The sequence below is a fragment of the Varanus komodoensis genome, unplaced genomic scaffold, assembly GCF_004798865.1.
Source record: "Varanus komodoensis strain SLA01 unplaced genomic scaffold, ASM479886v1 scaffold28, whole genome shotgun sequence".
Lineage (NCBI taxonomy): Eukaryota > Metazoa > Chordata > Lepidosauria > Squamata > Varanidae > Varanus > Varanus komodoensis.
Genome location: NW_025335727.1, coordinates 13286052 through 13358140, shown reverse-complemented (window position 1 = coordinate 13358140; position 72089 = coordinate 13286052). Strand labels below are relative to the sequence as shown.

Genomic DNA, 72089 nt, shown 5'->3' with positions numbered 1-72089 from the left:
AGGAGCAATCAGCAGTTTCTGAGCATGCAATTAAGCATTACCAGATAGAGCGGGTTATCATTCCAATAATTGAAGGCCATTTAACAGAAGCTGAATATGGACATTTTAGAAAGTGGGTAATGCCACACAAGTTGTTTAAGTGATGCAAAGCTGGTGACAAACCCAGAACTGCAACCTCAGAAAACAGGTCCATTGCCTTGAAAGGTTGCAGGAGGGCTCAGTACAACAATGAAGAATGCAGCTGAACTACTTTATATCATGGCTACTTGGGTCAATGCAGAAAATTATACCACTGCTGTTGCTCAGGGCCAGCCCAAGGCATTTTGGTGAACAAGGAACATGAAAAGGATCTACATTGATTAAGATCTGGAATATCTACACACAGACACACACACACACACACACACACACACACACACACACACACACACAGAGAGAGAGAGAGAGAGAGAGAGAGAGAGAGAGAGAGAGAGAGAGAGAGAATAAAAAAGACTGAGGAAGGGGGATAAACTGGTTTGCAGAGGAAGGAGGGAATTAAAAAGAGATTCCCTTCATGAATATGAAAATCTGTTGGTTCAAAGAAATTCTTTAGTGAGGTGGAGCTCAAACTTTACCTCTGCCTTTACATATCTTTTGAGAGAGTTACTTGCTTGTAGCTAGCTATGTCCCCCATGGCAGAGTTTTTACAATGGTTCTCAGAACAGTTTCTCAAATGTGCTGACAGACTCAAAAAGATTGGCTATCTCAATTTTAGTCCATCATAAATCAAGATCCTGTGGTTACCTGCAGACCTGCCATCTGTAGGACATTCAAAAGCATTTATGTCAGAATATAGTATGTAGTAGTAGTAGCAATGGCAAAATAATAATCACCGTCGTACGAATAACTGAATAAAGAAAGGTTCATTTTATTTATTTCATTGCAACCTGCCAAACAGTTCAAATGAACTTCTGTAGTGGTGTAACCCAATAACATCTCAACTGTTTATCATAAAAATAACCAGTTGATAACAATACTAACATAGACAGACCAGGTGAGAAGGACAACCAAATAATCATTAAAATAGAATAAAATACATTTAAAATACATTATTGAAATCAATTGTTAAAATTATTAAAATGGGTGGAGAAGAGATATGTTTTCATCCAGCACCAAAATGAGAGCAAAGGCGGAACTAGGCAAACTTCTCTGCGGAGCCTGTTCCACAGGTTCAGGGTAGCCACTGAAAAGGCCCTTCTTCTGTTTACCACCCATCTCACCTCCTTGAGGGATGGCTCTTTCAGAAGGGGCTCTTGACCAGCTTTTAATGACTGGGGAGAAAAATATGGGTGAATGTAGGCCTTTAGGTAGCCAGGTCCTAAGCTATTTAGGGCTTTATGTTAAAACTAGCACTTTAAATCGATCCCAGGTTACAACTGATAACCAACACGGTGTGGTTGGATTGTTCAGACACTCCTGATGCAGGGAAACAGCAGAATCACTCAGTCAAAGGAGGGTGCCCTTAACATCTCTGCATAACTTTGCTAGTTTGAAATTGCTTGCTTCCAATCGGTGCCTAGAACAGTAAGTCACACAGGAAAAATACAGTGTTTCTGCCTGAGATCTTGTTGGGGGTGCGGGCAAAGCCAGGTTCTTCTGTTTCTGCACCAAAGATGTAAGATGTTTTCTGTTATCTCTCTTCACAGACACCCTGTGACATCATTCTGTGCAGTGAAGCCACACTGATCATTGTCACAAAAAAAAAAAAATTACATCATTGTCAATTTCTGCACTTACAAACAGACGCACACACCCACCAGAAGTGAAATTGATGATGACGCAACACAGCTCTGCTGGACAAAACGAAACAGTGCATGGAAAGGATGAAATTGGCAAGGGTTTTAACATGAGGGGAATATCCCTCTGCCAGGCTACATAGCAGACAGGAGGACTTGCAATCAAGCCCACCTGTGAATGATCATCAACTGATTTTTGTTTAAAAGACTCCATTTTGTTTAAAAGACACCAAAGACACCAAACAAATGGAGGAGGGCTTTTTCTGTGGTGGCGCCCAATCTATGGAATGAGCTCCCCAGAGAGGTCTGCCTGGCGCCGTCGTTATTTGTTTTTCGGTGCCAGGCGAAGACCTTTTTATTCAAACGTCATTTTAATTGCTAATATTATTTGCTTAATTCTTCGGCCAGGGTGACTTATTTTATAATGTTAATGTGTTTTATATTTTTAGTGTTTTATATTTTAACTGATGTTTTGTAAGCCACCCCGAGGCTTCGGCGAATGGGGTGGCATAGAAATTTTTAAATAAATAAATTTATGCAACTGTCAAGATCACCCCAAATTTGCACGAATGGCAGCCCCTCCCCCTGCAAATGTGCATGTTTTGTTTTTTCTGGAATTGGAGAAAAAAATTCTCTGCTGTTTTAGCACCGCTTACCAGAATGGAAATGCTGTGGAATCCCATCAGGCTAAAATGGAATGGAATTCCCAGCATCACACATCCCTTGCTTCTGCTATCAGAAATTTAGGAAATGAACACTGGCTTAATTGCTAGCAGTCTGGGGTTTCTGTACATAAATTTAGATAGGGTATTTTAGTTCATGCTTCTGATGCTGTTGCTGGAAGAAGACAAAATGAAACTACTAATTGAAGCTTGTCATTTGTCTTGGAAGAAGAAAAAAATATCTGCGGCTCACGTTAAAAGCATTTTCAGGCAATGCAGAGAAAGTATGAGTCAAAAAGCTGACAAGTGATTCTTGCAAGCAACAGATATTTTTCACTTCCTCCTAGCAGCTGTTTTCGTCTCTGCAGGGAAAGACACACCAGACAAATACAAAGGAATTAATATACCAATCACAGGGAATTCAAACATTACATTATTGGGGCAACATTTGCCTGGGATTGGCAATTATTCTAATAAGATAGATAAAATTGGATCCGTTGGTGGTGTTGAGTAATTCTAGCTCATAGGCAAATGTCTAGGTGTAGCCTCCAACTCAGTTCAAGAGGTCATCTTTTAGTTCAGTGCTAAAACCGCACAGTAAGTCTAGAAAAGGGTACTCTTGGCCAGACAATCCATGAGTCAGATCTTTGCGTTCCCAGGGAGACTTGCATTCCATTCAGCTCATCATTTATTGTATGTTCCCCTAATTTAAAAAAATACCCCGTTCCCAGGGGGCTGAACTGAAATTTCCATTCTCCACAATCTGAGGCAACTACTTGCTTTTTTAATAAGACCCTCTTAACAGAATTGCTCACAGCAGTAGACTGAGTGAGTTAGCCAGAGGCATGAAATTTGGACAGGGTTGCAGAATTGCGGGGTTCTGTGAGTGTCAAAGGGAATCTCAGCTGACAGAGATGAAGTTCATACCACACAAGCCATCATAGACGGCTATCCACAGTGGGTTGTTGCTGCATGCAGAGCCAGCCTATTTTCCACATGGTGGCTTATTTTGCATACACAAACACCCTGACAACCAACAGCTTGTCCTAAGGTTTGCCAATACCTTTGTGGGTGGCTGCTTCACCTCTACACAGGAAAGCTCTTCAGCAGGAGTGGCAAAATCTTCTGGTGCTCTTTGCATGCTCATCCATGCTGCTGTCAGTGACTCCACTCCACCAGGGCCCAAACTGCTCTGTGGTGTGACCACCATATGTTTGCTACCCCTTAAAAATTATTTTTCAATCTCTTGATGTGCAAGCTGGCAAAAGTTTGGGGGCTGCAATATCAGTTTTTCACAAGTTCCCAGTTGCCTAAAATGTGTCGCCTTCATGCCTAAGCTTCTTTGTAGTCTTTCCTCTGGACAGAGGGAGCTGCTGGTATCAAGGAGGTAAGGATTTATTAGCCATTATGAAACATTTTGGAACAAACTAGGCCTATACAAAAGAGATGAACGACACTTGAACCAAAATGGAACCAAGCTGCTGGAACTTAATATCCAAAAACATGGCAAGGTAGCTTTGAAACTCACCCTTGAGAAAAGACTGATAGGTGCTGAAGAATTTGTGGTTCAGGATAAATAATCCCTAAGGGATAAAGTACAATAAAGATTGCCAGAACGGGGAATAGGTAGAATTAGTCAACAAACTACTTAATGATTCTGGCTCTCTGAAAATAAATCAAGCATGTTCAGGAATGCTTGGGTCCTTCTGGAGGGTTTGTGTAGCATTACACCCAATTGAGATTCCTGACCTCCCTAACAAGCTGGGCTCAGAAGCCAAAAATGCACTCTGGCTTCAAATTATACACTGTTAGGAGAGCAAAGCCAGGCATCCCAGCATGGAAAACACAGATGAAGACTTTTTGGTTTCTTTAGCTACTCCGGTTGGCAGGAGCAATTGGGCAACCTGCACCAGCGCCCTCGATCATTCCTGATGAGAATCCCAGTTTATTGTTACATATGAACTGATGCAGCACATGAGCAGTGGAACATGATAGCTATCAAAAGGCCAAAGGATCATAAGGGAATGTGCACGTGCCACAGACATTTGGAGAGGGACATTGTGCCTAGATGCCAATGCCACCTGGAGGCCTCTGAAACTAGGTGGGGAATTGGAACACTTGAGTTTAAAAGCAATCACAGATACAATAGATATATGGAGAACTGGTGGAATGGGAAAGCCTGGTGGATCCATAGTGACATATGGTTATCTCAATACAAACCATAATAATAGGATACAGAAAGGTGCATACAAGGCAGAGTTGTGCTGGGTATAAAAAAGAAATGAAACCAACTAGAAAACTTGGAAAGAGCAGATACCTCAGCAGCCCAGAAGTAATTCAGTATTTTACTGTTGTTTCCCCTCACCTGAAAAAATGTTCAGGATGATTTTAAGATAGAAAATGAATGAAGAGACATCCAAAAGAAGCAAGAATTGTGTTGCAAGAATTGTGTTGCAATAATTGATAGATTCAGTCACTTTCATGAAGACTGGGAAAATGCATATTTAGATAACAAAAAATAGGTACCTTTTCTAGGTACCATAAATGACTGTTGTCTAAGGCATTTAGCCATGGAAGCAACCAGGAGGGAAAGTAACACTGATCTTTATCCTAAGTGATACCTAGGATAAGTTCCAAGGTGTAGGTGTTGTAGAACTGATTAAAAACAGAGACCACAATGCCATCAAATTCAGTGTATATGTAGCTGGGAAAGCTGGGGAAGTGCAAAGGAAGTCTAACACAGTCACATTTGATACTGAAAGAGGGAACTTCTCAAAAATGAGGGGACTAGTAGAAAGGAAGCTGAAAGAGAAAGTTGAGGGGGTCAAATCGCTTCAGAACATTTGGGATTCATTCAACACCACAATCATAGAGGCTCATTTAGAAGTCATGCCACATATCAGAAAAGTTGGTACAAAAACCACAAAGATGCCAGTATGGTTGATGAACAGAGTCAAAGAAGCTATTGGAGGTGAAAAGTAATTCACAAAACAGGGCTTTTGCCCAAAGGAGAGCAAAAAGGAATGCAAACTGGCAGAAGAAATGTAGGCATATAATAGGGCAAAAGGGGGGGGGGCACCTCAAGCAAATCAGAGGCCCCAAGACAACCTTTTCGGGTTATCCAAAAAGCTTATCCTTTCCTTCGGGTTATCCTTTCCCCCCAGTGATTTCCTAGCTCTTCTGAAGTTTCCCTCACCCACTTCTAACATGTTGAAAAAACAATCCTAAAGCTGAACTAAGGACAGTAAGTACTTAGAGCTAAATATGTTTGCTTCTTTTGCCTTTGGCCTTCTCTCCTTTTGCCTGAGCCACAGCTGTAATGCGGCACACAAGTTTTTCAAGACTGCATTGGGTCTTTTGGTTGAAAGTGATTCTCCACTGCTGCAGTAAGGGAAGCAGAATGAGGAACAATTTGAGGAGCATATTTCAAAAACAGTAAAACCTGCAATGAACAACATCATTCTTTCTTTTAAATTATCAGAAGCAGAAAAATTGCTCTGGAGGTGATTTGACCATTGGATCATGAGGGATTTCTTTTTGTTTTTCACTAAACGAAGTTAAGGAGATTGCAAAGAGCTGAATGAGGACACTGAAAAAATGAAGAACTGGGGCGAGCAGTGGTGACCAGAGATGGTTTTCAGGCTATATTGACAAATGCATATTAAGAAAGAAGAGGTCTGAAAACAAAATGCAAAAGTGATTATCCTTTAACAAGAATGTGTGACATTGGTGGTAGGGGGAGGGGGAGAAATTACAAGTTTAATCATTGTTCCAGGTAAACTTCTGGCATATAAAATAAATATAGGGAATTAAATAGAAAATGATGAAGCATATAGGACATCTTGCTGAGGATGAATCAAACTGTATCAGTAAAACAACTAAATACATTTTCCACTAAATTCCAATTATAACTGTAACCCAAACCCCTCCCCCTTTTAGTATAAATAATATAAATTAGTTGAATACAGGGGAGGAAAAGAAATACAACTTAAAGGGGATCTTGAATTCTTTATTGAAAATCCCATGATAGCAATTAAACAGCATCCGATTATCTGTTTTGCTGCAAACTTAGCTTTATTAGTGATACAGTTAGCTGAATTCTGGCTAGACGGTCAACTAGTGACTCAGAGGAAGGCAGCAGACAAAGGTCGAAACAAGAGAAAATGGGCTGAAATGGGAGTTGGTTGTCACTGCAAATTTTCCCTATCATGTATCAACCCCAAGAGTTCCTCTCTCAGGTGCTAATATTCTCGTGAGCAAATACTTGAGTTGTTTTAAAAATCTCATCCCTGCAAAGCTATTTCTGGTCCCACGTGATGGACATTAGATAGAAATTATGTTAATATTCTCAGTGAAGCCACTTCAGGACAAAGAATTATTTAACTGAAACGTTAAGATTATTCAGCAAACCTTTGGTTTTATGCTGGTGCCAAAAGCATTCTGACTAGAAAAGTACATTCAGTTGGAAGTTCTCCCTGGCCACTGCAGTTTCATGGACCTCTTTTCAGAATTGTAAATCTAATTTTGCAACCACAATATGGTTTCCTCTCAGGAAACAAGCTGTATGGCTGCTTCCCTTCCCAAGATTGTATTCTTGATGCATATTCTGGATGCATGACTTGCTAAGAGTACATCATACATTAGTCATGCAGCAGGAGTCTCTGACCATTTACCGTGCTTTTACGTAGCTTGGCTTTTTAGTCACGAGTTCCCTGTAGCACTACAATATAGGTCAGATTCCTATGCAGCATCTTTGCATATTGTATGCCTATGCATGTGCCTGTATACACACAGGATTTCTGTGTGTATATTTCTGCGTGCGCTCGCACACATGCATATACACATGTATACCATCCAACCTGCCTTTAAAGCATGGGATATTTGCAAGGATTTCTGAAAGACTGCTCTCTGGGTGCCCTCATCTGATGAAATCATGGAGATTGCAGCTGGGGAAAAGCACTTCCCGGTGGCTGAACCCCTTTGTGGAATGTCTTTCTCAGACAACTAAGAAAGGCATCAGCATTTAGAATATAAGTTAGAAACATAGAAACAGAGCGAGTCAGAAGGGGTCTCCCGGGCCATCTAGTCTGACCTCCGGCACCAGCCGGCTCCGCTCACGACATTCCCACCATGTGCATGTCCAGCATAGAAACATAGAAACAGAGTGAGTCAGAAGGTTGTTAAACTCTTCTGGTTGATTGAAGCTTCTACTGGTTCTCAAGTATTATTATGTTATTATTTTATTGCTAACAGTCTCAAATGTTAGTTGTATGGTTTAAATAATCCTTTAACTTTTAAGGTTTTGATTTTGCTGCTGCTGCTATTATTAGTAGTAGTAATATTGAAAAACTGCTTATAAACACTGCAAATGTATATAATATCTAGTAGGGAGCAGGGGACTCTCTGCTTCCTGTTTCAATGCCCTTTGGGACTCTCTGCACATGCATGTTTAAAGAGAAAGCCATGCAAATTCATTCTCATATTGTGACTGGATCTTTGCTCTAATCTAATGAAAACACCCACAGTTTAGTTGAACTTCAAACTCAGTTCAGCTACTGTTGCTCCTGGGGCTGTTTCGAGATACAGTAGTGGCAACAGACTCGTGATTTTTCTATAAGCCTGCTAGGCCAGTGTCAAGGTTCAGTTTGGTTGGGTACCTAAGAGATGGCCAAAGCCTTCTGCACCTGCTCCTCCTCTTTGCTATTGCAACTGGCTTATTCACTTGCCTCTCATTTCATCAAGCAAGCCAGTGGTAGGCATTGAGAAAACAGAAGAGGAGAAACAGCAGTTGATGACAACGAGAAGGTTAGGCACTGTGTTCAAAGAATGCAATGACCACATCCAGCATTTGTGTATGTGTTGAAAGGGGGGGGGCGGGTGTCATTGAACCATGAGTTGTTGTTGAAACATGGGCTGTTTGACTGGGACTGGGAGGGCAAGAGAGCCATTCATGAGTTTGAATCTCAGCACTATGCAGACTTTTTGCTAGTAAGCACTCCTAAAGCCAACTTCAGAAGGCACTTCACTCTTACCTTCACCCAAGAGAATATGCAGTACTGAGTATTCACAGGGACAATTGCAAGAAGTGCAATTGAGTGATGAAGTAATGAATTGAGTAATAATCCGCTAGCTACCCCTCATATCATTATGATTAAAAAGGATGGCCAGGGATCTCTGGATAAGAAAGGCTAGGCCTTTTTCTGGGTGAAAAAAAATCATTCTGCTAGGTGGGGCAATATCACAGATTCACTTGACCTATATAAAATAGAGCCAATTAAGAGCTTTCATTAAAACATCAGTTCTATGAAGCTCCCTTCCTATCGTTGCTAAAATACATTTTCCTTATTAGGTCATTGTCTCTTATAAGAGACAAAGAGGCAATTTTCTGTACTAGATGTCACTATGGATTACAGCTGCAGCAGAGAAACTATATATCTGAACTGGCAGAGATTAAATAATTGACACAGGCCTCATGGACTCTAGTTAGAAATTGTCCCTTGTTCCACATTTCCCAGTTCCAAAGTATTGACTCACCCAGGCTAGGCAAAGAAGAATATGGTATGATTGGTCCTATCTAACAGGGAAAATCCCTGTTTTTTATTATTATGCATGGTAAACCAGTTTGTATTGTTACCTTTATGCCCATATAAACTGCTGGATGTTCTGCCCTTCTGCAGATCATGGTTTCCCGCCCAAGATCTACCAAAATTAAATCCCCAACCTGGGAGGTGAGGAAATAACTTGGCATGAATGTATGCATACGTGTTAGTGTGTGCATAATGGATATTAAGCAGTCATGTGATAAATATCTGCCTTTTTACATGCTGGTGAGTAGATGGCCCAGGAGGCCCCTTCTGACTCACTCTGTTTCTGTGTAACAGAAGAGTTGTATTTACTTAGTAGTTCTTGAGCTGACAGTTTAGGAGGACAAGGGGAAAGGAGTATGCAAATAGAAGGCTGGGGAAGGGCTAAACAGCAGGGTTTCCACAGGCATCAGTATGCCTCTGAACACCAACTAGAGTGCCCTAACTTTTTAAAGAATGCTCCCTCTTGTTACAGAAAGGACTAAAAAGACATTTAGTGAATAGGAATCAGGCACACCCTTCCTTGCATTTAGTCCTTTGTCCAGATCTTTTGTGATTAGTCCCAGCTCTTATGGCAACCATTTTGTAGTGATGCCCACAGCAGTTTCTCAGATTTCCAAGGAATCCACGGGCCCCCAAAAGGTTGCCCACCCTGTTCTATGGAATATGAACTGTGTGCCCATTTTTCCATAAGAGGAATGAATGAGGAGAATGATGTAAGCTGCCCTGAGCCCTTTGTAGGAAAAAGGCAGGATATAAATCGATACATAAAAAATAAATAAATGAGGTCTAAATTCTTTGTTGCACTTTTATGGCATTGACACTTAACACATTGGTCTGTAGAAGCAAAAAAGAGGAAGCTTGACCTGAACCTGATGCTTTTACAGCACACATAATTCTGATGTACACGTGCTCCAAATGTTCCAAATGATGGCTATTTTTTGCAATTAATATTCTTTCTCAGTGTGCCTTATCTGTGACCTGCATCAATCACACCCAGCTTCATAGCTGAGCTAAAATTTGAACCGAGATTTCCTGAAATTCAGTATTCAGTACCATTTATTTACTAGCTGCATCATACAGAAGCTAATCTGAGTAAGAAACCCCATAAAAGAGTCAATGACCCGTTGCGTAATATCATCACTCTCACAAAGAATATGTTAAGCGATTATATTTTAAGTGGCTTTTCTTCCTTGCTAGGTCTTATCAATGTAATAGGAATTCAGCTTTAACTAAATTGCAGAAAGCAAATGCAAATACTTCTAGGGACATAACTATGTGCATGTGTGTGTTTTAGAAACTTGCCTAAATGAAATTATGACGCAAGACAGCGGGGAGAGACAGATGATAGATCTCCAGATGTTCTGAAATTTAAATCCCACACGTCCCTGCCATCTTGGCCAATTGTTAAAAATGCTGGAAAGTGAAATGTCAAACCACTGGAGGTCTACTTTCTTCCTATCTCTGATTTAAGACATACCAGCTTCCTGTCTTCTGCAGTTTTAGTAGCAGTTTTGACCTTGGAAAGGAGAAGGAAGACTAGAGTTTCTGTATGACACACTAACTTTTTCTCAAAATCAATCTGAACTTTCGAAACCTACTGGCAGTTTTAATGACACATTAAGCTTAAAGCACCTTTTGCTTTAATCAGGTTTGTCAAATTCGTATAAGCATGCCGCAAGCCACAGTACTTATTTATTTTATTTTCGATTTATTTATTTTTTGATTTATGTCCCGCCTTTTTCCTACAAAGGGCTCAGGGCAGCTTACGTCATTCTCCTCCTCCATCTTATCCCCACAACAACAACCCTGTGAGGTAGGCAGGGCTGAGAGTCTGTGACTGGCCCAAAGTCACCCAGTTGGCTCCATGGCTGAGCGGGGACTAGAACCTGGATCACCCGAGTCCCAGTCCCACGCTCTTAACCACTACACCACACTGGCTCTCATCATATTCACATTACAAAAGCTCACTTTCATTTTTGTCTTCTGGATGCACCAGGAGACACCGAAATAAATAGCATGGCAGACACTTAGACATAAATTAAGTTTCTCCTACAGAAACTTCACTCTTCACAGTACTATCTTATACATATCTATTAGGTAGTCAATCCCACTGAGTTGCATAAGATTTGCTCCCAGATAAGCAGGAATAGGATTTGCTGCTCTGACTCAGACAATAGATGCTGCTCTGACTCAAACAGCTGCCCCAGATGTCTCGGGTCAGCTTCTTCCTCTTCCTTCTTGTGGTGGTAATGTTTTTAAAGCATTACTCTAACTTGCACAGTATAGTGCTTCCCACACACACACCAAAAAAAATGCTGGTCACTCTAGATGCTTAATACCATATTTAAGAACCTTTTCCAAAGAGCAGAGGAGCAAGGAGACAGCTAAGCCCATTCCATTATTTTTAAACTGATTAGGAAGTGGCAAGGTTGCCCTGTACTAAGACTATAGGCCATTCCACTGCCATAACACTGCAACACCAGGATTCTATGGGAGAAGCATATAAGGTCTTTCTGCTTGATGTCACTGTAGGAAGGGTTGAGAGGGGCTCATGTAACCATACCATCAGCTTCTCCCAAGTTAGTTTCTAGGGAACATTGCAAGGTGTTCAAAATCTAAATCTCACTCTTTCTGACAATTTCCCCACCAATATGAAATAGAAAAAACCCTGACAAAAGTTCCATCTGTTTGAAAATATGATGCATGATATAAAACTATTCTATCTTTCCATACAGAAAAACCTGGAAAGACTTTTCAAGAATGCATACTCATATCTTTATAGAACCACTTTCACTTCTATTGAGAAAATGATCTGTTAGCCCAGGTATCACCACAGCTAGAGTCTCAATGACTTAAGCTCAAGAGTGGGAAATACACAGTGAAACTGGAAAATTATAGAATATTAATAGACCAAGCAAACAAGTATCTGTGTGCGCACGCTAAAGACTTCAAAGGAAGCAGGTGTCCAAGTTACCTGGGGAACTCTTAAGCAAGCCATAGAAAAATGAACCACATATCTGCACATTCAACTCTGCCTAAAAATCAAGTTCTTATCTTGCTTTCCTTCCTGAATGTGGCTGACAAGTTGGTCATGCTTTCCTGGTTTATTTTCACAATTCAGTAGTGTAAAAGAGCATGAAAGAACAGAGGTATTTGCAAGTTACATTGCATGCACATGTTACATTGTGAATCTCTGCACAGGAATAATAATGCTCATGCTACATTTAATGTCTGGGTACATCACGGATGAGCAGTTTTTTAGTGCCCACCCCAGCTGGCCAACATACTGTGGCACTTCACTCTGTTGACAGCATGATGCCATTCAGAAATGCACCGTTAAGGAAAACATAGCATAGGGATCTGTCCGCTTCCTGGGCCCAGTGCTCTTAAGCTTCTTTATTAATAATTTGGATGAGAAAGTACAAGGAAAGACTTGGTGGAACAGCAAACACTCAGGAAGACAGAGTGAAGATCCAGAGCAATCTTGATAAACTTGAATGATAGGCTGAAAGCAACAGAATGAGATTCAATGAGGTCAAGTGCTAATCCTGCACCTAGGAAAAGAAACCAAATGCACTGATACCAGATGGGGAATGCATGGCTCAACAGAACTAAAAAAGATCTTGGAGTAATTGTGGAAAATAGGCTAAATATGAGCCAACAATGTGATGCAGCCACCAAAAGGGCAAATGTTATTTTGGGATGCATTAACAGAAGTATTACTTCCAAATCACAAGTTTGGAGCACACTGAAATTAATTTCCAATGAATGCTGTGAATGGCCTTCTCTGCTTCCAAAGAAATCATGGCAGCTGTATATGTTCTATCTGTATTTAATGCAATCAGATCAACAATGAGTCTAAGATTATCAGCCCCCATCTGTTTTTAATGAACTCCGCATGACATGATTGGACTAACATAATAACTTGTTTTAATCTATTAGACAAAATTGCAGTTAATACTTTAATGTTGACATTAATCAGTAAAATAGGCAATAGGTATGATCTCTATCAGGTTTAGGAATTACAATAATATAAGCATTGTTAAATACTGATGAAAGAGAACCCCATTCAAAAATGAAATTATACAGGCAATAAAGCTCAGGAAGTGAAAAGCAGGAAAATGTTTTTATCACTTAATTAGAAATTCATCCAGACCAGTTTATTTCCCATTTTTCATATTAGTTATTGCCCTTGTAATTTCCTAAATTTACAAAGGCCTCAGTAAAGACTGCCTTTGTAAAGGATCTAAGCAAAGAAGATTAACATGAGAAAAAAGCTTCCGTATCGCCTTCTGATATTTCACAACCTCTCTGATAGAGTCTGAACTGTTTATATCTTCAGAATATGACTTCCCATCATTATCATGATGTTTTTGTTGCTTGAGCAATTGCCAAAATCTTACTGGGGTATTTACCATTTTCCTAATATATCTGTCTTAAATGGGCAGAAGTAAATTTTTCTTGCTGTGAAAGACATTGTTCAATGCATATTTGACATGCTGCAGCTCCTGATTAAGCAGTGCAGCTGGAGAAGGAGCAAACTCAGTAATAAGATTTTTCAATCAGTCACTTAAAGGTATTTCTTGTTCCTTTCAAAGTTATTTTTAAAAGAAGAGCAACAATATGGCCTTGATTAGAAGCTTCAGTAATCTCCCACTCAGTAGAACATGAGTTGGCTGCCCCTGCCCCATTAATTTCAAAATATTTTAGAAATCAGAATAAATATTATTGAAAGTTTCATCATTTAATAAATAAGCATTAAAACACCAAAGAGGGATAGTCCTTGGCCAATCTGTAAATTGCAAGTCCAAGCAAACTGGAGTGTGATCTGATATTACCAGTGTTTCAGTCCTGCAGTCTCTAATGTGGTGTAGCAGGATATGGAAACCAGCTAACTAAAATCGATTATGGTGGGTGGAAAATGTACATGTATACACCCTAATCAATACATACATCTCCAAGGGTCAACCAGACCAAATAATTCAATTTAAAGATGGAACAATAAATATACTACCTTTGCATACACATAAATCCTATCTTCTCTACACAAGACTCTTCTGAATGCATCAAAAAACAGGTCAGTGGTATAATATATTTCTTGATGAAGAAACAGTGGACAATATTCCATACTACTGCTGAACCTCTGCTGTTTGCACGACATCTGCAGAACCTGGTTCCAGCATAACCAGAAGCTAATGCTCCTAGAGCAATCTCGGGAATGACCTAAAACTCATGTTTCCTGATGAAAACATTCATGATTTAGGTCAGTAGAACTCCCTTCTGCCAGTGCTGCTACTTCTTCCATTCCAGAAATGAATATGCCAGCTCTAGGAATATGCCCGTGTGCAGGCACGGATGTAGTAGAATGCAGACAGCATGGCTTACGGCCAAATAAAACAAAGGAGTAGTTGTATTTTGAGCAAATGGGTTATTAAACGGGTCATGTAATTCACCCAGATGCTCAAACTTGCATAACAATGTATTCTCTGGAAAACTTACCAGTCCTACTTGGACACTTAAAGCAGTATGTAGTACAGGGTTTGCTTGTTTGTTTGTTATGGAGAGAGGACTCTATCCACCAAAACACCACTAAGTAGTGTAGCAATTTTTATTCGCTGGTTTGAATCACAGACTTCATCACTCTTGCTACCTTGATGCTTGCTAGATGTTTTGGACTACAGCTCCCAGAGCTGCTACCAGCTAGCTGTGCCAACAGAGACTGATGGGAGTCAAAGTAGCTTCAGCTACTGGGTGGTATAGAAATCAATCAATCAATTAATTAAAGATAAAAACATCTGGAGGGCACCAGTTTGGGGAAGGCTGAAGCAGATAACAGAGGCCAGCTTTTAATTAATTAAATCAATGTATGTTCTTTCTATGAGCAATAGAACTTTGACTCATATTGTTACTACTTTGCATTTCTAACCTGACTTCTTTCCTCTTGTGAGGAACCCAAGGCAGCTCACATAGCTCCATGTTATCCTCACAAGACCTTGTGAAGTAGGTTAGGCTGAGAATGAGCAAATGGTCCAAAGCTGCCCGAGGAGCTCCTTGGCTGAGTGGGGGCCAGAATCCAGCTCTCCCTGGTCCCCAGTCCAACATTCGCACCACCACAACACACTTGCAGAAGTTGTTTTGCCCCTTGCATTTAATTCGGGGTTGCTGAATTTCAACCTGAGAGCCAAATTCCATTTTGGCAAAGCTCTTAAATGTTGGATTCAGGTCTCGGGCAGGGAGAAGGCAAGAGAAAGGTCAGCAGGCAGAGGCCAAATTACCAGCATTTCATTGCTTAACACTTCCATTACCAGAGGCTAGATCTTAGGAGAGGCATTTCTACCTTTCAGCATTTTCTCCGAGTAGACATGACACTGCCAGCTTCATTACCTAAGTTTGCCTAGGACCAAGTTTCAATTACTCCCCAGATCCTTGGCCATTCTCAACCTTTGCACATCTTGACATTTATAGCTTCCCAGCCAAGGATGTCCATCAGCTCTGGCACTGAATCCTGCTCCCTACACTTTATCTTTGCTGCTATCCCTGCATTGGTTCTTTAGAGAGCCATGTAGATGGAAGAAGGGGTTCTGGAACCCCCATGAGAACTTACCAGTCCTGCAGCTGTGTGTTGCAGCCACAGTGAGAGGTCTCAAACAGCTGAGGAACTGGCCCAGCCACCCTCTTGCTACAGCAAATGCCAAGGCAGAAGAGCAGCAGCTGGGGTTTCCAGAGTTCCTGAACATGGTGAGGTAGTGGCAGTGAGATCTTCTGGCCAGGAAGTGGCACAGTGCATCAGTCTTCCCAGTCCACTGCCAGGTGCAAGCATCTCACTCTGTTTCATGGGAGGGTCAGCCCTGATGACCATATTCCAAAAGGAACAGAATTCATTGAAGAGCACTGAAGCAAGCTGACATTAATCAAGATCACTTTCCTCCCTTACTAGTGGAAGGGGAAGCCATGCCTGCAGAACTTCTGCCTTCCTTAGGGTGGCAAATGCCTATTTCTGCATACCAAGAATGATATCCCCTACCTACTTGCTATATCAATCAATTATCAATAAGGCAAATGCAGAAAATAATGTCTTCATAACTTCATACTTAGCTGCGACTGCAGCCCCAGTCCATGAGCTCTCACTTTTCCTCAGATATCAAGAACTGAAAGTGTGACCTCAGACTACAGTGAGAATTTGGTTAGGCTATACAACTTACATGCATTTGTGGATTAGTCACCAAGTGAATCTCGCATTTGGAAACATCATCTAACAATGCCAGGGCCTAATGCTTCCATCGTGAAATCACCCAAACTCCCTCTTACCAGGAATAGCCACACGGGAGGCTTTCTTTGCTCCTGGTTTCATATTTTAGTATGAAAAGCTGCTAAGGCAGGGGAAGCACCAATGTGGGAACAAGAGAAGACAGAGTCTCTCGAATGCACTAAAACACAACTTATATAGCCCAATGCTTCTTGACAGCCCTTTGGCAGGGACACTTCTACACTACATGGAAAATACAGAGTATTTATTTGGGACTGTTTAGAAATGCTCTGCATCTATAGTAGGAACCTACACCAGAATAAACCATGGAAACCCCATACTGTGAGAGTTTTTACCCATTTTCCTGTGGCAGAACCATCACCCTCCTATGGTTGCCATCTGTTATTAGCAAAATGCCAACATCTAGATAACTAGTATATACAAGCAGAAAACAACAAATAAACTCCCAACATTGACATTCAGTGACAGGAAAGTCTTCAGTGGATTATTTTTTCCTGTTAAGACACTGTTCACACCATAGTCTGTCCCATAAATTGGTGGCTACATAACATCAATCCAGTCCTGGTGATTTCCTTCAAGGTAATTGCAGAGGGAGTGTTGTGCTGTCAAATTGGAGGCACAGTGGAAAAGCCTTGTGCAGGCTTCAGCCAAGAGCACAATCCTATTGTCTCTGGATGCCATCAGGGAAGCAATAGGATTCTTTGGAGTTGATTGACCTCAGTGTTTGGACCTTGAAGGCTGAGTCTTTACCCAGTTCCCTCAGAGCTGCTTTGGAAAGAACCACAACTGGGCCTTGGAGGAGAAAAAAGGGTCCATGCAGAGGAACAAGGAGAGGAGGCAGCCAGGGCCTCCTTGGTGTTCCACCCTCCTTTTCTCCCTGTTTCCTGCCTAAAATATAGATGGCCAAAAATGTTCAGCTAGAGAAAAAGCCCAGTGTGAGGCAGGGCAGTGCAGAGATCTCCAGCACCATGTTCTGGGCATGAAGCTGGTGTAAACCACAGACCTGGGAAACTTCCAAGCATCTGCCCTGTGGGTGATAGGACTGTGCCTTAAACATCACGTTATTCCAGCTCAATTGGTAAGAAACTGTAAAAACCAGCAGGTACTACAATTCCCTGAGATGGCAGTGAAAACTATCTTGTTTTGGACAAGAGAGTTAACTGAATTTGAACTGTGCCAGCTTCCAGGATTTAATCACACTTCTTTTCTCAAACAGTTGATGGAATGGTGGTTAATAATAAGCCGACAATAAGATCAACTGAATTAGCGTGTGTTTCTACATGAGACCCTATGTGCTCATCATCATTTACACATTCTCTTTTCCTTTTGGCAAGAGGCACAGCATGAAATACAACTGTTGCCTCTTCCATGGCTGAGGAGTGAAGCCTCACACTGAAGCTAACAGCCAGAATGCAGATGTGAAAGAGGCCTTGGGGCACCATGCAATCCAGGAAGGAACACAGTAAACCAGACCAGGAGAAAGAGAATTAGTATGCCTGCTTGAATCTTTTCATCTACAGGTCAAGATTAAGGCAGACCTGTTCTTGTCAATACTCATCTAGGTGTTTTGAGACAGTCCTGAGTGAATATGAATGAAAGGCCAGGAGCCAGCAATGGAGTCTGAGCCATTACAAATGGAGGAGCAGATTTATACAGGTGACATGTGCTTGCAATGAAGCTTTTATTGAGCCATTATTCACAGACTTTGGAGATGAGGGGTTCAGACATCAACCCCGTTCCTATTTAATGACCACCCATTATTTTAAAAACTTCCTTGCCTTTTTTTCAAAAGCCTCTTCCCCTTTCACCCCACATCCCACAAGCAGGGGGAACCTGGACTGCTAGGTTGCTTAGAGCCTAAACAAACAATGGTTTGACCACTGGGTTGTTTAGCCCCTACACTACACAACATATGAAGGATCCCATCATGGGTTGTGCAATAAAAGTGGACAAGTTAGGAGCACTAGAACATACTCATGACCTTACTGAGTGCAAAATGGTCTAGCAATTTCACTTGTGCACCTAGGAACTGTCCGAACACTGCAATTATCCTCATACACAATAGCTAGCCACTTAAAACAACTGAAGGGCATTTTAGGATCAAAAAAATAAATTGCAATTGAGATCCAGTGTACTAGAGGGAAGTTGGTTATGCTTTCCTCCATACCATTTTTCTGGTTAATATTCTAACATCCAAAGTTCGTACTTGCTACGCAGAGGGAAACTGATGTGTTCCAGTATGATATCTGTACATTCCCCACCACATAGATCTAATAACAACTTCAGCAATCACTGGGAATTCTCTCTCTCTCATTCTCACAAACACCTCCCCCCGAGAGAGAGAGAGAGAGAGAGAGAGAGAGAGAGAGAGAGAGAGAGAGCGAGAGAGCGCACAGTCCCAGTTGGAGCCTGCCTTGAGATGTGCACCACCATTCTGCTTCAGTCTGGATCCTGATTCAGTACTTTTGATAATGGCACATTTTTGCTAGGACAGTTTCCAAGTCAGTGTTTTGACTCCATATTGAATTCAAGTTGTAGTTTGGAAGGGCTTCGCATTTCCCATGGATTATCATAAGAAATTAGCTATAACCATTTAGCTAATTTGTAGCTATAACCATTTTTTTCTTCTTGGCCAGGATTAAATGATAGTTCCAGACATAATAGTCCCTTGGGAGAGGATTATGCCTTTCCAATGTCAGAAAAATGGTGTGTGTGTGTGTGTGTGCGCGCGCGCACGCGCGCGTGCATGTGCACACATAGGGGTGTTGTGCTATATGACCTTATATTTTAGTGTTTGTTTCAAAGGGAACTGCTGAAAAGTTTTGTTTTCCCTGGCAGAATTGAATGGAAACATCATGGATATTCACCCCAACTGAGCACATCAGATCTGCTGAATTCAGAATGATAGCTAAAGGACTTCTGTGCAAGAACTGCATTGCCATTTGAAGGATCTTGAGAGGGAACTATGTTTGTATTGTTCTGCGTTCCTCATGGACTATTGCTCTGAAAATAACAGATGTCCTTGAGGCATCCCCAAGGATAAAACTTATAAAGTATCATAAGGATAGCTGCAGTGTTTCATACAGAACAGGAGTTCTCTGTTTTGGGGAAATTATTTGCTTCCCTTCATGGTGGTTTCTGTGGATAACTTGTATGAAAATGGTACATTTCATAGAGGTGTCTTCAGGAAAGAAACCTGAACATTTTAAAAAGACTGGTGCAGGGACTAGGGAGTTATGATAGCTGATAGCTGAAACTAATTTGAGGTTGTTTTTCTTCTGTAGTGAAGCCTGGCATCATGGAAATAATGGCCATCTCGCCATCTCATCTATGCCTCCCCCCATTGGATTGGAAAACCTGGTGAAACCCTGGACACTCCACTGCAGTGTTCAGAGAAACAAAACCTAAATAATGCTATGGAGAAATACAGTCTGTGTGCAAGTATCACATTCAAAACAAGAGTCACTAACATAGTCCTGTTCTTAAGCAGCTTGGTTTCTGTTGGCTTCACAGGGAAACCCAATGGAAGTGGACCAAGCATACCAAGTCAGTTCAGGTCTCTAATATCAAGTATTAGAAAATACTTAAATATCAATCATAGTTTGTTGGGTTGCACTCTTACAAGTATGAAGGGTGGGGAGAAATAAAGTCTCTTCTATTCTTTTATAATTCTGATAGGTGACTATGATCATATCTAACCCTTATAACAGCCAGCTACTGTGTCAGTATCATATCATATCATATCATTCTTATGAACACCTCTTATCTTAATGGACATCTTAAATTGTCCCTCATCTGTGCCAATAAAACACTAGAGTACAAAGAAGCCTCTGCAATTAATGGGTGTGATCAAGAATGAATCACCTATCCTGACTTTACCAGTTTTTTCCAAGCTTCCTCTGAGGAAATAGTGCATCCCTTCACATCAGTTCTTAAGAAAGCTAAGAGGAAGATCCCTGATACATGGAGGGATGTGCATGTTCTAAGGCTGTTCCAACACCCAAGAAAGATATGATGAAAAGAAAAGCATATCACTGGATATCTTGATTTGGTTATCCAGCCATATCTGTACTTTTGTTTTTAAGGTTAGCAGTTGAATGCCGTCCCATTTGCTATTGAGTGAAGTATTTCTTGGGTGATCCCATTCTTTCCCTCTGATTGACATGTGTTTAACATGCCAAGGCTGGACATGCCTGGAGTATTTCCTCTTCTTTTTAATCAGGGTTAGCAAACAGTTTTGTTGTTCTTTTGCTCTGACAAGTCAGGAACACAAAATCAGTGGTAACACAAAGACTGGTGTTAGAGTGTGGAGAGAAAAATGTTGTGTGCTTCTCCATGGCTGCACCACTGACCATGCCTAGTTTTGGTGCCAGCACTGAGCACAATCCTATATGCCTCTAGTCAGACACAGTGAGGGCAATGGCAGCTTTAGAAGGGGATTCAATGCAACCATGGAGAGTGAAGCTATGAATGGCTATTCATCAAAATGACTGTATATTACCTCAAATACCAGAGTCATTGTGCCTCTGGTCACTAATTGCTAGGCAATGCCAGCAAAAGAGTGCTATTGCGTTTATGCCTCACTTGTGGGTTTTTCACAGGCAGCTGGTTGACCACTGCAGAAACAGAATGCTGGATTAGATAGGACTTTGGTCTGATCTAGCACAGCTCTTCTTGTGTTTGTAAGCTCCATCAAAGTAAACAGGCTTCGTTGTCGCTACGTTCCGTCAAGTTTTCTCCAAGTTATGGGGACTCCTGGATGCCCTGTCCATCACAGTCCCGTTCACTTATCTTGAAATAAGTCCCATTGAAGTTCACGGGCTTGCTTATCAGCAGCAGAGGTGGGTGGATCAATATCAGTGGGCTGACTACCCATGCCAGCTTTTATTCAGTTTTTAAAGGAACTACCTATCTGCTGAACAATACCCTCCTAATTGGTATGACACGAGGAAGCAAAACTTTGGAGCAAATTCAGAGTGGATTCACAGCCCCACTGGCATTAGGACCATCAGCCTTCATTGCTTCTGAGTAGTCCTGTACAGGAGTGTGCTTTCAGGATGCCAGCTTATGCACATGGTGCATCCCAATGGAAGACCGATGTGCATGCAGCAAACTCAGGAAGGCTTTCAAAGTTAAAAAACAAAAAAACCTCTCTAGAAGCACGATTTCAGCAAAAGCAACAGCCAGCGTAGGCGCGGCTCCAACGTCCAAGGGGCAGTGTATCCACTCCAGGGTTCAGCATGAACTTCCCAGGGATTTCTACGGCGCCGAACCTGTGTCGGAGGCAAGGCTCAGCACCAGGGAGAGCGCCTCGCAAACCCGCGCGCGCCTCAGCCTTCGGGCGCAGCGCGCGCTCCCTGCCCCGCCCTAGTGGTGCGCCGTCCATTCAGAACGAAATTCCTTGAAAACGACCGGTCCTTTCCCCGGAGTGTCACCCACGATGAGCAACTGAGAAAGAGCAACAGGTAGCGTTGCCAGTCGAGCACGGACCAAAGTTCCACAGAAAGTGAATGAAGCTGGGAATCTGTGCATGACTCAGCCGCGTTAGGGAGCCCCGGAGGTGCACGGAGGAATACCTCTAGTCACAGCAAGAAGTTTCGCAAGAAGAGAGAAAGACGGGCGTGCGCGCGCGCGCGCGTCAGAGAGAGAAAAAGAGAGACAGAGAGAGAGAGAGAGACAGAGAGAGAGGAAAATCCTAAGGTTCTGGGATATAAATAAAGGCTAAGCGGAGCCCTGCAGACAAACGCACCGAGCGCTGGAAGCGACGCCTGCAGAGACCCTGTCCAGCGAGGAAGCGCCGTCGAGATGCTGAAGCGCAGTGCAACCGGCGCCCCCGCGGCCAGGAGCGGAGCGCGCAGCGTCTCGCTGGGTGAGTGGGGCAGCTGGCAGCGCGGGGCGGGGGGCGCAGCTCGGCCAGGCGCTCGCCTCCGGAGGCGACGCGCAGGCCAGGGGCAAGAAGACAGGGGACGGCTTAAGCATGGCATCGCGGGGTACCACAAGTTTCCGAGTTTTGCCAAACAAATAAATAAACGTCGCTCTGATTAGGTCTCTTCCCCGTAAAACGCCGAGGAGAGAGGGGGGGGGGCTACATATTTGCTTACTGTTGTCATCATTTTTATTTCCTTTGTATACTGCCCCATCGCCGCAGCTCCTGAACTCCATGATAAGCGACCCGCCCCTGCGAGGAGAGACTTCGACTCTCTGCAGCCTGGCCTCTCTCCATCTATTTTTAAATAATAAGTCTTGCTCTTGGGTTGTCTGTTATCTAGAATTGTCTCTGACTTTAGCGAGATTTATGCCTTGTGATGTAGGTATCATCGTTTAATTAATTAACGAATTATTTTTTTTTCTACTGCCACTTAATAGCCAAAGTTCTCTGAGAGGCTGATAACATACCGTATAAAAAGGAAAATGCAATACTACTGCAATAAAATCAGGAAAAGAGTAATTCTGTCTATCTTTCTTTGCCAAACACACCATATGTGTGTTTAAGCTGTCACTTTACCTAGAGAGAGACAGAAAGATAAATAGATCAACTTTTAAATGGTATGTATTTCATTGTAGCATGACTTGAATGCTGTACAGATCTTTTGTGGTAATCACACAACTATAGAGAACTTTTTAGAAATCTGAATGCAGACAAAAGGTTGTAAGGGAAAAGTATGGTCCAAATAAAACATGTCCTTTTTTTACAACTGTACTGCTTGTGATGCAAGCATACAGCGTGGGTGCCAGACGCTGTATGCAGGTAATTAGGAGCAACTCTCATGACATTTTGGAAATGGTTTACAGATCTAAAAATAGCTTTTGTATTGCTTGCCAAAATAGACTTTATGTTTCATTGCACCTAAAAAGTTAGATTAGTTCAGCCAGTGGCAATATGTACATATGTTTTATGTGAAACATTTCTTATAATTGCATTGTTCATCAAAATATTCTGAAGTTTTGAATTGTTTGAATTAACCTTCCTCATATTACCATTCATGTTTTATACCATACTCAATATTTCAGAGATGTGCACAGAATTGTAGAGTTGGAATGGACCAACAAGGCCATCTGGTCCGACCCCTGCTCTGTGCAAGACTCCACATGCCCCAGTGTGTGAAAAAAAATCATTTTGTGTTAGTCCATATGTTATATGAGTCTAGCACATTTATTGTGAAATGAACAATAGGTTTAATAGGCTCTCCCATATCTCCAGCATGGGCAGAAACACGTTGGAAGAGAAATTAGAAAATGCGGGTGCCAGGACACACAAGCAATGCAAGTTGTCTGGAGATGGGTGGGATCCTCGTGCTCCTAATTCCCCTCATATGGTCACTGTTTTGTTTCAGGTTCCTGGCTTCTGGTGGCTCTCCTTTCCTTGAGCCTATCCCGTTCATCGCTGGCTTATGCGGCCCACACCAGTGGAACAGCCCCCAAAGGGCTGGCAGCCAATTTAAGTGACTGCCTGATTCGTTCCGCATCTCTGATGGAGGCAGCAGATGTGGCACTGCATCAGCTCCAGGTACGGCACTCTTCCTCAGCAGGCCAAGGTTTGATGCTGCTGCTGAGGATGATGGTGAAGAGTTACACATTGCCATTAATATACCAGGAATCTTTTTTGGAAAAGAGAGAGAGGGAAAGGTTGACAGCTGAAAGATCCTTACAACTGAAAAAAGACAATGGAGGGGAAAAAAGAGAGAGCAGGATTTGGATCACGATTGGCAAGGTTATGCACTACGTGTGGCAAAAGTGTATGAGTAAGCTTCTCCAAAGCAGAAGCTCTACTAATAGCCTGGTCTCTACGGTCTGAGTCCAATACTCTAACCACTACACCAAGCTTCCCCCAGCCTGGTGTACTCCAGTTGTCTGTCTGGGAAGGATGAGAAGAGCAGTGCAACTGCTCTGGATATGGTGATTCTCTCTGTTTGTGTTTCATGAGAGAAACCCTGCAAAAACAGTCCAGGACTTATGTTCAGTGGGCACAGAATGCTGATCGACATGGGGAATAAAGGGATGCAAACATGGAAGGGGAAAGAGTTTTCTCTGGGATGGCATGGCAAGGCCATGTATTGAATATGGGCAGCAAAACTCTAGTGCCTCTTGAAATTTTGTGGATGGATACGTGTGACAGGGCCTTCTCCGTGGCAGCATCGACTTTACGGATTATGGCTTTGCTTTGCTTTTGGTATTGTTGGTACTTTTGGTCCTCCTGTTCCTTCAGGTCTCAAGTTGCAGCTATTTCAGAGTGCTTTTAAGATGGCAGTAACTGACCACCTGCTTGCTCCTTGTATCAAAGCTTGGTTTTGGTGTTGCCCTCTTTTTGAAGATTGGTGTCCTATTTGTAAAGATGTTACACATTTTAAACGTGTTCTCAAACAGTTGTTGCTCTCCTTAGCTGCTTTGAAAGAAAATCTCCATCCTTCTCTTTTCTCCCTATAAGATTTAAAACATTTTAAAACACTCAAGACACAGTGGGGGCATGCGGCACCGTGTTATTTATGAAGCTGGTGATGGTGGGTTGTTGGCATGGTTGCCCAATGAAGGCCTATTCATTCAGAAGCCGTGTCCTGTTTTAGGGCTTCTGGGTAGTTTGCCAACCAATAACCCACCCCATCAAGTTCACAAATAATTGCAAGCAGTGACATGCTTCCACTGCTGCTTGAATTTTCAAAATGGCAGCCAGCCTTGCAACAAGAAACCCCACACAGAATTCACTCATACTAACTTCTCATTACATAGAAACCAGGTCATTACATGCTCCATGTGTAATTTGCCAAGCAGTATTGAGTGGCCACCAAGATAATTCCAGTGAACTGAACAGATTTCATTCATATTCTCTTCATTTATCCAGGAAGGATTTAATTGTACCTTGGAACATAATCCCACTGAAAATCCTATGAACGAAGAGAAGATCAGAAAAGTCTGCATGGAAGGAAAATCAATGGTATTACCTTAAGTAGTTTTTTGAAGCACAAAAGTGTTTACTAAATGTACGAATGTGGCAGAATTAATGTCTCTTATCTTACCTCTTTGGTTTCAGTTTGGACTGTGTCCTTCGGGGGAAAATGATGTTGTTGATCAGGTAAGCCACCATCTTCAGACAAAAACAACTTTATTTCTCATTTGAGTAAAAGCATATCCCGTGTGTTTTAATTATTTTTACCTCTTGTAGACTTTGTGCTTGGACACTATCTATACAATTCTGAACCAGTATATGATGGAAATCCATGACTTTGATTCTCCAAAACTTTTGGATGCTGTCAACCATATGATGCAGGTGGGTTTTTTTAAAAGAAGTTATCTAGAATGTTGCATTACCTTCCTTGAATCTTGCACGGTTTTTTTCCACAGTTATTCATTTATTTTTTACATTTATATGCTGCTTGCTCTCCTTTTATGCAGTACTAACTCTAGCTTTATTGTCAAGAGACATATATCACAACACAATAAGCAAATGAAGAGAAAATGCAAAATATATGCATATATTAATCCCTCTCCCTCTTGATCCTCTTTCTCTCTCTCTTCCCCAGAGAATGAGATATATTAATAAAAGCAAATGTTCATAGCAATTACAGATATTATAGCAAACATGTCTGATGTTCTGAACAGTTTTAAACCACTATGTGTGATAAATATTTATTTAAATTACAAATCCCAGTGAAACTTTCAGGATTTCCTATGGAGTCATAATTCATACAAGAGTTAATTGAGGGAAGTAGTTTCTGATAATTAAGCACTGAAGAAAATGTAGGGAGCTTATGCAGTTTTAAGCTTGTGCTATATATTTAGAATAAGGCTCAAAGTATGCAGATGTTCTTTGAAATAAGCATGCATAGAACCTGTCTGCATGAGTGTAAGCAGGGAAATTGCTAATAATATGAAAAAATTACATAAATCTAATAAATTTAAACTTATTTCAAATTATATGAAATAATTAATCTTATTCTTATACAAAAATATCCATCACAGTAACCAGAAGAAAAACAGTTTTAATTTTTTAATTAAAAATGAATTATGCATTATGAAAAACCTGGAACTGACTTGGCCATTCCCTCTTAGGCAAACCAGCAACTGTCTTAACCTCAGCTTCCCTTTGGCCCTATGGGGATAACTGGAACCATCTGCCCAATAGGAAAGCGTGGGTAAACTACAGACCTAGAGTTGCACACAATCTCAGCCTAATTTGACGCAGTCCTTGGCAGGACTACAAAGTCCTCCACAAGCAATCAGTTCAGCCCTTTGCCAGTCTGTTGGGCAATGAAGAAGTGAAGAGCGGTATGGGGAAAACAATGGGGGACAGCAAAGAAACAGAGGAGCAGGTTGCTCTCACATGTTTTGCCTTTGGCCTTACTTCATGGCAGCTTTGGCTGCATCCATCTCAGCCCCCAGCCCCCAAAAGACCCCCCCCCAAAGGAATTGACATAAAAGCTTTTCCTGTCCTTAAGGTTATTCTAAGATTTACTGAGGTTTATTGATTTTATTTATTCAAAGCATATTTCAGCTGCATTTAAGACTATTAACCCAAGGAGTAACTTTTAATTTTGTTTCAAACATTTAGAGACATCAATAGTTAAGTTTAAATGTTTGCATACATTTGCAGTCATACATTTTGATGATGCATGTTTTTCAGTGTTTGAACTTTGGACACAAGATCATAAACCAACCACCGTCCCTACCACAGCGCTCTTTAAGTAAGAAGTTTCAAGCGCAAATGAAGCAATGCAAAATTTTTCTAACTTTGCAACAACTCAGTCAGACCATTGACAGAGTCTTGAGGTACCGGAAATCGCTTGAAATGTAAACACAGCAAATGTTTTAGCTCCGTAAGGGTGCAATCTTATTAGACCTGCAAAAAGCAAACAATTCCCAGCACAGGATCAAGGCAAAAGAAAAGAAAAGAAAAGAAAAGAAAAGAAAAGAAAAGAAAAGAAAAGAAAAGCTGCAACTGCAACCACTCAAATACTGTTCATGCCTTTAAACAGGATTAGCAGAATCCATAACAGTGTATCCCATATAATCTAGATTATGATGTGCCCCAGGTAAAGAGCCAAAGTGAGCAAAGCTTGCAATGCCACAAATATGCCTGGAGTTGCATCCACATGCTGCACCATGTACTGTGCCACATATGCTACCAGAAGATGGAATATGTCTCCCAAATGACTGATACTTTTGTTTGTAGGTCAATCCCTCATAAATCAGAGCTTCATGGCAGTCACATGAGGGTCTGCTACAAACATCTGCCAAGTGAATGATCATTACTAACTGTGATGACTGCAAGAATCATTCACTGATGGTCAGGTATGAGCTCACATAGCCCATGGAATCCCATCCATCCCAGCATGCAACAGATGCTGCCACACCAACCATTGAATTTAGTGTTGCATTCATAACTCCAATCCAGCAATAGAAACACCAGGAAGTTAAAATATAGAATGGACACCATATGCAAATAGCACTTTTTCTGTTCAAGTGACACCTACTCCAGAAAATCTGCCTGCAAAAACTTTATTCTAAACATAGATCAGCCTTGCTGGATTGGAACATATGAACCCAACATAAAAGCTATTCAGCCAGCTTTCCCAATGTAACATTTTGATGGCATTCTCAAATTAACTTCATGCTCCAACCTCTCAAGTTCTATTTCTCTTTTGGTTCTGGTGGCTCAACATAATTATACTTTTTCTGTCTTTATAAGCATCAACTAATCCATTGATTTACATGGGAGCCAATGCAGTACCTCCTGCCCCCCTCCTGGAATGGCCCCCAGTGCCTGCCCTAAAGACATTCTTCCATCTTTGGCACCAACAGCTGGAGCAGAAAGAACCATGCCATGCCATACGATTGTACCCTAAATTATTTCCACATAGTTTGTGTAGAAAAAAATAAGATAAAAAAAACTAAAATGCTCTTGAAAGATTAGATATTCCAGTGTGTACCTGAATCTATTTTAGCATGAATGGCCAATGTGTGTCTTCAGCATGACTGAACTCCCCTTTTTCTGCTTCAGTGGGGCTGAAACTCTAGTCAACTCTCATCTTGACTACTGCCTTTACTAAGCTGTTTAGGGCAGCGATCTTGAATCTGGTTTGGATCTTTGCTAATCCTGTAAAACAGCACACCGATGGTACTTGAATAAGAAGAACAATAATTTAAGATTAATAATTAATAATTTATGAGTAATTTATAAGTAATTTATATATTATAAACATTTCTATTTATTGCTTAATAAATTATTACTTTGAATCGTATTATGTTTTTCCTTTACCAAAAATTACATGCTTTGCTCTTACAATTGGACTACCAGACTGTGTGTGTAATGGGAGACTTTAATGCAATTGTGGGCAAGAAAATGGACCATAAGAGTGAGATTAAGGGAAAAAAGGGCAGGAGGATACTCCCAAAGTCTTGTTCTAATATGATTGAAGAATTCAGATTGATAGATGTTGGGAGACATAAAAACCCAACCTCTGCTAAATATACTTTTTATTCAAATAGACATAGGTCGTGGTATAGAATTGATATGGTTTGGATAACCCCAGACTTAGTACCAGACTTGTTAGAAGCTGAAATAGAGGCAAATGTCTGGGCAGATCACAACCCTGTAGCTATATCACTGAAAGGGACAGTAGTGGTGCCCAGATGGAGCTTAAACAAAGCCTTATTAAAGGATAACAAATTCACAGGAGAGATAAATAAGGAAATGCAAATATTCTTCAAATAAAACTGAAGAAACCTCTTTGCAAAATGTCTGGGATACAGCCAAAGCCTATGTCAGGGGGCTGATAATAACATAGCAAAAATAAACAAAAGGAAAAAACAAGAACAAGCTAAAATAGTAGAGGAACTGACGAAATGGGAACAAGAATTACAGGAAGATCCATCCAAAAAAAACCTTAAGGTCCAAATGAATATTGTAAAACACAAACTGAATCTCCTGGACACAAATGAACTTACTAAGCAAATGAAATTGACCAAAGAGAACTTCTTTGAAAATGCTAATAAACCAGGGAGATGGTTAGCCTATAAAGTAAAGAAAGAGAGAGAGAAGAGACTGATTTGTAAATTGAAGGATGGAGAAGGACAACTGCAAGTACAAAGTATACATATTAAGAGAATAGTGGAAGATTTCTGTGCGAAGCTATACCAGAATGATGAGATTTCAACTGAGAAAGTAAAAGAATACATCCGAAAGGGAGACTTGCCAAAGTTACCAGAGAAATACCAAAAAGTATTAAATCAAGAAGTAACAATCACGGAAGTAATAGAGGCAATTGAGCGACAAAAGAACGATAAAACTCCTGGTCTGGATGGGCTACCAGCAGAGTTTTATAAATCCTTTGAAGGAATTTTTGCTAAGTTCCTTAAGGATATATGTAATACAGCATTGTTAAATGCTAAAATACCAAATACTTGGACAGAGGCAAATATCACATTAATACCGAAAGAAGATACGAACTTGATGCAGATTCAAAATTATAGACCTATATCACTATTAAATGTGGATTACAAAATTTTGAAGATTGAAGAAGTACCTAACAGACTTTATTCACTCAGATCAAAATGGTTTTTTACCTAAAAGACAAATGAGAAATAACTTGAGAACTATCGTGGACATTTTAGAGTATTATGAGATACATATGGAAAAACCAATGGCACTATTATTCATGGACACACAGAAGGCCTTTGACAATGTTAACTGGCAATTTATGAAGCAACAGCTGGCTCAAATGGAGTTTGGTGAAAAGTTTATTAATGTGATATCAAGCATCTATCAAAAGCAGTCTGCTAGGATTATAATCAATGGAGAATTTACAAATATTATAGAAATAGAAAAGTGTACAAGACAAGGATGCCCGCTATCACCTCAGTTGTTTATATTGATCTTAGAAGTGTTAAACAGAAATATCAGGGATGATACGGACATTAAAGGTATTAGAATCAGAGATGAAAGCTATAAATTGCAGGCATTTGCAGATGATCTAGTTTTTATTTATTTATTTAGGGAACTTCTATGCTGCCCCATTCGCCGAAGCCTTGGGGCGACTCACAATCATAAATAAATAACATAATATAAAACAATATAATTTAACAGTATAAATTAAGTTGCCCTGGCTAAAGAATAAAATAAATAAATAATATTAACAATTAAAATAACGTTTGAATAAAAAGGTCTTCGCCTGGCGCCAAAAAACAAATAACTATGGCGCCAGGCAGACCTCTCTGGGGAGCGCATTCCATAGATTGGGCACCACCGCAGAGAAAGCCCTCCTCCGAGTACTTACCCTCCTAATTTCCTTCCCAGAGGGTTCTCAGAGAAGGGCCTCTCCCGCTGATCTCAAGGGGCGGGCGGGCATATATGGACATAAGCGCTCCTTCAGGTAACCAGGACCCAAGCCGTTAAGGGCTTTATAGGTCATCACCAACACCTTGAATTGGGCCCGGACTTCAATGGGAAGCCAGTGAAGCTGACGGAGAATTGGAGTCATGTGAACATAACGCCCAGTCCCCATCAGCAGCCTGGCAGCTCTATTTTGAACCAACTGAAGTATCTGGACCATCTTCAAGGACAGCCCCATGTAGAGTGTGTTACAGAAGTCAAGTCGGGAATTCACCAACGCGTGTGTCACTGTCGCCAGGCAGTCATTCTCCAGGTAGGGGCGCAGCTGATGGATCAGCCGAAGCTGAAAGAAAGTGCTCCTTGCCACTGCTGTCACCTGAGCTTCCAGTGAAAGCTCTGGGTCGAGGAGCACTCTCAGGCTGCGGACCTTGTCCCTAAGAGGGAGTGCAACCCCATTCAGGACTAGGCTCAATTCACCTTCCCCAAAGCCTGATCCGCCAACCAACAGGACCTCCGTCTTGTCTGGACTGAGCTTCAGTTTATTGGCCCTCATCCAGCCCATTACCTCGGCCAGACACCAGTTCAGCACAACCATTGCCTCACCTGGATTGGTGGAGAACGAGAGGTAGAGCTGGGTATCATCAGCGTACTGATGATTCTGCAGCCCACACCTCCTGATGACCTCTCCCAGCAGTTTCATGTAGATGTTGAATAGCGAGGGGGACAAAATGGACCCCTGCGGAACTCCATGGCATAACTGCCATGGCGCAGAGCCATAGTTCCCCAGCACCACCTTCTGGAATCGGTCATTGAGATAGGAGCGGAACCACTGCAAAGCAGTGCCTCTGACCCCCAATCCTGCTAGCCTATCCAGAAGGATACCATGGTCAATGGTATCGAAAGCAGCTGAGAGGTCCAGGAGAACCAACAGGGACGCACTCCCCCTGTCCTTCTCCCTGCACAGGTCATCATACAGGGCAAGCAAGGCAGATTCAGTACCATACTCGGGTCTGAAGCCAGACTGAAATGGGTCCAGATAATCAGTTTCATCCAAGTGTGCTTGGAGTTGTCCCGCCACCACCCGCTCCAACACCTTGCCCAGAAACGGAATGTTGGCCACTGGTCTATAATTAGTGGCCATCTCTGGATTCAGTGACGCTTTCTTCAGAACCGGTCAGACTACCGCCTCCTTTAAAGGGGCAGGTACCCGACCCTCCCTCAGAGAAGCATTAACCGCTTCCAAGATCCAGGTCCCAATCCTGTGCTTGGCGTTGTTAATTAACCAAGATGGGCAAGGTTCCAATAGGCAAGTGGTGGGATGTACTCGTCCAAGCACCTTGTCCACATCATCAGGCCACAATAACTGAAATTCATCCATTAATTTTGGACCAGACGGCGCCATTGGTATCTCCCCAGAAGCCTCTGAATCACTAGTAGAGTCTAGCTCATGATGAATCTGAGCGATTTTCTCCCTGAAATGCTTGGCAAAGTCATCACAGTGGGCCTTCGAGGGTGGAACCAGATCTTTCTTAGGGCCAGGACGGACCAGGCCTTGTACCACCCGAGAAAGCTCCACTGGACGGCATTTTGAGGAGGCAATGGAAACGGAAAAGAAATTCTTTTTCACTGCCCTCACCGCCACAGCATAGCCCCGATAATGGGCTCTTAAGTGTGTTCGGTCAGATTCATCCCGTGATCTCCTCCACCTATGCTCTAGCCATCTCCCAGCCTGCTTCATCGCCCACAATTCAGATGTATACCAAGGGGAAGAGTGGGGTCTGCCTGGTGGGAGAGAACGCTTAGGAGCGATTGTGTCCACAGCCCTAGTCATCTCCCCATTCCATAGTCCGACCAGAGCCTCGACAGGAGCACCAGTCTTGTCAGCCGGAAACTCTCCCAGGGCCTTCAGGAATCTGTCCGGATCCATCCGGCTCCGGGGGCAGACCCACACAATCGGGTCCACACCCTTACAGAGGGAAAGGCCGCTCTCAAGCACAAACCTCACGAGGAAGTGATCTGACCATGACAGGGGTGTCAGACATAAATTCCTCACCCTCAGACCACCCTCTTCCTGCCCCATCGAGAAAACCAGGTCCAGAGTGTGTCCATGTTCATGGGTCGGGCCTGTGACATGTTGAGACATTTAAAAAGGTTAAATATTTGGGAATTTATCTTACAGCTAAGTGTACCACTCTGAAAGAAGACAATTATGATAAACTATTGAAGGATATTAAGAGTGATTTGGAAAAATGGGCTAATTTGCAATTATCCTTGCTGGGAAGAATAGCACTAGCTAAAATGAATATACTACCAAAGCTTTTGTTTTTATTCCAAATGATTCCCATAAAAATTGATAGAAAATTTTTTGATGATTTAAAATTTAAAATTTCAAGATTTATATGGAGAAAGAAGAAACCAAGGATTAAACTAAAAATACTTCAGTAGGCTAAAGAGAATGGGAGATTTGGTCTCCCTGACTGGATGCTATACTATCAAGCTTCTGTTTTAACGTGGCTAAAAGAATGGATAACTTTAAGAAATAAGAGAATCTTGTATCTTGAAGGGCATGATTTGCAAATGGGCTGGCATGCTTATATGTGGTATGAAAAGGCTAAGCTATATAGCTCTTTTTTAAGTCACTATATTAGAAAATCATTAATGTCAGTGTGGGAAAAGTTAAAGACAAAATTTTATAATAAATTGCCAAGATGGCTTTCACCTATGGAAGCTTTTGTATATCCAAATGCATTGAACTTCGAAGGAATCATAAGATATGATGACATTCTGGATAAGGATGGAGGATTGAAATTGAATCTAGAAACACAAGAACAGGGCTCTAATATCCCTTGGTGGCATAAGGTGCAGATACAATTGAGATATGCTAAAGACTATAAAACGTGGGGCTTTTATAAGGACTTACCAGCATTTGATCGGGTGATGCTTAAATCAGACGAGAAAATGATTAAAAGACTATATAATTTCTTACTTGATAGGAGAATGGAAGATGAACAGGTTAAGGAAACTATGATAACGTGGGCACAAAACTTTTGGATATATAATATTGAATTAGAAAGATGGCAAAAGCTGTGGGAGAGAAATATTAAGGTAACATTAGCAACTTCATATAAAGAACAGCTGTATAAAATGTTCTATAGATGGTATCTGTCACCAAATAGATTCGCTAAGATGTTTCCAAATATGTCAAATGGATGTTGGAAATGTAAACATAAATTGGGTACTTTCTATCATATGTGGTGGACTTGCGATAACGCGAAAAAGTATTGGATTAAAATACATAAATGGCTTGAGGAAATGTTACAAAAATCTTTAGCTTTTAAACCTGAAGTCTTCTTATTAGGCATTATACATGCTGATATTAGTAAACAAGAAATGTATTTGATTTTACATGTAATTACTGCTGCGAGGATTGCATTTGCTCAACACGGGAAAAGTGAAGAACCACCCACCGATGAACTGATTCTTAAAAAGATCTTGGACTGTGCAGAAATGGATAGATTGACTATGTCATTGAAGGAGAAAGAAGATACTGATTTCTATCAAACTTGGGACTCTTTTTATTATAGGCTAGAGAAACGGGACTTTGCATAGATTCAAATATGTTTCTAAGTTATCATAAATGGAAAAAAAAATGTGGGGGCTGACCCAGCAGGCCCAATGTTTTTGATTATTGATGTTGTTTTTAGTTTTTCTTTGTTTTGAGGATTACAATTTTGAATAAAACTTACTATAAAAAAAGAATTGTATTATGTTTTTCTTGTTGAAGTAAAATAAAAATGAAAAGACAAAGTTAATTTGTAGTTTAACATGCGTTTGGAGGTTTTTTCCCCTTTCCTTCCAGTTTGCCAGAGAGCCTCTATACCTGTCTGATAAAATAAGGGTTTTCTCTTTGCAAGTAAGACTTGGATGGGCTGAAAGGATATCCACTCCAGTGATAAAGCTATGCACATCTTCCAGCATTCAGTCTTCTAAGCACAGTTGTGCACACATACACATCTTCTGCTAACTAAAGCAGGAATTTGTTGTTACTGGCTGCATGAATTTAAGTACAACTTATATCCATATGGGTATTTGCAAATCAGCCGGGAAACACTCATTCCGACAGCCCTGTGAAACATGTTGACTCAATAAAGTCATTTGTTGTTGTTCAGTCTCAAAGTTGTGTCTGACTCTTCACAACCCCATGGACAACATTCCTCCAGGTTCTCCTGTCCTCCAACATCCCTTGTAGTCCACCCAGCCCCACATCCACCTTCCCAGTGACCCCATCCAGCCACCTCAACCTCTGCCATCCCCTTCTCCTTTTTGCCTTCCACCATTCCCAGCATCAGGGTCTTCTCCAGTAAGTCATTCCTTCTCATTAGGTGGCCAGGGTATTTGAGCTTCAGCTTCAGTATCTAATGAAGTCAATAGATGTACTTAAAGGTCAGTTTGCATTATACATTTATTATGAAGACCAATCAGACCCAAGATATGCAAACATATTTAACTCCAAGACTCTTTGTTGCACTGGCTAACCAGACTAAAGTGCCTGACCATATCTTTCTTGCTGTTGAGTTCATTTTGAATTGGTCTAATTACTTATAGCCCATCCAACAAAATCCTGCCAAGGTGGTCTACCAATGAATAATAAGCGATTAAATCCATATACCACAGACCAGAAAAAAAAATCTAGCAGCAAAATATAGGGCAGTGCTGAACCCACTGATCTAAAAAGGTATGAAATGGGTTCATATAGACACTGGAGCTCCTTCAAATAATCTGATCCTAAGCTCTCATGTGTCTTTGCCTTTGATAAGCTGTTTGTGACACAATTTGTGCCATGGCACAAACGGAGCTTATAACGGAAATTTATCTCAACTGTATGGATGAGACACCAGTGGTGGTTCTTTATTGATTGTAAATTTGTCTAAGGCACTTTTCTGCCAACCAGGGCCTCCAATGCAATCATACAGTAAAACCACAACACAGTTAAAAAAGAAACAAAGCTTCTTTAATAGCTATTTCCTACAATGGCTGCTGGAAGAGAAAATACCTTCTCTTCCACCCACTGGAAGAGAAAAAGCAGGCATGCTGGGGAGTACAATCAAAAGAAATTACAGATTATTTGGACATACGGGTTATATGAATATAGGAAGTCTGCAAGAGGCTTCACAGAATCGAACGTGAAAGGAATGCTCTCATCATGTTTCAGTCAAGTAAGTAGGTGCATGTGGGAGCTTGTTGAATGGATTAAGACAAAAGTGGATTCAGGGCAGGCAGATATTAGCATATATAAGCCAGGTGTGAGGGAACAGGACTGGGAACACTGTTTCCCGAGCGGAGCAGGATGCCCACCTTGTCAGTGTCAGGCTTTCCACTGCAATCAGGGTGGAGCTTTGTCTCCAAAGCAGCAGCTTTGTCTCCAAAGGCTGCAGGAAGAGGCAGCCTTTCCGATCAGTTGTCACAGAGTTGGTGAATTACGACTGAAATGAGTTGAACTGAAAACAGATATGATCTGACTAATCCCCCTTGCCTCCCCTCTGACTGACCCTCACAGAGTGAGTCTCTTCACTTCTTAGCCTCTCTCAGTCCAGGACTAAGCCTGCCATGAGGCAAAGCACAGGCAGCAGGTGCGGGAAAGTAGCAGCAGTGAGATGCTGGCTGAGGGAGGACTGGATGTCTTGTGTTCTCCTCAGACACAGTGGTGTGGAAGAGGCTGGCCCATGAAGTGCTGAAGCAAGATGTAGTTACCAGCCTGGCCGATGTTTGTGCATGTCTTGGGCTGGTCTTGGATCAGTCTAACTCCCTCAGTTCACTCTTGCTGAATCTCACCCTCCTGACTGATATTTCCACCTGGCTTTGACTGTAGCTGTCACTCACAAACAGCTCTTCCACAGGCACAAGATAATTACAGTGGCTCAGTAAAGTAGATCTTCATTGACACTGTTTAAAGCATACAGTTTAATCGGTATTATTTCATAGATGGATGCTCTAATGAAACCAGTGAAATACCTGTTCTAGTTCTTAATATGAAGCGTGAAATGCCCTTTAATGTGCCTAAAATTGGTAGCAATCTGTTTCCCAGCACATCTAAACTTAAAGTGCTGTAAAAGCAGATCCATATAATAACTGGAGGGCTGGGGCCTGATTTTGATGCTAGGGTTTCTAGCATGGGTAAGAGCTGCAAATCTCTATAGATTCAGGGTACCTGGGACTGATTTATTCACTGATTTGAAATAATAGAATAGTAGGGCTGGAAGGGGCCAAGGCCATCTGGTCCAATCCCCTGCTGTTGCAGGACACCAATTTGCACTATTCCTAATGATTAATCCAATTACCAATGCTAGTTAATAAGACCCTTAAATAGCAGGAAAACTTTGATATCAATTGAGATGCAATTTATGCAAAACAGCTTTGCAGCTAAGCCAAAAGAATTAAAAGTGAGAAAAGTGACACAGATATCCTGAATGCCTTGTTCCAGAATTCATACAGCTGAAAGTGTTGTATCAACATTCAAGTTTGATCATGAAACACCTACTGTCTGGAAGAGAAAAAGAAAACATACTGAGACCATCATTTTGAAAGGAAATGTGTTCAGTCCTACATATAGTTCCTGAAAGTTGGACTTACTCTGAGCTGTGCGTGCACAGGCTTGCAACCTTAAAATCCAGACATGAGTGACATGCTCATTATGTATCATTACTCATACCATTATGTGCCAACTGCTATTAGCAGAGGTTCCAGTGAACTACTACATTTCTGAATTTAACCTATCAATTAGAATACAAAATGCTGTAACAGGACAGACAGGCCTTTCCTTTGAAATTAATCAGCAGATGTAAGGAAGGCACAATTCCCTGGACACGTCAATGAATGCCACTAAACAATGAAAGATGATAACTGCAAGATTCAGGGCATCCTCATGTCTCAGCATGTTGGTTAAAAAGTAAGCATGGAGACCTAATTTGAAATAATTGCCATGTTGCTGTGCCTGAATCTGGAACAATGGCCAGCGAAGTTGCCCCCTCACTCCCACCCATGGAAAAAAAGGAAAATATTCAGCCGCTTCATTCCTATGTGTCAAATCCCTGTGAATGGCATAAAAAGAGGGCTAGTTTTTAAAAAGCAGTCACCATGTCATCAGCTTACTTCTACAGGCATTGGTTTCTAAAATATTCTCTGACACTTCTATTGGACTTGGTTCTTCAGTGGACTTGGTTCAAGTGTTCGTATTTCTCCATCACTTTCTGCAATGAAACTCATGTTCATCTTAAATTTACCTGTCTTTTTCTTTCCACCATTTAGGGAACAATCCTATGCATATTTAGACAGAAAAATCCTACAACTCCTAGAATTCCCCCACCTCTAAGACTTTTTCTGTATTAACATGCACAGGGTTTGCCTCCTGCCTCTCTCACTCAATTTTGTCCTTTCATGGAGTATAATTATTTTTATCTCTTCCACCATTTGTGCTTCAGATTTCTCTTGGCTGGCCTTATCATGCATTTATATGCCTTTGCCAGAAATCCCACATGCATAAGTCTTAATTTGGTTACATTTACTTGCAGTGCAATTTTCAAGTTTAATTCACACAAACATGGAGAGCAGGCTTCAACATTTTGCAAATGTCAAGTACAATATCACCACAGAGTTTTAGGGTCCTGTATAAAATGCTTTTATTTCTTTTTGTAAACATCAGGCAAGTAGTTTGCAGGTAGTTTCCAAATAAATTGCAAATAGTTGAACACTCCAGCATTTAATCAATGAGGCCAATTCTTCCTTCCTACCCAAGAGAATCTTACACATCCACCCAGTGCTATGGTGCACCAAAACACTAGTTAAATGCTGAAGGAGGCAACTTATTCAGCTCATCTTCTTGAATGAAGGTCCAGTGGCAGCCATGTAAGTTTCTAACCAGGTATATGTTGCCTGAACAATAAGGCATTACATTGGCAAAGAGGAAATAGGAAGAACTGTGTTTGATTGATGAACAATCACCCAAGAAACGCTCCAAAAGCAACCTGTTTTCAACCTGTTTTCCAGATGTTCCATACCAATTTCCATGATCTCATGCCAGGAATATTGGAGTTATTAGTCCAAAACTGGCGCAGACTAGGTTGAGAAAGGTTGTCCTAACGATTCCTATAAACCCACAGACTAGGAGACGCTGACATGCCTTTGCAGCAGCTATACTTGTGATAGCCCCCAAATGCCTCTTCCTTCCCTCTGAAGCTTCAAACTTTACATAGCTGACATGAGGTCACCTGGAAAATCATACAGATGTCACACCACTGGTTGATTCAGTGGGATTATCAGCAACACTTTCTGTGCTATGGGAAGGCCAGGGTTAACTGGCATGTACTCATGCTCGTAAATTGCAAGTTCTCATAGCAAGAATTTAACTGAGTCAATGTACATTATGAAAAGTGCATCTTTTGTTCACAACAATGTCCTATCGTTTAAATAATATTATTTCAAAGTATCAGTGGGTTATAAACATGCACATCCAACAAATCACTTGTTGCCCAACTTGTTTTTAATAACAGTTTCAATGATCATAATAACTACAGTACTTAGAGTTCAACTTGATTAGCCCAAGGCACAAAGTTACATAACTAAGCAAAGGATGAGATAATCCATCACAGTCATGCATCTGACCGCAGGATGCCAGTTTAGGACGTGACAAGCCAGCTTCATGGCACACGTCACTACAACACCTTGCCACCCCCACCTCCCATCAAAGCAGCCGCCTTGCCTTGCCTAACAGCAGGACCAACCCTGTAAAGTGGTTTCATGGACTAAGTTCAGCCCCCTCCTGACTTTGGTGCGTAAGTCAGCTGTAAATGGGAGAACATATAGGCGGGGTGAGCATGTGAGCATTCCCCCTACACCACCATGTCCAATGCCTTCTGAAGATAATGGCAATGAAGGCAGAGGAGCCAGAATGCTCCTCATCCCCACCTGCCCGCCTCACCTGTTGAACTTAGGCATGGATGAAGTGTTCAAATAAATTTTTACAAACATATACATTCAACTAAACATCAAGAAGAATATAAAATACAATCTATATTACACCAACATGCCAGTCAATCTGTACAACACAGAAGTACATCTTACAGGAAAAGTGTGTCATTTTGGAATCTATGTGTAAATGGCGCTGACAGATGCCAAAGCTGCCTGTTGTCCCAGTGCTATATTGTAAAAGGGGTTTACAACTTTTCTGACTTTTCCAGCTCTTTAAAAAGTTGCATTCACACCACCAGTTTATCGCTGTTTCTACTGTGGAACATGAGTGCAACGGCAGCCCCCCACCCATGTTCCCAAGCACCAGGGGTGCACAGGCTTGCTGCCTCTGATGTTGGAGGCTGCATATAGCCATCGGCTAGTAGCCACTGATGGCCTTACTCTCCATGAATGTGATCCTTTTAAAGTTATCCAAATGGGTGGACATTGCTGCCTCTTATAGAAGTAAATTCCATAGTTTAAGTATGTACTGCATGGAGAACTACCTCCTTTTATCTGTCCTGGGCCTCCCACCAATCCGCTTCATGAGATGACCCCAGGTTCTAGTATTGCAAGAGGGAGAACTATCCACTTTTTCCATACTATGAATAGTTTTGCACATCTCTTATCATGTCTCCCCTATCTCACCTTTTCTCTAAGCTACAAAAAAATCCAGATGTTGTGACCATTTCTGTTCAGAAAGATGATATGATTAATTTTGGTTGCCCTTTTCTGCACTTTTTCCAATGCAGTAATGTCCTCTTTTTCAGGTAAGACACAGAGAACTGTATACAGTACTCTAAGTGAAGTTATCCCAAAGATTCTACAAGAGGAGGATGGACTTGACAATTTTATTTTCAATTCCTTCCCTAATTATCCCTAACATGGAGTTTTCCTTTTTTCACATAACCTTTTTATTTTGCTGACCAACACAACCCCAAGATCCCTTTCTTGGCCAGTCTCTGCTAGCTCAGATCCCATTAGGTTAAGCCTGAAGTTGTTTTTTTAAATGAATATTACATACAAATCCCTGAGGGACTAACCTGTTTACATATCTCCATTGCAAGAATTTACTATTTATTCCTAACTCTTTATTTTCTGTTCTTTAACCATTATCCATAAAAGGACCTCCTATTATTCCACAGCTACTCAGGACTTTTTATGATTGATTGATTGATTGATTGATTGATTGATTTATATCCTGCCTTTTTCCTACAAAGGGCTCAAGGCAGCTTACATCATTCTCCTCCTCCATCTTATCCCCACAACAACAACCCTGTGAGGTAGGTTGGGCTGAGAGACTGTGACTGGCCCAAAGTCACCCAGTTGGCTCCATGGCTGAGCAGGGACTAGAACCCAAATCACCTGAAGTCCAGTCCCATGCTCTTAACCACTACACAACACTGGCTCTCCAGTTTTGGAGACAAACTGTCAAAAGCCTTTTGGAAGTCTAGGTAAAAATTGTCTACTGGATCACCTCTGTCTCCATGTTTACTGACACTGTGAAAAACCTCTAAAATTAGTGTTTTTTAATCTACATAAAATTCACATTGCTGCTTCCCGGAGGGGATTAATTAACTTTCGATTTTATCTGATATTATTAGAAAGTTCTTAGAAATGGTCAGTGTCAAGGCTGCACATATACCGTAATTTCACAAAAGCATGAACAGTGCAAAATGTGGTACTGAATGTGGAATGCTCAGGTTTCTGAATATCTTAGCTATAAAAAATAGAAATTTTTAGCTCTTCTAACTAGCTAAATGTGAGCTGTAAAGTGTGTGAGCCATGTCTTATAAAACAAAACAAAACAAAACAAAACAAAACAAAACTGAAAAGCAAGAATGATGATTGACTATTTCCAGTGGATTTTCTATGATCTGCACTGCACCTTATCACCAGAGTCCTTCATGACGATTAAGACAAAATTCTACAATTTAAGATAGCCCAATACTGTATTATGCATAATTGGAAACAAGTTTTTCTTGTAGAATTTGGAATATACTTTATGGGGAAGGAAGGCACTAGATAGTCTTTTGTCAAGACTTACCCCACTGCCCATAAAGATAGGATACTTAAGAATATCTTGGAATTTTCCTGCTGTTGCGTAATGCAGAAGACTAGTCATGGTGGTCATCAGCTTTTCCAGATGAGGCTTTTCTTGTGCATGTGCCATTCCTCACTCACAGCTGTTTACAGGTGCATTAAACAATGTCCCTGTGTGGTTTCACTTCTTTTTAGAGCAATTTGCTGGGGCAATTAGACCGGGGGGAATCCACCATTTTGGTACTGTGTAACACATACAAGCGCACCAATGTAGCTGTGTCATTCCACTATACTTCAGTCTACTAGAGGTTATGTAACAGAAAATATGTAATGGAAGATCAGAAAAGGCAAATAAGTTCATGTAGAGTTCTGATCTCAATTCTGCAACAAATCCAGAAGCAGTGCTATTGGGTTAAACAGCCTCATCTGGAAAAATGCTGTATCTGTCATAAAAGGTCTCTGTCATCACCACTATTATGTCCAAGGAAAAGTTCCCAAGGAATGCCAGGGCTGTTGGTTCACAGTTTGAAAACTGCTGGATGATCTCAACAAGGCCCAAAGCAATGCAAACACCATTTCTAAGTGAAAGCTTGGGATTTCTTCCCATTGTCTTTGGCAAGGGATTGTAAAAAGAGATGCTGTGTAGGAAGAGTATAAAAAACCATACTGTGTGTAAATATCTGCAGGGAAAGAAGAGAGAACACTATTTGCATCTTCATACACAAAAAGCAGAATAGCAGCTTCACAATTGTGAGTCTGGTTTATGACTCTGGTATGGATGAGAAAACCAAAAGCAGTGAGTGCAGATCCTTGCTAATCCAAGCAATATACACCAAGACCTGAGAACATGGAAGGAAAATATGGATTCTCCTTACAGAAACAGTTGATGTGTAAACTGTGGGATATTACTAAGCATCTTTGGAAGCCATAGATACCAAGCATGTACATGAATCCACAGCTGCATTTGCTTCCCTTCTTTCCCAAAGTGAAGTTTCCATGATGAATGTATAATTTTCTCTTCATAGCGACTTTTCAGATTTTTAAAACTTTAGCGATTCATAACAAAATCCCTTTTCAATCATTTGGAAAATGTACACTGAAGAATAGTCCTAATTTTTCCAAGTTTCTTCCTCATGAACTCATCTCTGTTCTAAAAAACCTGGGGCAGAGAGAGAGAGAGAGAGAGAGAGAGAGAGAGAGAGAGAGAGAGGAGAGAGAGAGAGAGAGAGAGAGAGTTATTTATTTAAAACTTGAAGTGGATGGTACATTGAGCTCCGATTCCAATCTTATGAGTTTGCAAATAAATACTCCATTCATATGGTCATCTAAAAATATAATAAATACAAAATCATAAGAAGAAATTCAGGTGCATGTGGGACACGAGGACAACTAACCCCACTGAATGTATTAGAAAGGTAAGGCAAGGAAAGTTGTCTATTGGCTCTCTTGCTTTTTAATTTGTGTGCAAATTTCACTACTTTGTAAGAGCTTTTTTAATATCAGGAAGACTAAGATCTTCTTCCAGACTAAGATCTGATACTGTTCTTTTGTTGCACTTAAGGATGTGAACATCAAGCCAGAATTCAGCTCTCTTGTAGTCATTGGACTTTTTGCCGCACTTGATCCTGGACAAAAAGTGAGCAGAGATGAAAAAAAGTCTTCAAATGCTCAAGAACACTAGTACACAAAGTAGATTACTCTTTGAGCAAAATATGTAAATTCCATAACTATTTCTGCAAAGTGCATGTCTGGAAGCAGAGCGCCACTAGACCTTGCTTCCAATCAGATGCCCACGTGCATACACAGTGCAAGGAGAACTGGAGTCCCAGGAGCCAAATGGAGGAAATTCCACAGATTCCACCTGCCCAGAGTATAACCCATTTCCATGCTGGCTGTGAGGAAACAGGGAATGGAGGGCCAAACTCTTATCTGACCTTGGATTTGGCAGTCTGAAAAATCTGCAGCCTCTCAGACAAGATACAGGGACATAGGATTGTTCCTAAATGTATTACTAGTCTAAATAGTCTAAACCTATCACTGTGATGACTGTGAGTTTTAAAATCATGGAGGCTATAGGTCAAGGTAATTGCCAAGACAATTTTATTATAGAAATCACCCTGTGTTATAGAAATCACCCTGTTTCTTTCTGTTTTACTTTCATAATGTATGTGATTTTTTTCTTGGCTCAGCCTGTGACAAATACATTGACTGACTAAGGGTGCAATCCTAAGCAAATGTGTCTCACTGTCAAATATGGGAATTAGGGAAGTTGAAAAAATACAACAGATTCAAATGGGCTTGGATTTCTATGAATCTGATCCATGGAGTTTGCAGTAGACTGGCTTTTCCTAAGTTTCATGGATTACACAGATTTAAACTTTCCAGCATGTTATGCAAATTTAGTCATAGAAAAATACAAAACATAAAAAACCTACTGAAAATGTACTTTTCTCCCATAGGTGAAAGTACAAAAATACAAGTACAGCTTTGCAAGTAGCACATTTGAACACAAGCTTGGGAAATTGAAAAAGTCCAGTCCCCTCAATGAATGGATAGTGAAACAAAAGGCCCGAGATAGCAGAATTTAGAGAAAGAGCATATGTTTTTGGGTGCTCAGAGCAAATATCAAACTTTGTTATTTGCGATAGCTGTTCTAAAATTAGATGGAAATAGGTATAACTGCATTCCATCTCATTTGGCCCTTTATTTTGGATTTAGGGGTTTTCTGTTTTTTAATGGTTGTGATAACTTTCAGTTTTAAACATACGGACACAAGAACAGCTGTACTGGACCAGAACAAGGCTCCATCTAGTTCGGCATCCTGTTCACAGAGTGCCCACAGGATCACACAAGCGGGACGTGAGTGCAACGGCCCCTTGCACCTTGTGTCTGCAGACACACTGCCTCTGACAGTGGAGGCAGCTCGACAGCATTAGCTATCAAGACTAATAGCCACTGATGAACTTCTCCTCCATGAATGTGTCCAATCCCCCCTTAAAGCTGTCAAATTATTTCATGGAAGTGAATTCTATGTGCTGTATGAGGAAGTACTTCCTTTTATCTGTCCTGAATAAGGTAAATAATGATAGATTCATATCCATAAAAGTGTCTTTCCTCTCCCTTTATCTCATAATGGCTGAATGTTGGAGTAGCCGGGAAGCCTCCAGACATGATTGGCAGAAGAACTTGGATGCCACAGAGGGGTGGGACAGACGGAAGGTGCTCCGGCTACTGCACAGTGCAAAAGAAGCCTAAGGAAAAGGAGATAGAAGCAGCAGGCTTAGAAAGCCAAAGAAAAGGTAGGGGGAAAGAGCAGTACTACAGAAGAAGAGAATGAAAACTGGTGAGAAAATCAGATACTGATTTGAAATAACCATCCAGATCTTCCACAATATTAGTCCTTAACCAGGTAGAGCTTTAATGCTGAAGCAAACACCAGTGTCTTCAGCATATCTCCAGAATTCCATTGCAGCAATCACAACAGAACACAAATCCCACTTCTCATAGCATAAGAAGGTTACATGAGGGAGAAGCTTTCCCGGTGACTGTACCAGTTGGCAACAACTACAGTCACTGCAAGGTGAAAGAAGGAAAGAAAATGAGAGCCTCTTAAATGGCTACAAGTAGGAGTGGCAGGAAACATAAATTACAGCCACAGACATTCAGAAACCAGGGATTGAAGACTGGCTGTTTTTTAATGCACACATGGAAATGTGATGCAACTTGACTTCTTTCTATGCAGTCTCAGCCTTTTTACATCCATGCATAATGAAGGAAGTGGCGGTGTGGTTGCAAGTCCCATACTTTCAAAGTGATGTAAGATCCCATATGGGGTGGGTGGGAGGATGGATGATAAGCTACACAGGTCCTCTAAACTGATAGAAACTCACTTCCGACAACAGCAAAACTGCTCTATAGACACTGGGGATGTGTATGCTGAAGCTCAACAGTAAATAACGGAAGATCACTCAAACCTCCTTCTCTTTAACATGTTGGAAACTTACAGATATATTTTTTTAAGGCTTGAACCAGGCCATCAAAGCACGGTAAGTATTTGCAGGATAGCGAAAGCACTCTGAAGACACACTGCCACACTTAAAATATCTGTTTTACCTCAAGTTCTGGAAACATCATGGAGAAAGAAAATGTAAAGAGATGATATTTACCTTTTAAGATTTCTAGCACTTCATGGGATGCTTCACATTTTAGACACTCATATAAGCTTTGTGCAGTTCCATTATTCTGTACAGAGTCCCTCCATTTCCGTAACATCATGCATTTATACATATTAACATCTTCTTCCTTTGCTGCAATCTGCTCAATTTCTTCAATGGATAACTTAAGACACTGAATCCCAATTACTTTCCAGTCTTTACCCATCTTCTTTGCAAGCATCATCAGTTGTTGATCAGTCAATACTGTTCCAGCTTTGATTCTATCTAAAAGCATACAAATACCAAACAGTTATTGCTTTTACTTTTCAAAAAAAAAAAAGAGGAAAAATTGAATTGCTTACTACCCATGCATTCCTATTCCTATGGAAGATGGGAGGGTATTCACAAGTAATTAAGAATTCCTATCTAGGCAGGCGACAAAGACAGTTAACAACTGTATCCTCCCAGATAGAGCATGCCTCTCCCAAATTTCCCAGTCCAGACTAGAATAAAACAGGAATCCTGGAATCAGTGAAAGCACCAGAACTCTGACATGTGAACATGGTGAAAAGCAAAATGTATTTCAACTGCACCAAGAGAAAGGAGGTAGAGCCATTTATTTATTTATTTTGGAGCATTTTTATCGCATCCTTTTCAAAAGTCTCAGGACAGAGAAATAAAACAATAGTGGCAACACACAATAGAATATAGATTGAATAAAGCCAATGTTGAAGTGACAATTAATTCTTAAAATACAGGGAAACTAAAAAGGGGTTGGCCTGGCTCCAAAATGAATAAAGGGTCAGTGCCAGGAGCACCTCTCTTGGAACAGGTTCCAGATCCAGGGCCCTTCTCCAAGGAGCCACTCTTCTGGTTGCCTCCAAGGAGGGCTCCTGAAGAAGGACCTCAGATCCAGATCTTAGGGCACAGACAGGTGTATAAGGAAGAAGATGCTCCTTCAGATACTTAGGTGCCTCCAATCCCCAACTAACCAGCCTATCCAGAGGTGTACCATGGTTGATAGTATCAAAAGCCACTGATAGGTCCAGGACAACCAATAGGGATGTACTCCTCCTGTCCCTCTTCCAACACAGGGCACCCAAGGCAGTTTCAGTCCCAAAACCAGGCCTGAAACCACACTGGAATGGGTTCAGATGGTCAGTTTTCTCCAAGAGAGCCTGGAGTTGTCCAGCCACCACCCACTCAAACACCTTGCTCAAGAATGGATAGTAGCCACTGATCTATAATTGGTGGCAATCTCCGGGTCCAGGTTTGCCTTCTTCAGGATGGGCCTGATCACCACCTCCTTCAAGGAAGCCACAACCTGACCCTCCCTCAGAGAGACATTGACAACTTCCTGAATTCAAGTACAAATTCCAACCTTGGCTTTGATGAGCAGCCATGAAGGGCAAGGGTCAAGGAAACAAGTGGTGGCAGGGACTTGTCCAAATGCCTCATCCACATCTTCAGGCTGCAATAATTGAAACCCGTCGAACAAAGATGAACTTTGAGTGCTTGGGCAGCTCCCATTCAAGGACCATATCAACTGTGGAGTTCAATTTATGGTTTATCTGAAAGACTTTATCCCTGAAGTGCTGGGCAAAGTCATTACAGTAGGATCTCACTTAGGCCCAGAATGTAATAGGCCCTGCACCACCCAGAAAAGCTCCACAGGACAGCACTGTGAGGATGCAATGGAAGCTGAGCAGAATTCCTTCTTCACCACCCTCACTGCCACAGCATAGACTCAGTGATGAGCTCTAAGAAGTGTTCGGTCAGATTCGGTATGAGTTTTTCTCCACCTGTGCTCTAGTCATCTCCCAGCCTGCTTAATCCAATGGAATGAACTGATCCCACACACATCAGAGGAAAAAGAAAACTCTCTTACCTTTCTTTTGAAAATTTACAATTAGTACAAAAACAAATCCTTATTTTTCCAAGGTAGGCAAAAGAGCATTTCAATATCCCATTCAAATAGTCCTCCAAGATATAACACAAGGGTACCTCAAAAAAGCAAGCCGTAATGTGGATCACTCCACTGAAGCCTTCAACCAAATGAATAGCACAGGAGTAGAGTTGGAAGGGGTCTGTAAGGCCATTGAGTCAAACCTCCTGCTCCACTTCCACCCGTCTAGTTGCAGGCCAGCGCCTTCACAGCTTAGCAAATGTATCTCGATATGCTAGCTTGATGGATCGCCATGTAGCATTTGCAGATACAAGTGCATCAACCTCACTGTGTTTAGCAATCGGGTGAATTAACAAATGGGTGAGAACAGCTATAAGACCTGTGCTTTCACTGGTGCGTGTCTGTGAAATGGCTGTGGTGAGGAAGCCCTGTGTGGCCCAGCCCATACATATTTTATAGAAAACACAGCAGGCATGCTATGGTACTACGATTCCATGACTCTTCCTGGAGCAAAGGGAAAGGGTGGGACAGAAGAGAAAGTACGTGCATAGAGAGAAGGAATTAAAGTTTTCTTGCCGTTCCCCTCCCAGCTACCCAGCTTCTGCTGCAGTTGGTCAATGATCTAAATCTCCTCCTATCATGTGAAGGGGCCCTTTAGATCAGGGACATGTTGGGAGGAAAGAAAAGGTAAAGAGAAGAGAGGATAAGATACTTTATATTTATTTTTTTTAAAAAAAAAGAAGCTATTTGCTTTAATAGAACAAGCTGTGGCCTGCTTCCTAGCTTTTCACCATGTTGGTATATTGCAATTCTGTTGCTGTTTTAATTACCTTGTTTAACAACTTTTTCAATAACTTTTTTATTTTGCAATACAATCATTCAAGACAATTATATCATCTTCACTCACACACACATACACACACACACACCTCATACAAGTGCTATCCCAAAAGCATGAAAAGCAACACATGAAGTGTTGCTCCTTCTTTGCCACATTGGAAGCTATCCTAAGATGACCAGTTTACCTTTCCACCTGGAAAGTACACACATCTGACATTTGTTTATTAAGAACCTCATAACCAGATCCATATCATATGTTTCACACTTTCTCTCCCATGATGTCCCTCATCAGTTTATCCCTGTTCAAACAGCACTTCTAGTTTGCCCAAATTTCCAAGTATTCAAATCTTCATCAAATCATTAAGATAAAGATTTCCCACTTTTCTGCAATATAAAACAATGCAAAAATATGTTCGTATAAAAGCCTAAATAATAGCCTAAAATAGCTATTCTGAATTGCATTATTTATTCACATTTATGAACTTCTTTTATTATAGCGATATCCTGCCTTTTTTCTTTTCAAGGAATCCACACCTGTGTCCATGACCTTCCCCTCCACTTTACTCTCACAGTAAAGGTAGGTTAGGCTGACAGTCAATGAATGGCCCCAAGTCACCCAGTAAGCTTCACGGTCAACTGAAGACTAGAACCTGGATCTCCTGAGTCCCAATCCAAAGCCTCACACTAACTCTCACCAGCTGCAGAACCTCTTTTGAACTTATTGTCTGGATGACGGCAAAAGAGATGGCACTAACTACCTGCCTATTTTAACTTAAATCTCTTGTTGCCAGGAAATAAGCCCAAGGAAAGGCATTTCGGCCTGTTAGAATAGAGAAAACGTAACAAAACCTAGGAAACCGCTAACGGTTGGTTGTTGCGGAAAAAAGGAGTGGCCTTCTAGGGAACTTCAGAGAATGGCATTGGGAGTCCCAGAATGCACCCCCAGTTCATGCCAACAGCAGTAGCTCTCCAAGGTGTCTGGCAAAGGCCTTGTCTGAGGTCCTTTAGGTAGAGATGGAGCAGCCATGAACCTAGGACCCCACACTTCCACAGCTCTACCACGAGGGGTGTTAAGTACTGACATTGTTCCACCACAACCCCACCACAAACACTCAGAAATGGCAACAGAAGGCTGCTGAGCATGCTCGGTCCTCAGAGAGCAGTTTGGGGTCTGTTGCAGGAGGGTTTTTTTTGCCCCATTAGGGTTTTCTTTCTAAGTGCATTTTGTTCTCCTGCAAATGTGGGTTGTCCTGAGCATACCGTTACCTCCCTCTTGTTTCTCAGTGATCCCATTTTAATTATAATCCCATTGGTATTCACCAGATAAATTTACTGTCAAAAGACATAAAATAATGGAGAGTGACTCATAATCCCTACACTTCCAGCTGGGACTTCTGATTAAAGTTACCTCTCCATTATGTTCCATTTAAAAGTATTGAAATGAGCAAATATCTCCCCCTGGTGGATAACTATTGACAGCAGTAATACGGCATATTGCATGGATCATTCTGACAGTTCTTTCTACATTCAAATTGGAGGTTCTAAAGAACTGTGCAAACACAAATCTATGATTTTTCCCGCTCAAAGAATAATTTCATATGTATTATCCAAAAATCTAAAACAGATATCTCTTAGTATGGACTACTTAAAATGCCACTATGTTAATTTCTTTTAATCACATGAAACCATTCACCGGAAGAGCTGTTTCTCTTTAAGCGTTTATTGCAATGTTCATATTCTGAAAGACTGGTGCTGGATTTTCGTCTTCTGTTGCCTGAAGAATCAATGGAGAAAAATATAGTATCAAAACATGCAATTGGATGTGCCTTCTAAACAGGGCCATGTGGATTTGGATCTGAGGCACCTACTGCTTGCATGGGGGGAAGGGCGGGCTGCTGATTCTCTCCCTCTTATCCCCTTGCTAAATTCAGAAGTGTTTGTTGAAAGCAGCTTTTAGGGCGCTGCAAAACATCTGTGGTCCCACTGGGAACTTTGCCTATGCAAATTACAGAAAGATGAAGAACAGATGTATAAAATGCAGGAAAGATTGTGTCATTCATACTCTTTACAATGACTTACTCTTGATAGATCTCTGTCTATTGCCATTCTGGTTAGGTAAGATCCAGTCACCTGTTAAATGGAAATGTTTTCAAAAGAAAATGAAAACCTGTTGTACAATAATCTGCACTGCTAACTAATATGCCACAGCTCGCATACAAAAAAGCATTAGTATTTTCCCCTTTTCAGTAAAGCATGAACAAAACAAGTCAAAGGAGCTTTTACAATTACCTTTGCTTCATGACTTTAACCACCAAAGAAGCTTCATCTTGCTGACTATATTGCAGAAAATGGCAACCTAGTCAGACATTTAAAAGCAATTTCCCATTGTATTTCTCTTTTAATATTCATGCCAGAAGAATCTGTGCAAAACCTTTAAACAAAAAGAACCCAACACCCCAAAGTTTATTAGAATCTAGCCACTCAGGAACAGCTTTAGCAAAGTCCCTGGAACCTGTACTGCAGGTGTGGGGCTGGGTTGCATCCAGCTCATGTGCCAGATGACATCGGAAAAAGTAGCTCCTATTCCCCCATTTTTTCTTTTTCCTTTGCCCCCCGCCCCCACCCATCTTCCCAGCTTGGAGAAAGCCCTGAGGCTTTTCTAATGAGAACTTACTTTCTCTTAGCTTTGCTTTCCACACAATTTCTTCAGATGCCAAGTCCATCAAAGATAATGTCAGTTCTGTTGGCTGTTCCAAAAAAACCTCAAAAAAGGGTTTCTGTGGTATTGTAGAGTCATCATCAAACTGAATTTCCTAGACAGTTGATAATCAAGCTATTAAAAGTCCAGTTAAACATCAAAGCAAATTGGTTTTTTTAAACTAAGCTTCTATGATTTTCTAAAACATTATCTGGTACATATGCAATATTAATGATCTTTGAATATGTCAGGGCTGAATTATAAACATAATATCTGTCTTAAAATCAGCAGTGCAAATAATAGCATCTTTCACAAAATGGCAAATTTATTGACTAACCAATTATAGAAGAATGAAAAACATACCTCAGGGGTTATCTCAGCTTCTGGTTCACTCATTAATTTGTATTTCTTTCCACCTTGAAGTAATTTATGACAGGGAGGTTTATCAATTTTTATGAATTTATCAATAGAATGTCTTACAATTTTTGACACATCCTAAAAGTGAAAGAAATTGTCTTTAACTCTGATTGTCCAACTCAACAGACTGAAGAATTGTACTTAAATATCGTTGAGATTTCATCTAGTTCAAACATTTTAAGTCTACCAAGAAATTAGTTTTACCCCATTTTCTGTCTACCGTGCTTCCTTGGTTCAGCCCCTGAAATTCAATCATTACATGGGCCTTACTAGGACATTAACTTTTGGAACAAATTAGCACATAGTGTTTGCTACAGAACCTGCAGAGTTCAAATTGATACATCACTGTAACATCTGAAATAGATCATGACAGCACAGGGCAGATTGTTCCACTAGGTTCAGATACTAAACACATTTATTAATATGTCCCATGGAAATCAAGAAGGTGATGTAAATCTGCTTAAAAATAGAGTGCCAATCAGTGATTCAAAAATGGAGCTGCATGGAATTCAGTGGTTTAAAAATAGTCGTTTCTGGATCTTTGTAGATTTCTATTTTGCGCACGCACACTCTGGGAAGCAGGGATTTTAGGACTAGGTCTATGCAATTTTAGATGCTGTGCCTGAATTTCCTTAACTAAGTATCCGCAATGCAGCAGAACAGGGCTTGCAACAACAGGTCTTGCTGGCTGATTGGCTGGCTAGCTTGCTCACTCGGATTGCTGGGGGAGCTGCTGCAAAGAAGGATAGAAACAAAGAAACACAGCGAGTCAGAAGGGGCCTTCTGGGCCATCTAGACTGTTCCCTGGCTGCAGCCAGCTCCGCTCATGACATGTCTTTCACGTGCGTGTCCAGCCTATCCTTGAACACCCTCACCAACGGGGCCTCAACCACATCCAGTGGAACCCCATTCCATACTCTAGGGATCCTAACCATCAGGAAGTACTTCCTGGCATCCACCTTGAATCTTGGTTCCCTGAGCCTCACTTGTTCAAGCCCATTTTGCCACTCCTGCTACCAAACCAGTGCCCACATTTGCTCCTGTGCTTGCGCATCCATGGCAGCACGCCTATGGAGCCCTGGAGTGGTGCAGGACCACCTGCGAGTGTAGCACAGGATTAGCCATAGGCCAGACAGGATGCATCTCAAGTGCTCAAGGGAGAGACATGGGGCAGGGAGAAGCGTGGAGCAACGGACTGGGTCTCCCACAAAGGTCTGTGTGACATGAGTTTATGTCCATTTATGGTTTGTCTTGTACCTGAGCTCACCTGAGTTATCAACTTTGCATGTAGTCTTGCTTTCTGATGGTGACCCAGTTGTTGCCTGCATTGTGTTGAATAATATGGGGGTGAGGTAATATTTTGTTTGGATGGTGGCAGAAGTTATAAATTTAAGTAGTACTGCCCACCATAAGTTATATCAGAACATATGTGCTAAGCTTTAAGGTGTCACAAGTCTCTTTAATGTAAATCCATGTAAACCCTAAATCAGAGGTACCAATCCTGGGGTCTCAGTGCAGTCCTCTGGAGTCTTCCTGAAGTCCATGGCTCTTCCCAGAGCTCAATATCCCTTCCCCCAACCACCAGCTGTCGGGTGGTTTACCAGCTTTTGAGAAGTTTTTACCCATGCCAAAAAGTTGCAATCCCTCTCCTAAGCAATAAGAACTAAAATATGCTGGTATTTGGAGCCCTGCTCATTTTAACTTTGGGCTTAGTCATTTTACTATTGGAAAGTGGGCTCCAAGAACATCTGCTAAATGAAATTCAGTTCCTAGGCTGAAAGAGAGTCAGTATCCCTGTGTTGGATAAGCAAATATACTCTGTGGGTTATAGACTCAAGCAAAGTACTTTATCTGCTAACTTGCCACTGGGCCCTTCCTGCCACTTGCTAGTTCTTCTCATTATCATCAATTTATTTATTTCAAGAGCTGGCAATTCCTCTGGCCACTGGGACAGAACACAATGTATCAGGAGCATGGAAGATAATTTAAATTTAGATTTTCAAAACAGATGAAAAAGACAAGTCAGCAAAGAAGTTGCCATACCTTTAGAAATGAGCTGTTATTACTAGCCACATACACACGTAATTTCAAGGAAGGATGTTCATTGACAACTTTGTATAACATAACAACCCCATGGTAATACACTGGATTATAGTTTTCAATTACTGGTCCAACTGGAGATAGTGAGCTCACTTGCCACCTGATGTGTGTAGCTGAGTGATCAACTGGCTGCTCAAATTCTGGACCGTTATTTTTGAAATGGAATACTTTAAAAGTCAAACCAGATAAATGGCCTGCAAAACAAAATAATAACACTTTCTTTAAAATGTGTCACAATGTGCAGATATGTAAATATGTTTTAATTCACTGACCAAACCTTACCTTTCAAGCAGAGGGTGTGTGGAAACTGAATAGACTTAAGCACAAAGGGTGAAGCACATTTGACATCAAATATAGGACCCACGACAATCCAGGGATGTTTAACATAAGCAGCATACTTGGTCCAAGACAACAGAGAATAGTCAATGACAACAGCTTTGGTAACTTCAAATATTAAGCCAGTGGCAGTACACTGATAAGTTCCTTCAGCATCCAACTTCAGCCTATGTATGTGAAAAATAAAGTGTAGTTTATGGTTCGGTACAAGTAATGTTAAGTTTTTGCTTTTCTATTTTCCCCCTTACAAATACATGCAAAAAACACATGACTAGAACACTGAAATTATCACAGTTCTTACTCCTATGAACAGGAAGCTGTTTTCTTGATAGAGTTCCTTGTCCAAACAAAATAGTGAAGGTGCCCTGTTGTTGTTGATGTTGTTGTTGTTTTACAAAAAAAAAGGTTAAAGGTTTGTCTCATCCACTACCAAAATAAATCATTAACAGAATTACATATTGCACTTCTAGCTTTCTATAATCTTTGGTTTCAGGCACAATCCTCTGCCTGTTTAGACATGAAAGAGTCCTGCAACTCCCAGCATGCTCCACGAGTCTGGCTGGGACATGCTGGGAGTTATAGGCCTTTTTTCTGTGTAAGCAGGTATATGAATGCACCCTTGGTCTCTTAAAACTATGCTGCACATAGTTCTGGATGGTGAACCTGTGTGTTTCCAGCTGTTGTTCACCTTCAAGTTCCATTACCCGATGTTAGCTATGGCTGATGGAAACTGGACTTCAACATTTGGGGGACCCCACGGTCCCTACTCATGTCTTGGTTTTTCTTATCTACAGTGTCGTTGGTGAATGCATGTAAGATATGCTTTATTATTGTACGGTTAAGCTTCAGACTATTGCAGTGGCTTTCTTTTTTCCCATTTTAAGAAGTAGCCTTGACTTTTCACAACCTTAGGAAATGCATCCTGCCTTGTCATGGCTCCACTTTAAAATGTAGATGGTCCAGTCGTAAAAAAACAGCAGCCCACAATCACTGTGGTACATGAAACCCCTTATCTGTGACTACTGGCAAAAAGAAGAGACCTTCTTGCTGTACCTTTCCTCTTCCTGTTTTCTCCCCAGCCATACTTTTCAAGGGACAAAGCAAAGAAAGATGAGACTTTGCTTACCTCCCTTTTCCAGCTGCTTGAGAGATACAGAGAGGAAGGTGTAGAGCAGAATCAGAACATCCTACTCCACACAAGAGCACAAATTTGGAAATCAGCAATGATGTACGTGTGCACATGTTCCTCTCTCCCCACCCAACCCCCCAAAAATTACAAATGCCTGTAGTCCAATAATACAGGACACAACCCACCGGAGCTGTCCTCTGGCAAGTCTTTTGGGGGTTACTTGTTCCTGCTGCTCCTTTAAAAGACATTGAAAAACACATTAGTGGAATGTCTACATTGCCCAGCATTTTGAGGTCCAGACACTCACTGAGACAGTCCCACAGCCACACCCCAAGGAGAGATCAAAACTGCAGGCAGCTGTGTGAAACCCTGGGAAGAAACCAGTTCTAACAGTTTTCACTTCCCCCAGGATAGGCCTTTTGTAAAATGAATGGTGCTTATTAGTTCATTCAGGGCCAAGCCCCTCCAATGACTTTGCACTGCAACAGGGAATAATATATTAGTGTTGAGAGGATCCCTCCCTCCTCCCAAAACCTTGTGAAACTGGCAGCTGAGCTGGGTGGGGTGGGGATGACATCAGGGTCCCTGCAAATGGAATAATCCGCAAGTCCTGGAGCCATTATGCAACTAGTGCTTTCTTTGTGAAACAGCCACCCACACAAAATTCTCTTTGAATATTTCAAACCTACTTGTTGCACCTTGCAATGCTCGCAGTGTTGCTGGTTGTCAGTCTCTAAATTGAAACAAAAGGAGAAAACAAGACGTCTTAAACTGAACGTTATTAAAAGAATCCTACAATTTTTTATGAGAAAGGTATTGCACCTGATTCAGCACTATGCAGTTGAGGTTCTTTCTTTTCCAGGTCTGCATCTGTAAATAATAAATATGTTAAAAATAAGAATGAATTCATGTACTTTTCCTCAGACACCGATAGATGACATTTTGAATGATCCCATAGTAATCCAAAGTCATATCAGAAACCCTTGGAAAACTGCTTTTGGCTTCATTGTTTTAAAATTCATTGTGTACCATTATGCTTTGTATTAGAGTCTAAACAAGCCTAAATTTCAGCTTCCCTTTAGAAGTTTTTTTCATTCAATTTGTACTCCAGGTAGTCTTGGTGGACCCAATCTGGACCTGAACTCTAGGGTGGAAGGATTTTAACCTTTCCCTTCTCCCTTCTCACTAAGGGCTGGATGGCTTTTGAACACGGTTCCATTTAGCACAAACACTCAAGTCCATGTACCATTTCATTTATATGTGCCCTTCTGACTGCCTGAAAACCTCACAGTATCTTACCCATTCACAAAAATGCAATCAACGATAAAATAAGATAAAATAAAGAACACTCACTTGCTTCGTCTGTGTCTCCCTCTTCTGTATCTGTAAACAGAAATGCCTGATTATTGATATAGAAACCACAATGTGCATTTGTTTAAAATAAGAAATAGGTGTAGGGATATTAACATATGTGCTGCACTCAGTGACAGTGGCCATTTCCTCCAATTCTTTTCCTGACCTTCCTGTTTTGCCACTTTTGCTGCCAGTTTCTAAGTATATTTATGGCCTGTTGTTGCTGGTATTATCACCCTGACACAAAGCGCCAATTTTTAAAGTAATTAGGTCTGTGATACAATACAGTTTGCCATGGAAACAAAATACACAATTGAATGCAACAAAGGAATGACTTAGTGAGGCAAACAACTGGCTTGTATACATAACAGATGGTTGTTCTTGCTCTAATTTTAGGAGCATATAAACTTTGTTTTAAAGAATTTAAACAAGAGGAACCTGCAAGAAAATGTGTTGTGAAGAGCTCCTGTTGAAGCATCCAGCCAGGCACAGACAGAGAGACATTCCCCTCAACTCTTTCCATTTTCCATTTCCCCCCTCAACATTTAGAAAGCCATCCAGCACTCTATGCAGCTTAGCATGCTCAGTTGGGTCTTTCTTGATGGTAGGTGCTCCTCCTCAGTGTTTTTTTCTTCTATATATTTGCTGCATTTTGCAAACCTTGGTGTAGCCCCTAGCTAGCTGATACCTTTCTTTTATGCTTGGATGATACTATTTTGGCTACATAAGAATCCACACAGAGAAAATGAGTTTGTTATTTATCTATAGGATTTACTTCAATAAAATTACTGACCAGAGTCACTTTCAGAGGAGCTTTCTTTGTCGCTTTCGGAACTGCCATTACCTTCACAAAACAAGACTCCATTAGACTTGACCATTTTAAAGTAATAACTTTAATAGCATTAAATTATTTTTTTAACAGTACTGGTGAGACCATAACAAATGGTAGAATCTACAGTACCTTTTCACTTGGGCAACAGCCTATTTCCAACTTAGCAAAAGAAGAGTACCTGAGAAAATAGGTTTCTACCTATTCAAGTTCTTATGCAAGACCTTGCACAAGCTCATTCTCAAGACCTTTCTCTGTCCTACTAGATTTTATACACTGCAACCTATATTTTACTTATTAGGACAAATTAAATGTGATGCTAGAAACATAATTAGAAATGAAAGCTGGGTGTCTTTAGATTTCATAACACATCTTAGAGCAGGCAATTTTCACTAGGATCGCAGTACACAGGGATGAGAAGCTTAATCATTCTCTTCTTGGCTGTGATCACTACAGCTGCATCCCACACCAGTGGGATTTTCCCCCTAAGGCTACGCAGGAGTGCAATTTTCATTCTGACTGTGGCTGGCAAAGGAAGGAATAAACCTTTGCTATGTGCTACAGGCCCAAATGGGGAAAACATGGCAAATAAACACACCTGTGGTGATGATGATGATGCATTCCAGTACAAGTTATTATTATTACCTGGCATAGTTTCTACTGATGCACTTAGAGTCACATTAGGTTGATCTTTCACTCATTACACTATACTACAGGGGTCCTCAAACTTTTGAATAGGGGGCCAGTTGAAAGGCTGCAGTGACCGTCATGGGCCAGTGAGGTGGGGGTCCAGGCTGGTGAGGTGCCATCAGGCGCAGACGAGGCAGCATTGGGTACTCGCAGCGGTGGCTCGCTCACTCGGAGATCTCCCTGTGAGTCCAAAACCATCTCCGAGCAAGCGAGCCACCACCTCCCCGCCCGTGGTGTGAGGCAGTGGCGAGCGATGGCAGTGGCTTGCTCGCTTGGAGACCATCTCCAAGCGAGCATGGTCCGGATGGATGGCCATGGCGGGCCAGATCCGTCCCATGGGCCGTAGCTTGAGGATGCTCTCCTCTGTGAAAAGTCTACCATTGCTTCTTGATCAAGAGTTTTTGAAATGCTATTAATAGTTTTTCTCTTTCCACTTACAGTTTTTTTAATCCAATCCATAAAATTTCATTTGTTAAAGTAAAAAAAAACTGGTTCTGTCAAAATTCCTAAGGAATCTTGTAATGCCTTGAGGATAAAACCAATCCCTAAACTGAAAAGCTACAAAAACAGGTTGAAATTTTAGGTTGACATTTTTTATTTAAATAAAAACATGCTACAAAAATAGGGCTGTTCAAAATTTAGGAACAACCAAGATACCAAATTTCACAGGTAAAGCAACATTTTTAAATCTGGCAGCAGCTTTCAACAGTCATTAAAAATGTATTTATCAGTAAGATGATTCTTTACCCAAATTGTTTTCTTGAACAGATTCTTCATCTTTATCTTCAGAATTGTAACCATCTGTTTTGCGGGCAAGAAGTAACAGATGAGAATGATATATTTTTTAAAATTAGTATTAAACAAATAAAAACACACACCAAGTTTAAAGCAAAAAAAAAATCCTTCTGGCCCAGATGCATTAGATCAGAAATGATTCCAGCTCACATTCTGTGAGCCTGTACTCTGCAGCCATCTCCAAAACAGGGTGGCAGTAAATGGCCCATACATGGGTCTAAGCAGAGGCTAAGATAACACTGTATGTTGTTGTGGAATTAAGAACTGGCTACTAGGCCTTATCTTCACAGATAAGGCATTAGCTCTCTCAGTGCCATCATTCTGCCAAAGGATCTGCAAGAGCCAACTTGGATGCATCTGCAAACCACTATAGGAAATGATAGCTCAGGTGAGAAAACACCAAATACATAAACATGGATTACAAAAACAAAGCCACAGAATAATCTACCTGATGATATCACTAGAAAAGTGATTACAATATTGCATTCCAGTACAAGACTGGAAACCAAGAAGGTGGGCCAGGAGGGATGGGCAGATAAGATCATCAGTGGCCAGAAGGTACCTTGTGCTTTTCCCACTGAAATCAGGAGCAGCGAAGGGGGGAAAGCTCTGAGATATTGGAAGGCTGCTGCCCACTATGTAGGACTACAATTTCCATAATTCACAACAAGCATGGACACAATGGAAGGTGTAGTCCAACACATCTGAAGGCCACCAGATAGAGGGCCCAATTTATTTTACAGTATTTTACAGTAATGTAAAGGTATTACATCATACCTTTGTAAAACTTGCAAATGATTTAGAGCAGAACTATCAAGTCACATGCACATGCACATGGGGCGCATGACACCATGCATTGTTATTTCATGCAAACCAAGTCACCACACTCAGCCATAAATACAATAGCAACAGTAACCGGGCAGTTAAAAGGCAGAAAGGCTGTTAAAAGCAAGTAACAATATTTAGCAGAATAGATAAAACAAAACCAATAGCTAGCTTACAGGTCAAAGTCCAAGCAAATAAAAAGTCTTATGCCTGATACCAGGATGACAGGAGAGTTTGCACTAGTTCCTAGGGAAAGCGTTCCCACAAACATTGATTCAAAGTTTTTTAAGGATTATGGCAGGACCCAAACTGTGGCTTATACTGTACACTCTTAAGCACTGCGCTGCACTTGTTCTCTGGAGGATCACGCAGCACCGCGTAGGGAAGACGGCGCGTGTATGGCAGGGGAGCTGACGCTACAACATCTAAATCACCAGGCATTTTAAGGACTTAACAGGAGACGATGTCACTGGAAATCCCTACTGCACACTTCAAATATAACATGCAAATTCTCTCCAAACAAATTCAGCCAAGGAGAATCTGCCAGAGAATTTCCCACTATACTCGATGTTTATTTCAGCTTTATACAAGGTTCATGAATAATGCAAAATTGTAATAATTCTGGCCGAATGAATAAGGATTCTTAGGAAGGAAAAATGCCCTGTAAAGCCCTCGTAAGTTTGCAGGATCTTCAGTGTGTTTTGTATGCAACCAGTATAACCACCCAAATTTTGTTCTCATATCTGCTTGTATGCAAGGCAAGCATTTTATGATGCATGAAACTGAGGTACAAGTAATTTGTGACACCTACAAAAACAGCATGCAAATACTGTTGCTGTTGGACTGTCATTTGCAATTTAAAAAAATAATCTTAGGAGATAAATTAGGTCTGCATGGGGTTAGCCGTAATACACTGATAAAACCAATTTAAAAGCCTGAGTGAAAATAGCTGACAGCAATATAGAAGCTGCAGTAAAGCATGTGAGAAGTAACATGTCTCAACCGATGTCATGATTGAGATAGTTGATCACAGCGCTTATCTGGGACTGGAGAACTGAAACTGACTATGCGATGTTCACTGAGGCACTCTGTCTCAGCCTAAGCTACCTCACAGGATGTTTGTGAAGATAAACTTGGACCATATACAACACCCTGAAGTTCATGGAGGAAGCTCCTAGCAGGGAAAAAAACAGCAAACAAACAGAACATACAAAACAATAGGATAGGGAAAAGATGAGATGATAACTTCATGTGCTAACTTCAGACTGCTAGGAACCAGAAATAGACTGATTTGTCCATCCATCCCAGCTTATTGGAGGCACTTGGCTAGCTATTGTGGAAACCAGTTGCTGGACTGGACAGACCTTTGGTCTTGATCCAGCAAATTTGAGACAAAGGGGGTTCTTGGGAGGAAGCTGCTTTTGTTTGCTTGCTTGCTTGCTTTTGGTTTTTAAAAGATTAAAGAACTGTTCACCCTTCCCAAATGAAATATTGTGGTGATAAATGGTTCTTCAGAAAGCTTCTTTAGATCATTTGCAAAAGGCCTGCGTTACATTGCTGGGTACGCAGTTCTGCGGATAGGAAGCAAGCTCTTCATTGAATTCATCAGTTACACAGGAGGAGGGAATGGGCAGTATCCAATCATGATGATGCATCTGCACTGATCATATTGAACCCTGATATTGAACCACAACTAGTAACACTTCCTAAATCAACCCTGGAAATGACTTGAAACGCCTTTTTCCAGAACAGGACAACATTCACTTCTGCTATTTCTGCTGACCTCATCTGGGTAGCAGCATTTCTCAAGGGCACTAGACAATACTGGACTAGATGGACAAATACTTACCTGGTGTGAGGAATGCCTCTGTGCTCCAAAGAAGCAACAAGAGAAAGAGATAGGCAAATCAATGCAGGCAAGAAAATGATGGCATTTGGGTCAATAAAATAAGTTTAAATGGAATGGAAGAATAAAGAGAGAGCCAGGAGAGAAGAGAAGCAAGATAATCTTTATTAAAAATGGAATGGATTGTGCAAGCTGAACATGGAAGAGAGAGGTTTGGGGAAAATGTCTAATCATAACAATGGGATAAAGTGAAGAACTTGGCCCTCCTGGTACATTTTTTTTCCTGAGGTTTGGGATCCTCCAGAATAATACAGGCGGCAACTGCCTTCCAGGAAGTGCTCCCAACAGCAGAAGCAAGTTTGGATTCAAGCATTTATTTTCTCCTTCATCTTCTTTTTAAGACAAGTGCTGTCTTATTAAATCTCTGGGAGAACAATGGTGGAAAACATCAACTCATCAAGCCTGAGAAATTGTTGCTTGAAATTATGGGACCATTAATTCCTGAAGTATCATTTTGAAGATAACAATGATTGGGAACATCTCTCAAAATTGTATCTTAAACTCAAATAAATTGAAAGGAATAGATAACAAGAAGTTGTGGAAGAGACAGCCATGATAAAAAGTGAGAAAAACAAAATTAACTTTTCATAATAGCAAAATTTATTAGAGCATTAATTCAGCTTTCCCAACAAGATTCACTCATACTTCAAAGGAGTTACTTCCTCTTTAATATATGTATGTATGGATGTATGTTTAAGACTGGTAGGCTTTAAAAAATTCATTACCTGTATCTTCCAAAACTGAAACATCAGATTCACTGAAAATAAAATAATGAACATGTTAATATTTCTGTTGCTACAGATCTAAATTATGCACCCTTTGTATCCTTTTTGGAGCACTAAATAATTGTTAAAATGAATCTCAACAATTAAGCATGAATACATTTATTCATAAACTAGAACGCTTTTGTGCTGTCTGTCACAAAAAGCTATACTGTCACCAACAGATTAATGACAGAAGTCTATGAAAGAGACATTTGTTTAGGTGGGTTGATATGCAGATTCTGCCTATGGCTTCCACAACCCAAATTTTGTGCTAGCAACATTAGAAAAGGGAGGGAAGTTTAGCAGAAGTTCAGCAGAATCAACATGTGGCTTTGTTTAAACTCTTGCTGATCGGGAAATCCCTAAGTTCAATTTCAATAGTAAGTGAATGAACACAAGTGTTATGTAACATGAATAATCCACAATTTACGTATCTGCAGTAATTCAAAGCAAGATAGTAATTGTAGCACAGGATGGATTGGAATGGTATTTGACCCTTGAAGGCCGGGTCCTGCAGTCCTGATCTCATAGGTCAGCTCTATAGCGCTTCTAAATAGCAGGCAGAAATACCCATGCAGATAAACCCTTATGAGGCCTAAGCTTAGAGTGCTAGAAAATGGTTTGAACTGCAGCATTCACCCTTTCTTTCTGCCTATAGGTTTTTTACAAGACCAAAAAAACCATAGTGAGCTCCTAATTAGCTTTAAGCAGCCTTCGAAGACTCTTAGATGCAAGGAAATCACCAAATATAGAAACATTGATGATGGATCCCACCGAAGCCCAAGATCTGATAATGGACATATTCTTAATGTGTTGGATGAATGGAACCGTGTTTCGCTATGGCAAATCATGATGCAAATTTTGGAGATGTGATGGTAGTTTTTAGGCATATGGTTTTCCTTTGCTTCTAGTTAACTGTTCGTAACAGTTTATGTGACGGCATTCAATGAGATAACAAATGAGCAAGCAATAGGGTGTTTCTGCATCAGCATTCTTGTTACATTTCATTTCAATTGCATTATTCTTTAAACTGATATTTTAAATCTATTTTAAACCAACTTTGCAACATTGCCAAATATTGATTCACTTGTACAACGGTATTTTCCAAAGCATTTATCTGCCCATTAATTTTTCTAGATAAGGCTGTTCAAGCTGCTACTTTTGCTTCCAAATCATTGGCTGAATTTATATCATATCGCTACACAAAAAGTTTTCTTTCCTTTTCATTATTTTTGCATTTTCTGCAACATAACTTCTGGTTTGTACTTTGGTATAACAGAATAGCACAAATACTTGTTGAGAGTCAATTGAGAGTCAATTGGTTTTGCAATGCCAAAAAATACCAGATTTTTTCCACCTTAAAAGGTCTCCAAAACTAGAGGATGATATTGGGTAAATATACCACTAGGTTCTTCTCCTGAGAGGACTCTGGTCAATTTCATCATTTCAAGAGGGGATTGGAAACACAATGTAGACACAAACAAGTTTTATTAGCAGGCTTCAGCTAAAGGGTGGAACTGCTCTGGCTTGGGCCACAAGGAGGGTTCACACCCAAATACATGTCAGGCAGCTTATATTTCTACAATTCCACTTTTTTTTTTTTTTTTTTTTTTTGCAGTTGTTGATCATGGTATGCCAGGCCAGCATATAACTCTAACCCCAATGATCTCCTTTTTGTCCATATATGTGAGAGAGTTGCCACCCTGCAGACGTCCATTTCCTACATGTCTTCTGTGCTAAGGGATAATGGTGCTGCTGCACCATGAAGCCTATTCTTTTAGCAAGAGTTTTATTCAGCAAACACCTAAAGCACCTGTAAACAACTGTGAGTGGCAAATGACAGGTGCACAGTAAAACTCTCCTTTTAAAGAATTCCCTAATTTCTGGCAAATTCCACAATTTGTACTGTGCCTCCTGCAAGCCTTTTTACAAACTCCAAGCAGGCTTTGATACGGGTTTGTTTCAGCATTGCCTTTCTTCTTGCCACTCTTCCATAAAGCCCAGCTTTGTAGAGCGTCCTGAAGAGAGTTGGCCCATGGGTAGTTTCTCTCATCTCAGCTGCAGATCATTCCAGCTCCTCCCAGCTCCTCATTGGCATCTTGGTTGATCATGTGACTCATATGCTCCTTACCCAGTCAATGAATTTTGGTGGATGGCCTTCTCTATGAAGATTCACAGTTGAGCTCTATTTTTTCCATTTTATAATAATGGTGTTAACAATGTTGCAGGAGATGTTTATATTTTGGGGTTTAAAAAAAATCCAACCTTGATTGATGCTTCTGCACTTTATCCCACAGCTGGTTTGATCACTCCTTGGTCTTCACTGTTGCTTTCCAGAAACAGGTTTATTCAGTCTGAGACCACGTGGCGGTAGAATTGCACATAAGTGAACTCTATTCTACCGTACACGGTATCAGGCTTCTAGGGGCAGGTTGCACAAAAAGGGATTTATACATGTCTCAGCAAGGGAGGGGGGATATTTATGCAACCAAGAATTTGCCAGTTTGTTCTTGTTTACTTTTGTGCCACAATAAAAATACTTTGTATGCAAGATGGTAACACTGCCAATTAAAACTAGTTCACTTGCAGGCTGCAACAGAACAAAATGTGGACAGGTCAAATGGTGTATGAAAATACTTCTGCAAAGCAGTGTGTATTGAGCATTTTTGGGGGTGGGGGTGGGAGGGGAATGGCCAAGGACTCTGTAATCATTGGAGTTTCTGCTTCCAAACTCCCCAGTCACTACTGGATTGTTTGTTTTTTTGCTGTTTTTTTCCTGTGTTTTTCTAGGAAAGGAAAGACTGTTTTCCTGCATCTGTTTTGTGGCTAGATAGCATTGTTTTTCAGTTGCAGATGAGGCCATTACACAACTCTGTTATCCATCATAATAGTTACAACAATGTGCAGAAATATGGAAAAAGGCACTTTAAATTCAGAATCCCAAGACTAGTAACTCTTTCATCTTTTATATTAAAAATAACTGCAGTAAGGAGTATGTCAAACAGCAAACAAAAAGTGTTTTTATCTGGGGCATCTTTAACTGCAAAGAGAATAACATTAATGACATGAGGATAATACTGAATTTTGAGTCTGCTGTACTAGATTTATAAGCATTGAGATAATTGACTATTTCTACACACCCCAACTAGGAATATTCACTGTTAGTCATATAGCATCTTGACTAATTTTTAGTTATTCCAATGATGTGATTAAGTATAACCATTGTTTTAATATTGTGTGATTTTACTATATTTTTAATTGTGCATTGGAAACATTAGTAATAGTACTATTGATACTAATTGCTAATAATATTACTATTACTTATAATCATATTTAATGACAGTTTTATCAATATGTGTATGTGCATTTATGCTACTAGTGTCTATCTCTATTAAACATTATTAGCATCCCAATTAATACTAATATATTGAGCATGTTTTTATACAGAATGAAATATTTATTTATACTTATAATAAACTATTTAGAGCACAATCTTACGGATGTTAGATGCTGGCTAGACAGCCACAGCAGACATTGGAGTCTCACCTCCAGAATTGGAAGCACTTTCCAAAGTCCCAGCTGAAATTCTGCCCTCCAACCTCCCTCCTCCATCCTTGCAGCCAGTGTAGCTCTTCCTATGTCAGCTACAGCCACAAGAAAGAGAGCCGGTCTTGGAGCTAGCACTGGAGAGTCAAGGAAGGAAGGAGTGAGGCACCAGAGGACTATGATGTATCCCAGCAGGGCTTCAGCCTCTCCTTCTCCTGAGCAGGGGGGAAACAGATGAAATCAGCCATGCAAGTGTTTCACTGAGTGGGAGAGGCCATATCACAGGGGCCACGCTCCTTTTATCTTCCATTGGGTTCCCATAATTCTTAAGGCTTTGGGCAGCTGCTCTGGATTGTGCTTTTAGATTGCTAAATCTAGAGGATGAGATCCAAACTTACCCATACTTGTGTTAGACCCAGTGAAATCAACAGGACAGCTTAAGTCCAATAGATTTCCTGTCTGTTTCTATTCTAAATATGTCCTAGCCTCAATCCACTCCAGCTTTTTTTAAAAATGTGGCTCGTGTATCAATATCTTAGCTGAAGCCCTTGAAAAGACAATGTATGCTGATGATATAGTTCAGATTATTAAGCTTTTTATTTCAGAACAATGTTTGGACAGGGAGTAGGATTAGAATGTTTGGAAGTCTGAAGTTCCTTTATTTATCATGTGAACTCATCCAGCCAAGGACGCTACCTATATGGCAAAGTGCTAGATGTGATACACACTCTCCCTATCCCTGCATGTGCAGGGCAATGGATGGTGGGAATGACAAACCCATGCGATCATGCGTGCACTGCCCACTTTTTGCCTCTCCTTTTGCAGGAGAGATGAACACATGAATTGGACTCCTACCTGTACAAATGCATATGTACAACAAATCATTATCACGTTCATTCATATAGGCAGTGGGGAATGGTGTAGTCACCTGATCTTCCTCTGTATCGATAGAATCATTGTCTGAGTTAGCATGTGAACCAACCAGCAGAGGACAACCTCTGTGATTAATCTATCAGTGCCCTTTATTGCTTTTCTCCTTGATATTAGAACCTGCCTAACTCTCAAAGCACACGAGATGTGATCCTTCTTGTATGAAATTGTTTTTCTCCATCTGCATATTGCATAGAATTTATCAAGTTCCAGATTTCATGTGTCTAACAAAGTAATACTCAGTTAAACCAAATAGTACATAATTTTGTTTTCTCTGAAAATGCCATAGAGCCTCTGCTGGTTTTCAAAGGCTATCAGTGTGGCCATTTCTATTTCAGAATAAGGGAGGCAGCACCGGGTTATACAATAGGAAACTTGTCAATCGTCTATGTATTATGTGAAGAAACAGGTCAGGCACGTGCCAAAATGACGTAACTCTGATTCATGCAATATCTTTGCTTCAAATGGTTTTATGAGGAACCTTAATGTAAACCAATAGGCATAATCCTTCTGCCTGCAGTGATAATGAGGAAGCCTAACTCATACATATGAATGCACATACACACCAATCAGGGCTCAAATTACAGAAGAACTTTAGAAACCTATTTGAAACCTATGTACTTTTTCCTTTTTTTAATGGCCAAGAAACAGCTTTTTTTAATGGCCAAGGACAGCACTCAATAAGCCAAACTTCCCTGAGATGGTACCCTTCAGATACTGGGGACCACAGGTCCCATTAGTCCCAGTCAACATGGCAGAGTTGAAGGTGAGCCATATTTTGCACTGTGCAACAATGGATCTAATAGAGCTTGGGGAAACGTTCATTGTTTGGGATATTTTTACGACCAAACCCTGGATTGGTGATTCTGCACAACATCATCCTAGAGTTGCTTTGTTTGCTCCTTTGTCTACATACTGCTGTTTTTTAAAATAACTCTCTGGCAAGCCCAAGGGCCTTCCAGAAGCAGGTGTATTTCATCTGAGTTCATGCAGTCCCAGAATTACACACAGGTGGCCCCATTCATGTTCTTACAGTACATTACTTCTGGAGGCAATGAGTTGCACCAAAGCTGATTTAGACATGTGGCAACGAAGTGGTTAATATTTATGCAACCAGCGACCGCCAGTTTGCTGTTTACTTCACATTTGCACCATGAGTAAAATATTTCACACATGCACAGTATTCTGCTGAGTATCTGTACATCAAGTGGTAACAGTGTCAGTTAAATGCAATTCAAGTCCAGGCTGTAACACAATAAATATGGAAAATTTAAAGGGAGGTGAGTCTTTCTGCAAAGTACTGCATGCACATACCTTTTACGCAATACCAACTTGAAGTGTGTTTTCTATCTAATGGCACCTTTTTAGCAATACCCACACTTCTTTCCTCATTCTCAATTATAATATTGGGTAAACACATTGTCCCATTCACATAATTTTACTTGCAACCTTCCCATATTTTCCAGTATCTTCTCTTTTCTTGCCACAGACAAGACATGAAGGAGGAAAAGATAGGCTGGTTCCACAAGGCCAGTGGGAGGCAGCTCATCTCTTTCCTCTGCCCCTCAAAGATGCAGCTCAGGTGACCAGCACCACTTTAGAACAAAAGGAAGGCACAAACAGGAATCCTCTAACAGCTGCCTTTGTGTCAACTGTAATCCTTGCTTCCTGGTCCCCGGCACATTGTCAGGGGGACCAGGAAGGAAGGAAGGAAGGAAGGAAGGAAGGAAGGAAGGAAGGAAGAAGGCACTCTGCCCTTGCTGTGCCCAATCCTCCATCAGGTACAGCGGAATTTTAGCCACAATGCCCAGTTTACTTTCCCCAGATGTAGTGTGAATCCACTGAATGTCTTCTAATTGGTAGCTCTCCAACTGGAAGTACTCCTTGTTTCAGTTGCTTAAGCTTGAGGTCACTGATGAGAATTGTAGGATGACCCCACCAAGTTCTTGTCTAGTCTTTCCCAAACCCACACTATTTGCTGTAATCCACTCCTGCAGTTCGGGAGGGAGGGGGCAGCAGGAAAAGCCTGCTGCAAATGACCCACTTCCTTCTGCTTAAGAGTGGGGAACAATGGTATCAAATGATTTCATTCAACTGGCAATATACCAACGTTCAGCTATTAATGGACAGCGATCATAAGGAAAGCTGGATTAGCAAGGAGTGAAAATTGGTGAAAGACACACCTCGCTCATTTAAGGTATGCAGACGATGCCATGCTACTAGCAGAAAGCAGCAATGAACTGAAACGACTCCTGATGAAACTGAGAGCAGAAAGTGCCAAGGCAGGAATATTCGGTGCCATCCAGCTGTGTTGGGCAACACCATCCATCATCCCCAGCTAGCACAATCCAGGAGATGGTGGAGAACGCACAAGGGAAAGGATGGAAGATGCAAGGTGGACACCCTGCCTCACAGGTTGTAAGAACAGGCCAGTGATGCCCTATTTGGGACATTCTGTTCTGCAGGATCTGCTAGAAGCCAGAGATGAGTTAAACTAAATCAATTCGTTCCTTCAGAACGGGATCCTTCCTGCCTTCCGGGAACATGAAGTGGGGGGTGGGTGGGGACGCAAGGGAAACTCTGCCAGGAGCTGTCCTAACTGAGACGAAGAGCTGCATCATGACGTTGGGGTACAAAGGAGGGTCTCTCACACACAAACACAGAGAGGGAAGAAAAGCAAGCGCGCGCGCGCGCACCTCGCCCCGCTACAAGCCGCCTCTGTCCTGTAAACAGCTCTTTCCATGCAGCCGCCCGAATCGTCTCCGGAGGCAGCGATCCCTTGCGGCGATGGGGAACCGCCATGCACGCTTCCCGCCGCCCTGCTTCCTTCTCCCCCGCTCCGCTTGCATGCCTCCTGCAATGGCGCCCTTTGTTGCCGAGCCCGGCGGCCCGGGCACCCTCGCCCTCTCCCGGCAGAGCCACGCGCCGGAGACAGAGCGCAGCCCGGGAGAGCGCGCGCGCGGGCGCGACACACCTTTCCTCGGCCAAGGCCTGCACGCAGACCCCGTGCCCTGGACCAGCCGGGCTGAGCGCTCGCCCCTGGGGGCTGGCTCCGCGCGGAGGCCGCCGCCCCATCGCTTTTTAGCTCCCCACGGCTCGGCGGGGCTGCCCACTCACCTGTCCTGCACCTGCAGCCCGCTGGTCATCCTGGCCGGAGAACGGCGAGCGCGGCAGCGGCACGGAGAGGCGGGTGGAGGAGTGCCCCTGCGGGCGGATGCGCGGCGGGGGGCGGGGGCCGGCGGCGGAGGCGGAGGCGCAGCCAGGTCCGAGGAGCCCTTGGGCGCGAGCGCGGGAGGCAGGCGCTCGTCGAAAAGGCGCCAACGCTCCCGAGCGTGCAGTAAGCAGGCCGCGGATCCGCTCCGCTCCGCTGCGGGAAGCTCTGCGCCGCCTGCCTCAGCCCGGGGACCCGCGGAGCGCGCGGAAGCCGGCGCGCGTCTCGCTGGTGCGCTTCCCGGCGGCGTCCCTGCGAGAGGGACTCTAGACCGCAGAGGGGGCGTGAAAGGCCGACCCTCTAGGGCTGGCGCCTCGGACGTCAGGAAGCCCCTTCCCCGTGCAGCGATGAAGCGCCAGGGTCCCCATGATCTCCTTTGCATCGGATCCTCCTGGATTAGCTGGCACTTGGCCCCATGCGGCGGCAGCCCTTCCTGCTCCCCCCCCCCCCCAGTATTTCTGCCCGCGGCTTTCTTCGGAAACTGGATGAATCCCTTCTTTCCCCTGACCTCCTTCTCGACAAAGGGCAGGGACCTTTAAAGGCAGGAAAACACAGAGCATTTGCAGACTAGATGGACCCTGGCTGCGATGGAGGGGCTTCTATAACAGGTGCTGATCAAGACAAGAAGTACCACTAAGCATCTGAAGAGCTGGATGTCTTCCCAACACACTAGCGAAGCAAAACAAAATGACACAACCATGGACTTGTAAATTACTTCCTCCCTTTCTCTCTCATGTTTTTAACAACAGGATGATAGCTGAAAGAAAAAAATAAATGTTCAACGGTCTATCTCTTCCTGTCTCAGAGATGTAGTGGTTCAGTTGCATTTTTAACCAGTCACAGGAGACCCAGGCAGGGGACAAAAACGGGGGGGGCATTTGATCTTATCCTGTCCCTCCCCTCTCATTTTTAAGCCCTGCAACATCACACTTTTTTTTTCTCTTGGGGGTGCAGAACTTGAGGTTTGTCACAAAGCTGCTTCAGTTGAAGCACACCCATGCCTGCACAGCCGGTGCTCATTGCAAGCCACAGAGGAGACCACCAAGTGTTTGTTTACTTGCTATTCAATTTTGTTTTCCAATACTCAAAAAGCTAGCAAAAGATGCTACAAAGAGGCTAAAAGAAGCCTGAGAAGGAGGAAGAGACTGATGGGCCAGGCAGGCCACTGGAAAAGGCCTTCTTCCTCTTGTTAAGATGCATATCAACTGACCTTTGATGGAGACCATGTATCCTAGGAATACCCCCAGATTTTTGTTTGGGAGCAGATGTATGAACGAGGGTGCGAAAGGCATTTGATGGTGGGGTGGGTGGAGAGTCAGGGTCATGGAGAGCCGCAGGAAGTAAAGGGCATGTGGGCAAAGGCCAGCTAATCCAGAACAACTGGAGGCAACAGCAGTCATTCATGCCCTTGCAACCTTATTACAGCAAGTGTCCCTGAGTGGCAAAGCAGAAGACTTCCCAGAGAATCAGGACTCCAACTGAAGCCACTGAGCACAAGTCCAGTATGCTTGGATTAACAGAATGAATAGATCAATCAGGCAATATGTTGCCAGGGGCTGGGGGGAATAGAATGTTTTAAAAAATGATGTGTTGGTGTTTGCGGGTGAGGCATGGGTGAGGAGACACAGGCCCTGATCCAACATGTGATGGTTGCAGATTGGACCTGGCACTGGCTCTAGGACAGGTGGGAGTAGTGTTTGATTCCCCCGTTTTTGAAGCTGGATTTGGGATTTTTCTATAAAGGCCTTCCTCTGCCACCTTCAGAGTCACCATAGATGGTGATACAGGCAGCCCCAAGCTATATAATTTACTAGTGAGGGAGGCTACATTGTCAAGGATTTGTGTTATTGTTAATGTTCAAGCAGGCCTTTGGCATGTAAACTACTCTTTTGAGCGCTTTTTAAAAATTCTGCTGCTGCTGTGCCTTGAATGCTGGTGTTGCATTATTGTTCTAACCAGGCTTTAATGTAAATGTTTGGTTCCCATGATTGTTAGCCAGA

At 41.6% G+C, this 72089-nt stretch overlaps 1 protein-coding gene across 2 annotated transcripts; it reads right to left on the bottom strand.

Moving 5' to 3' along the window:
* Positions 1-41031: 41031 nt before the first annotated feature.
* On the bottom strand, positions 41032-70074 carry LOC123025651. 2 transcript variants are annotated; one of them, XM_044434592.1, is made up of 17 exons: positions 69996-70074; positions 62364-62395; positions 61582-61599; positions 58860-58913; positions 57387-57437; positions 56594-56623; positions 56063-56110; positions 55930-55973; positions 55426-55475; positions 54058-54278; positions 53719-53969; positions 51622-51753; positions 51235-51373; positions 50640-50690; positions 50254-50334; positions 45827-46099; positions 41032-42819 (listed from the first exon to the last, which is right to left on the bottom strand). In XM_044434592.1, the coding sequence occupies exons 1-17, from the start codon at positions 70022-70024 to the stop codon at positions 42800-42802; spliced, it is 1524 nt and encodes a 507-aa protein (XP_044290527.1). In that variant the 5' UTR covers positions 70025-70074; the 3' UTR covers positions 41032-42799. The 2 variants fall into 2 exon arrangements, with proteins under 2 accessions (XP_044290527.1, XP_044290528.1); XM_044434593.1 differs by lacking the exon at positions 61582-61599.
* Positions 70075-72089: the final 2015 nt, after the last annotated feature.

Coding starts and splice junctions, on each gene's coding strand:
- LOC123025651 (XM_044434592.1), bottom strand. CDS start 70,024: ATGACCAGCGGGCTGCAGGTGCAGGACAG. Junction 55,974..56,062: donor ACTGCATAGTGCTGAATCAG/GTGCAATACCTT, acceptor GTTTCAATTTAG/AGACTGACAACCAGCAACAC. Junction 50,335..50,639: donor TAGACAGAGATCTATCAAGA/GTAAGTCATTGT, acceptor TTGATTCTTCAG/GCAACAGAAGACGAAAATCC.